The sequence below is a fragment of the Sciurus vulgaris genome (assembly GCF_902686455.1).
Source record: "Sciurus vulgaris genome assembly, chromosome: 15".
Classification (NCBI taxonomy): domain Eukaryota; kingdom Metazoa; phylum Chordata; class Mammalia; order Rodentia; family Sciuridae; genus Sciurus; species Sciurus vulgaris.
The window spans coordinates 12,260,598-12,315,944 of record NC_136476.1 but is presented as its reverse complement, the minus strand read 5'-3'; the positions used below and the strand labels follow the sequence as shown (position 1 = coordinate 12,315,944).

General features: G+C 37.6%; 1 long non-coding RNA gene across 1 annotated transcript; it reads left to right on the top strand.

Annotated features, from left to right (window-relative positions):
• Window positions 1–8,259: 8,259 nt before the first annotated feature.
• Window positions 8,260–30,288, top strand: LOC306644830. Its single transcript, XR_013759482.1, has 4 exons — window positions 8,260–8,532; window positions 18,482–18,547; window positions 20,039–20,134; window positions 30,164–30,288. It is a non-coding gene; the product is annotated as an uncharacterized lncRNA (long non-coding RNA).
• The last annotated feature ends 25,059 nt before the right edge of the window (window positions 30,289–55,347 follow it).

Below are 55,347 nucleotides of genomic sequence, written 5' to 3'. Positions count from 1 at the left end.
GGACACCAATACAGCTGGATCATATTCTTTTAAATGTTTCCAGATATTTCTTTCTACCCAAATTCTATTGCCCTAGCAGGGCACTGTGGCACACACCTGTAATCCCAATGCTCAGGAGGCTGAGGCAGGAGGATCATGAGTTCAAAGACAGCATCAGCAATTTAGCAAGGCCCTAAACAAAGAGAATCTGTCTCTAAAATTATATATATTTAAAAGGCTAGGGATGTGGCTCAGTGGTTAATTGCTCCTGGTTTCAATCCCTGGTACCAAAAATCAAACAACAAAAAAATTCTATTACCCTAGGTCTGAACACCAACTAAAATAATGGGCTTTAGATGCTTCAGAAGAATGGTTGTTTCTCCTTCAGCTAGAAAATTAAAATGTTTTCTGAGACCTCCAGAAGATGACTAACTGGATGTTCTAAATTCCTTTAGGTTTAGCACACAGGACCTAGCTGGCTTAATTACAGTGCCCTATTAGAAGAAAAAATTCCAAATACAATGTAAGAAAAAGGAACATTGCCAGTCCCTTTCATCCTCAGTCAGTTGTGGGGATAAGAAATTGGAAGTGAGAACCAGGTTATGAGACATGTCTGCCTTCCCCATTCCTGGCTGCTGCCATGGAACAGCGATGCATTTTAGATAAATCAAAGAGAAATTCAACAGCAGAGAAGCTTTTATAACACTTTCGATTGAGTTCCTGTGAATGTGGAAGAAGAGAAACCAAAATAAAACTCTACTTTGCTTGATTAGGGACTAAATGTAAGTTCCAGCTTTACCTCAGGAGACCTGCTGCTCCAAACCTAAAACGGGTCCCACTGAGCAAATGGGAAGGCCAGGCAAGAAGGAACAGACCTTGAGGTAGGTATGTGAGCAGTGACCACTAAGAGGACACTGTAGGGCAGAAACAAGATGTTTAAAAAGTAATTGGAGACAGGTATTTCATTAACCATGGCTTTCTTCCATCTGATCCAAGATGGCTACTTCAGTCATCACATCTGCATTCCAAACAGTGGGAAGAAGAATGTGGAGGGGAGGTGGGTACCCACACTCACCTAAGGAATAGCGTCAGGTGATAGGTGGCACACTCAAGTGAGGTACATGAGAGAGTTTAATAAAAGAACATCAATGAGATGAGCTGAGAGAAAAGAAAGGATAGTGCAGTTATCTGAGATTATCAACTGGGAGAGCCTTTACCACCACTAGGTGTGAACAGACAAGGAGATGGAAGGACGGCTGCCTTGTCTACAGAGAGGACAATAACACCTAGAGAGAGTCAACAGACAGGAGGTTTGGCCAATGATAAAATGTGCCAGGCCAACTTACAGCCCAGCACAAGAGAGAAGGATTTTCTTTCAAGTGACTTCAGAGCAAATTACTTTGACTAGGCATCCCTCACGACGAATATCTAGTAACAAAAAGAACTGCAAATAAATCATAAATGCACTTAATAATCTTACAATTAGTAGGAGCCTCAAACTGCTACCCTCCCACTCTCAGGGCTTCCTCTTTGTGCCTTGTTGGCCAAACAGAAATGGAAGTCAAAGATCAAGAGAGCTCATTGATATGTTTCATAAAATTTCATTTCACAAGGTGGAAAAAAAGATGGGGAAGGTATAGAGTTGGTTTGGAGGGACAACCAGAGCACACCCAGGTCATTTCCTCTTACCTCCACATAACTCTCAGGCTTTCACATCATTGGCCAGAATTAAGTTGAGTGGCCACACACAAAATGTGAATTTTTATCTGATTGGCTCTATGACTAACAAACATCAGATTGCTCATTACAAAAGAAGAGAGGCAGTAACAAGTTTCTGTAATGTAGGCTGTTTCCTGGCATAAAATTATCATGGTCTATTTATCTACCTACTGTCTTTAAAGAAAAGGACATATTTTAATAGTAACTGTTTACTTTTGTCCTACTGTTAAAACCATGCTTGCTACTAGGTATTGGTTACTAAAGTCTTCTGCCTTTGAATCTAACCTACACCTTTATTTTTAAAGGAGGGTAAAATGCATTCGTTACTGTTCCCAGCCAAGTAGATAATACTCTGATATACCTGAAAAAGACCTCCCTGCATCTAGCCTCCTGGACAGCAGGACTGCTTTTCAATGAGCAAATGACTATGGTATTCCTGCAGTCATCTATCTTTAGCCAGTCAGGGTTTGTTTGCATGTGGTGCAATATGCACAGAACACAGAATTCCTCCCATATCGCCTGAATTTTCTGCCATCTGTGCCAGAGGGCACATTTAGTGCCCTAACACTCCTTCTTAGACTATTTAAAGTCAGTAGGGTTCACATCTTTTTCCCATTTCTACTGATATTCTTTATGATATTAACATTTGTGAACTGCAAATCAGATTAACTTCCGCTAAAAGTAGAAAGATTCAGCAAGAAACTTATAGGAAGAAACCCCATGGTTGTAGGTTCAGGTTTTTATTTCTCAACTTCTCCATCTATGAGGAATAGGGACTGGGGTTCCTGAAGCCCTCCCCACAGGATCATTGGTCTCAATGTTTGACAATCACAGAAGCTATTGCAATGGAAATTCAGTTCTAACATAGTCCTCCAATAACCTTCCTGGGAGACTTAATCTAACAAAATCTTAAGAGGCATGAGGAACATATTTAACTGTTTAATATAAAACTTCTACTTCCATTTAAAGATACAGTCAGTAGATATGTGGGCTTAACAATTAATATCCTGTTAAATTAAGACTGCCTCAAACCACAATACAAATCTTATCTTTAAAATGTATATGCATGCAAATAGAAAAAAAGGAAATGAGAAATCGATATGGAAAGGGAAGAATGGCATATTTAATATGCATTCCAAAAGTTTAGTTCCATGATAAAAAGTCAGATATCTGAAACTTTGTGTACAAACTGATTTGCTTTGCAAGTGGCACAGAAAACTTAAAAGCAATACATCATCTTTAGCTTCTCCAGCATTTGGCGGGGAACAAAACAAACAGAAAGTTCCCCTGGTATATGCCTGATGAGAATCGAGTTACATTTCACTTGATGGCAGATCTGCACAACAGAAATTCAACTGCTGTATCACAACGTCAAAAGTCTACAAGGGCAAAAATAAATTGTTGGTCCTTTCTTATTTTGTTCTTGGAGACTCTATAACTAACCATTATTTTCCCTCCATCCATCTTCCCAATTTCCATCCTTTTATTTTCATGAATGAACAGAGGAAAATATCAGTATCTCAACTACTTGGACTTGTGATTGAAACTTCAGAGAGGATTAAATGGTCAACTAACAAAAGAATGATGTAAAAGCCATCCCACCTTCTTTTAGTATTCCCCCATGAATCATTTGACAAGATGTCATCGAAGTGTCTCAGTAATGGTGTGGACACAAAGGCAAGAAGCTCAGTGATGCTCATGAGCCAAAACTCAATGGCTTTTCGCATAATGAATATGCCCATTTCTAATGATTCCTAATCTGGTGTGACATGCTGATAGGAGATTTATAAATGAGAGAGGGGAATTTTACTGTTCTCCTTCTAATACCACACATGAGCAATTATTTAGACATGTATTTGAACAATCCTTCTGTTTTGGTCAAGAATAGCAAAGGAGAAATAAAAGAAATAATTGGGGATAAAGCAAAATGAAACAGTAAATATTGAAATATCCTGAAATTGTGTAGAAAGGCAAATTGGGAATACAGCTGTATGTCCCCCCAAGACCATTAAATGATGGTGGGGAAAATGGAGGACAAACTGTTTCCAATATCAGACTTAGGGGGAAAAAGAAATAAAATCATAAAATGACACCAGTTAAAAAATTAAAGAGCAGGGTCCTGACTCATTGTGTTATAGGTCGTTTTACATTTCAAAGAAAGTACCTGGTTCTATCAGATGTGGTTGGGGTGGGGAGTTGGGTGCTTAGTTGTCGTCAATAGATCCCAAGTGGCAACTTTTAAACCTGTGGTTTAAATACTCTCAGGTTTATAGTCTCAGAAACTCGAACTCATTAATGCTTCCACTATGACTGAACTTATAGATGCTGAGTCACACAAACAAAGCTCTCAAGAGGCTGTGAGGTATAAACCATAGTGACAATTTAATAATGTACAGTGAAGAACATAGCTCTCAGGAGGAGAGCCTATTTTCTTCCTATTAAAAACCACCAAAAAGGCAAATAAAATTTGGAAGTTTGTCACGTGAGCATGGAAGTTTACTACGGATTGCAAATGTTTAATTTCACTGAGGCAACAGTGCATCCATATTCACAATAGAGATTAACCAAAGTGTAGGTTTCTTCATGCCATGAGAATGTGCTTTGGGGACATGGCTTTGGGGGTTATTTTTTCTTTGCTAACTCTCTTTTGTCATTATTTCACTTCTGTCCATGTCTATCCTTACCTTTCTGTGATATGCATTCTTTCTTTAACATTAGTTAGGTATTATCAATGTTATTGTTGTTACTTTTATTTTAGCCTGTCCTTTAGATCATTTCATTTCCTTAACGCACACACGGCCTGCATCTGCCAGTTCAATCTACCATGGATCAAAAATATCTTTAAAAAATTATGTCTATCTGAACATAAACAGACTCTTTTTGTTGTCCTTATTCCTGAAAAATGTTGTATAAAATCTACTTGCATAGCATTTACATTGTAATAGGTATTATAAGTAATATAGAGGTGATTTAAAGTATACTTGAGGATGTGTATAGATTCAGTACAAATCCTACACCATTTTATATCAGACACTTGAGCATCTGCAAATGTGGTACCCACAGGCAGTCCTGCAACAAATGCCCCATGGATACCAAGGAATAACTTTACTCTAAGGCACCTTACTACTCACAGTTCTGTCTGGGGACGAGCAGCATAAGTGACACCTGGAATCATGCAGAACCTCAGACCCCACCCCAGACATACTGAATCAGATTTGCATTTTAATAAGACTGGCAGTGTGGTGGGTGAGACCCAGGGTCCAGGGTTACGCCACATGCATCCAAGATGGCGACTGGCAGAGAGCCAAAGGGCGTGCTGAATGCGCCTTGAGAAAAACAGGAAGCGTTTACCATTGGCTGTATGATAATTAGTTCAGCCGCCTAGCGCGTGGACAGATATATCTTACATGTATGCTTGAGCTCAGTGATCTCTTGACCTTTAATAGGATTGGATGGACATATCTGATTACAATTGCTTATGCATGAGACTGCATATATATTGAGGGTGTTATCCGAATAAAGGGGAAGCTGCTTCATGAACTTCTGAAGTGTAGGTGTCATTGGTCGGGCTGGTCGGGGGGCAAGCGGCCTGGCAGGGATTCAGGTGCACATTAGCATATAGGATGCACTTCCCTGTCTCCTTCCTCCTATCTCTACCACTCCTTTCATCACTCTCACCTTGATCTTTGTCTTTATAACCGGGTCAACTCCAATTCAATATTGATGGTATAATCTCTTCTCTAGACTCACCCATTATGTTTTGAATTTATATCTTAGGTGTCCAATTAAAATATTCATTTCAGTTTTTTGAAGGCTATATTACTGTTGTATCCAGGAATATCAGCTCTCAAGGACTGAATCTGAAACTAAGTCCTGAAGCACTAGTGATGTAACTGAAACAGACTTACGTGAGGCATACCTAAGACATAGTTCTATAATTTAATGAATAAACATGAATTCCAACCAAGATCTCCTGCCTTTGGATTAGTTAGGATCCTACAATTGGGAGTTACATAAAAGCAATTAAAAACAGTTTAGGCCAAAAGGAGAATTACTGGTTCTCAAAACTTACAGGGAATGGAGTCCACATCATTGATGATGCAAGAATCCAAGCCTCCTGTCACTGTCCTCTGCTCACCTGCTGGGCTCAGCTTTACACTTCCCTTTGGCAGTCAGGTGTTCCCTCTGAGAAGGATGCCTGCATGTAGAGATTCTGCCCCTTGTTGATTGCAATCTGATTTGCAATGTCTTGTGATTTACAAAACAATACTGTTCCTACTGCTTGGGGACTAGGGTTCTGATGTATTCAGGATCAAATTAACTGATTTATTTCATTACTGCTAAATCCAATCATGGAAAGCTGATAAAAATAATTACATAGGAGATTATTAACGAGGAGAAACAGCAGCAGAAAGAGGTAGGCTTGATCTTGTACTCACCTCCAAGGACCAGAGGACAAGGACCCAGAACTGAGCTAATGATTAGTGGTCACCAAGATAGACTGTTTCTTTTTCAATTACGTATTATCACCATTTTTACTACTTCAGTTTATAATCCATTTATTATTGAGATTTCTTTTTCCAGCAAGAGTCAAAATGCATATAGCTAATCTGACCCCTCAAAATTGTTTTCAATATATCTAAGATTGAAAGCAAATAGCTTTCCATGACATTATTCTAATCACCACATCATGCAACTTGCTGCATGGAGGTTTGTGAGCAACACCCAAGATATAATTTTTACATATGTATGAAAACAAGAACAAACCACTTTGAGGGGAAAGCTTGTCAAGTTTAATCTTATTTCCTATTTGGAGTGATGTCTCACTCAGGGAATATGAACTTACTTAACAGTGCTGTTTCTCCATAAAGAAAGCTTCACAAGGAATCACATAATAAAAGCCCAAACTTTATGAATAAAATTAAAGTCAATCATCCTTGGAAGGCGTTACTTGAAATGTTTACTAATCAGAATGAGTATGGAAAATGAACTCTGCTGTTCATATTAATTTTTTCCCCTTCTTTGTTTCCCTCCAATCAAATGCAGCATGTTTTTAAAAGCACTAGTTCAAGGTTCGAACAGAAGAAGTTTATACCTTTGCTGAGGAAAGGACATTGGTGTGGGGATCTGGAAAGTGAGGCTATGTTCAGTCAACTTCTTATTTGTCTTCCCTGTAAAATACACAGATGCTTTGGTGCATCTTAGAAGCAAGGCAAACATGTTTTCCATTATGTAGGTCAGAAGCAGATGTGTATCTCCCTTGACCAAGGCAGGTGCTGAAATGCACCCATTTGAACAGCACTATTTAAAAATGGCTGGAACCCTTTGCTGTTCAAAAAATATTGTTCAACCTAGGCACTTAGAGATGGTCCTGGAAAATTACTTGGGAAAGATTACTTAGGAAAAGATGAAAGAAAGCTTACTTACTGAGCTCTTAAAATACATATATCCATCAGAACAGCAGAAGAAAACAGATGGCACACTATAGTTGGATAATTTAAGCAGGATTTATTAAGTGGATTTATTCTCCATCACTTGCTCTTGCATTACACCCCATTGGATATCATTGCCCCTGAAGATGCTAGTTTCCCTATTGTGCTACACCTTGAGGACAGAGTAGGAACACTAATGGAGGACACTTGTCAATTATCCTAGAATGCCATCACTGTAGGATGGGGCTGTACTGGCTCATTAGAACTGCTCCAGGATGCAGAGGTAGGTGTAGGGACATGGCTTTGGTCCCATGGCTACAACCCCCGAAGCCAAGTCCTCCAAGAGCAGAGCTCAAACCAATTCGCCAGCACCTTACTATTTTGCTCTCTCCTTCTCACTTCCCCATCCCATCCTAACAAGCCCAGAAAACCTTTATCACCTCAGAGATTAAGTACATGGCTATGGCATGCATTTGAATTTCTACTCATTATTAATGACAAAGACCAAAAATCTTATCATTCAAGCTGGTGTCTTTTTCACAACTTATGATGTTTACAGTTGTAGCTTGGTTTCCCCAGGGTTGATTCCTGTACCCTCATCAGTATCCAAATCTGCAGATGCTCAAGTCCCTGAAATAAAATGGCATAGTATTGGCACACAACCTATGCACACCTATACTTCAAATCATCTCTACAGTTTTTACAATACCTAAGAAAAAGTAAATACTATATAACTGGTCATTATACTGTCTTGTTTAAGGAGTTATTGCAAAAAAAAAAAAAAAAGGCTGTACATTTTCAGTATATATGCAATTTTTTTAAAGTACTTTTTATCCACTTGGTAAAATCCATAATGCATAACTCTCGAATATGGAGGGTAAACTATATTTTGAAATTCAAATACTGAGTGTTGTCTCTTTATTTCTTTTTGTATTTCTGTTGTAGTAAATCTACCCTGAACTGAGGATTGGAAGAAGGAGAACTGAAGTATCAAGACATACCAGCAAAAGAAGCCTGGTTAATGTTTCAAAATACAACTGGTCCCCCATATGTATCGGGGAGTAAAATTTACTCTTTTCCAGATGTCCTGGGTCTTTTCCTGAGCCTCTGTTTAGTGAATAAGAAAACGGGTTTTCCTGCTTAAGCTGTTCCTTTCCCTTCATTCCCTATACCTCCACCCACCCCAAGAAAGACCCTGGTTTGCCAGACGAATTCTTTAGGTTGCAGTCGTGGAGAATTTGGAGGGGAAAAAAGGAAAGAGAAGCCTGAAGACAGGCACATAGAAGGAAGACTTGGAAGAGTGTGAAGGATAGAGTCAGAGGAAGCGAGTGTGCATGGGCATGTGATGGCAGTGTTGAGAGCAGATAAAACGTGGGACGCTTAGCCAGCACAGCTGGGAGTGGTGGGTCCTCTCTCAGTGCTTGAGATGCATGGGAAGGACTTGGGGTGCTCCTAAGTTGCTTTTCATTAACTGGATCATGTTTTTGTTTTGTTTTGTTTTGTTTTTTGTTTTGTTTGCAGCTTCACTCTGGGACTGAACCACTTGCATCATGTCATGCTAGAGTTCCCCACTTTCCGTCTCTCTGCTCCTCTCAATTGCTGTCTCTCCCTCTTCGGACCTCTCCCCTTCTCACCCTGCTTCCAGGATGTTGCTTTTTACATGAGTATTTATAGAGTTGTAGATCATCAGAATGGGAACATTATTCTAGTTGCAAATTTAGACCACAGTGCTCAAAGGAAAGGCATGATCCCACATACTTGGTCTTAAAATTTTAGCTGTTGAATATTGTGTTTCACATATTATCAGTGATACATTTCAATCCTCATAAATGTTGCTGAGTCTTTTTTGATCCAATCTCAATTCCTGTGCCATAAACCCATACATTCTAAAGCATGTACCTTGTTCCAAACTTGCTTCCAGTCCAAGTCCTGCACTGAGCAACATCGCCTCGCTTCTCCTTCAATCCTATGCCTGTGCTACAATTTATATGCGATTCTTGGGGATTGCCATAACAAATCACCTAAAACTGGGTGACTTAAGGCAACAGAAGTTTATCCTTCCACAGATCTGGAGACTAGGAGTCTGAAGACAAAGTGCTAGCAGGCCCATTCTTCCTCTGAATGTTTTAGAAATGCATCCTTCCTTCCTTCCCTTTCCAAGCTTCTGATGGTGCCAGGAATCTTCAGTGTTCCTTGGCAAATAGCTATCTCATGCCAATTTTTGCAGCTGTCTTTACATGAACTTCTTCCTTCTCTATCTCCTCTGCATCTCTCTTCTTATAAAGATACCAGTTATTGGATCTATAGTGTGAATTCAATGTGACCTCATCTCAACTTAAGTAATTACATCTGCAAAGACCCTATTTTCAAATTTAGGTCTCATTCCAAGTTCTAGGTAGACATGGATTTTAAAGGGCATCAGTGAACCCAGCACACAATTCAGTGCCATGCCACAAGCACTTCTTCCCCCTTCACCCACACACACACTAGCCTGTGGCTGCCAAATTCATTGAATCTGTGGTCAGGAGTACACACAGGAGTTAGGTTTGCAGACTGAGCCTCTAGGTCCTGCTATTAAGATGTAATGTTTGGCACTTACTTTGCTCTGACACTTCAGCTGTACCTTTCCAAAATGGCATTTACCCTGTGGGCTGGGGGATGGGAACATTTTTTGGCATGATGTAGCTGCAGTTTGACTTGTTGCTGAAATGGAGTTAAAACCCCACTGAGTGGCCAGCTAACCAACACATCATCTCTAAAACATAATCCACTTTATCTGTTTATAAAACATGTCAGAGAACACAGATCTGTTGGACAATGGTTTTAACAATTCTGTAGCACCAATAAAGGAAGAGGCAAAGTTCTTGGCAATTGGACTTACTGGTATCTTTCTGTTTATGTCCTGCTTTGTAATGCAGATTTATGAACTAGACTGAACTTCAAGGCAAAACCACAGAGAAAAGGCCAGTAAAGAGCAAAAGAAATGATCTTTTGCTATATGGACTTCTGAATTGAAAAATGCAAATAAATTAAAGCTTTTTAAAATTAATTTACAAATCAAAACAGAACAGCAATACCCTTACCATTTATTTATGTATATTGAACCACTTCCTATGAGTGTGGCTGGAGAACTCAAGCTGTGCCTAGAGTCTCCTTGACCACTGAGTGTCAGTAGAGTCTGGCTGGGAGACTTTATTGCTGGCGTTTTTTGTTGATGGCTACCTTGCCAATCCACTGAGAAGATCATGATGACCAAAATGATCTCCGCTGGATGGCCACTAAATAATCTCACAAATTGTAGGCAGGGGTTGCAAATATAATGTCTCCTGTGGACAAAGAAGGGAACATAAATAGAAGAGGTAGCTGTATAAAAATTGGAGAACCGCAGACCTTATTGCAAACCTGTTTGTTTTACTGAAGATAACATTTGAACTCATTTTGTTTATTATGACAATTTTGTTATTGTCCCCATAGGGGCTATTTGGTCTAGGATTGCATAGTGTCTGATTTGGGCACTGCTAATATTGATCTCCCCTTAAAGAAAGGGTTTTGGAAACCTATAGGGCCACTATAAGCCTATAGGGGGAAATCTGCAATACCCCAGATCTGCACTGCTAGAGGGGAAGATACATGAACAACATGAAAAAACAAGGGAAGAAAATGATCCAAACAAATCTAGATTCTATAGTAATAGAATCCAATGACAGTATGTTAGAAGAAATGTCAGAAAGGGACTTCAGATTATACATGATTAAGATGATTCGCGAAGCAAAGGATGAGATAAGACAGCAAATGCAGGCAATGAATGATAATACCAATAAGCTGAAAGAGCACCTGCAGGAAGCAAAACATCATTTCAACAAAGAGATAGAGATTCTCAAAAAAAAAAACAAAAAAAAAACAAAAACAAAAAAAACAAAAAAAAACAGAAATCCTTGAAATGAAAGAGACAATAAACCAAATAAAAAACTCAATGAAAGCATCACCAACAGACTAGACCACTTGGAAGACAGAACCTCAGACAATGAAGACAAAATATTTAGTCTTGAAAATAAAGTCACCCAAACAGAGAAGATGGTAAGAAATCATGAACAGAATCTCCAAGAACTATGGGACATCATGAAAAGACAAAATTTAAGAATTATTGGGATTGAGGAAGGCACAGAGATACAAACCAAAGGAATGAACAAACTATTCAATGAAATAATATCAGAAAATTTCCCAAACCTGAAGAATGAAATGGAAAATCAAATACAAGAGGCTTACAGAACATCAAATGCACAGAATCACAACAGATCCACACCAAGGCACATTATAATGAAAATGCCTAACATTCAAAATAAAAATAGGATTTTGAAGGCCGCAAGAGAAAAGCATCAGATTACATATAGGGGGAGACCAATACAGATAGCAGCCGACTTCTCAACCCAGACTCTAAAAGCTAGAAGGGCCTGAACCAACATATTTCAAGCTCTGAAAGAACATGGTTGCCAACCAAGAATCCTATACCCAGCAAAACTAACCTTCAGATTTGAAGATGAAATAAAATCCTTCCATGATAAACAAAAGTTAAAAGAATTTACAAATAGAAAGCCTGCACTACAGAATGTTCTCAACAAAATATTCCATGAGGAGGAAATGAAAAACAACAATGGAGGTCAGCAAAGGGAGGAACTACCTTAGAGAAAAAACACTCAAAGGAGAAATCAAGCCAACTTAAAAACCAAAATTAAGCCAAATGGACTGGGAATACAAATCATTTCTCAATAATAACCCTGAATGTTAATGGCCTAAACTCCTCAATCAAAAGACATAGACTGGCAGAATGGATTAAAAAGAAAGACCCAACAATATGCTGCCTGCAAGAGACTCGTCTCATAGAAAAAGACATCCAAAGACTAAAGGTGAAAGGATGGACACACACATGGACTCAGTAGAAAAGCAGGGGTTTCCATCCTTATATCAGATAAAGTGGACTTCAAGCCAAAGTTAGTCAGAGGGATAAAGAAGGACATTTCATACTGCTTAAGGGAACCATAAATCAGGAAGACATAATGATAGTAAATATTTATGCCCCAAACAATGGTGCATCCCTGTACATCAAACAAATCCTTCTCAATTTCAAGAATTTTGAAATTGAGAATTGAATCCTTCTCAATTTCACATAGACCACAACACAATAATTCTGGGCGATTTTAACACACCGCAGTCACCACTAGATAGATCTTCCAAACAAAATCCAACCAAAGAAACCATAGAACTCAATAACACAATCAATAACCTAGACTTAATAGACATATATAGAATATTCTATCCATCAACGAGCGGATAAACTTTCTTCTCAGCAGGACATGGAACCTTCTCGAAAATAGACCATGTGTTATGCCACAAAGCAGGCCTTAGGAAATGCAAAAAAAAAAAAAAAAAATAGAGATACTGTCTTGTGTTTTATCAGATCATAATGGACTGAGAGTAGAAATCAATGACAAAATAAAAAAAGGAAATTACTCCAACACTTGGAGACTAAATAATATGCTATTGAATAAAACATGGATAACAAAAATCATCAGGGAGGAGACTAAAAAATTCTTAGAGGTCAATGAGCATGATGATACAACATATCAAAATCTCTGGGACACTATGAAAGTGGTACTAAGAGGAAAATTCATTGCATGGAGTGCATTCCAGAAAAGAATAAAAAGTCAACAATTAAATGACCTAACATTACAGCTCAAAGCCCTAGAAAAAGAAGAACAGAATAACAGCAAAAGTAGTAGAAGACAGGAAATAATTAAAATCAGAGCTGAAATCAATGAAATTGAGACAAAAGAAACTACTCAAAAAATTGACATAACAAAAAGTTGGTTCTTTGAGAAAGTAAACAAAATAGATAAACCCTTAGCCACACTAACAAAGAGAAGGAGACAGAAGACTCAAATTACTAAAATACATGATGCAAAAGGAAATTTCACAACAGACACCACTGAGATACAGAACATAATGAGAAGCTACTTTGAAAATCTGTATTCCAACAAAATAGAAACTACTGAAGACATTGACAAATTTCTAGAGACATATACTCCTCCCAAACTGAACCAGGAGGACATACACGATTTAAACAGATCTATATCAAGCAATAAAATAGAAGAAGCCATTAAAAATCTACAATCCAAGCCCAGGACCAGACGGATTCTCAGCTGAGTTCTACAAGACCTTCAAAGAACTCATTCCAATTCTTCTCAAAGTATTCCAGGAAATAGAAAAGAAGGGTACCCTACCGAACTCATTCTATGAAGCTAATATCACCTTCATACCCAAGCCAGGAAAAGACACATCAAGGAAAGAAAATTTTAGACCAATATCCTTGATGAATTTAGATGCAAAGATCCTTAACAAAATATTGGCAAACTGTATCCAAAAACATTAAGAAAATTGTGCACCACGATCAAATGGGGTTCATTCCAGGAATGCAAGGATGGTTAAACATTCGTAAATCAATAAACGTAATCTATCATGTCAATAGACTTAAGGATAAGAATCATATGGTTATTTCAATTGGTGCAGAAAAATTATTTGACAAAATACAACACCCTTTCATGCTCAAAACACTAGAAAAAATAGGGATAGTAGGAACATACCTGAACATTGTAAAGGCTATTTATGCTAAGCCCATGTTCAACATCATTCTTAATGGAGAAAAACTGAAACCATTCCCTTTAAAAACGGGAACAAGGCAGGGATGTCCTCTTTCACCACTTCTATTCAACATTGTCCTCGAAACTCTAGCCAGAGCAATTAGGCAGACTAAAGAAATTAAAGGGATACGAATAGGAAAAGAGGAACTTAAGCTGTCACTATTTGCGGGTGACATGATTGTATATTTAGAGGATCCAAAAACCTCCTCCAGAAAACTTCTAGACCTCATCAATGAATTCAGCACAATAGCAGGCTATAAAATCAACACACATAAATGTACAGCATTTTTATACGCAAGTGATGAAACAGCTGAAAGGGAAATGAGGAAAACAACTCCATTTGCAATAGCCTCAAAAAAAAAAAAAAATACTTGGGCATCAATCTAACCAAAGAGGTAAAAGATCTCTACAGTGAAAACTACAAAACACTGAAGAAAGAAATTAAGGACGACCTTAGAAGATGGAAAGATCTCCCATGTTCTTGAATAGGCAGAATTAATATTGTTAAAATGGCCATACTACCAAAAGTGCTATACAGATTCATTGCAATTCCAATTAAAATCCCAATGATGTACCTTGCAGAAATAGAGCAAGCAATCATGAAATTCATCTGGAAGAATAAGAAACCCAGAATAGCTAAAACAATCCTTAGCAGGAAGAATGAAACAGGGGGTATGGCAATACCAGAACTTCAACTATACTACAAAGCAATAGTAACAAAAATGGCATGGTATTGGCACCAAAATAGACAGGTAGATCAATGGTACAGAATAGAGGACACGGACACAAACCCAAATAAATACAATTTTCTCATACTAGACAAAGGTGCCAAAAATATGCAATGGAGAAAAGATAGCCTCTTCAACAAATGGTCCTGGGAAAACTGGAAAACCATATGCAACAGAATGAAACTAAACCCATATCTCTCACGATGCACAAAACTAAACTCAAAATGGTTTAAGGACCTCGGAATCAGACCAGAGACCCTGCATCTTATAGAAAAAAAGTAGGTCCAAAACTTCACCTTGTTGGCTTAGGATCAGACTTCCTTAACAGGACTCCCATAGCACAAGAAATAAAAGCAAGAATCAACAACTGGGATAGATTCAAACTAAAAAGCTTTCTCTCAGCAAAGGAAACTATCAGCAATGCGAAGAGAGAGCCTACAGAGTGGGAGAATATCTTTGCCACTCATACTTCAGGTAGAGCACTAATTTCCAGAATCTATAAAGAACTCAAAAAACTCTACATGAAGAATACAAATAATCCAATCAACAAATGGGCTAAGGAAATGAACAGACACTTCACAGAAGAAGATGTACAAGCAATCAACAGATATATGAAAAAATGTTCAACATCTCTAGTAATAAGAGAAATGCAAATCAAAACTACACTAAAATTCCATCTCACCCCAATTAGAATGGCGATTATCAAGAATACAAGCAACAATAGGTGTTGGAGAGGATGTGGGGAAAAAGGTACACTGATACATTGCTGGTGGGGTTGCAAATTAGTGCAGTCACTCTGGAAAGCAGTGTGGAGATTCCTTAGAAAACTTGGAATGGACCTACCATTTGCCCCAGCTATCCCACTCCTCTGTCTATACCCAAAGGACTTAAAATCAGCATACTACAGAGATACAGCCACATCAATGTTCATAGAGGCTGAGTTCACAATAGCCAGACTATGGAACCAACCTAGATGCCCTTCAGTTGATGAATGGATAAAGAAACTGTGGTATATATATACAATGGAATATTACTCAGCTATGAAGAATAATAAAATTATGGCATTTGCAGGCAAATGGATGAAATTTAAGAATATCATGTTAAATGAGATAAGCCAATCTCAAAAATCCAAAAGAGGAATGATCTTACTGATAAGCGGATGATGACATTTAATAGGGGGTGGGAGGGGGACAAGAATGGAGGAAGGAGGGACTGTATAGAGGGAAAAGATAGGTGGGAGGGGTGGGGGGGAAGGAAAAAATAACAGAATGAATCAAACATCATTACTCTATGTAAATATATGAATATGCAAATGGTATGCTGTTACTCCACGTACAAACTGAAACAACATGTATCCCATTTGTTTACAATAAAAATGAATTAAAAAATTGGAGAACCGAGGCCCCTACTGCTTAGAGAAGTCATATTTATTTTGTTGCCCCATCAGAATGTGAGTGTTAGCATCAGTAGGGCCAGTTATTAAAATTCTCTGAAAAAAAAAAATTCCAAATTTTATGTAAAATGTCACTTTAAAGTGTAAATGACTGATTGAAATGCTTTAAAAATACAGATCAGGTAAAATAATGATAATAATAATCCATAAAAACTGGCTTCTGTTAGTATCTACTGATTTAAAACTCTGCCTCAAGCTGACAGAGGGAGTATTCTTTGCTTATGGAGTAAAAAAAGCTTCCTGATTTTAGCTATATTATTAACAGTAAGTCTGCATTCTAGAAAGACTTGGACCGAACTCATGACTCTGACACTAATGAACTCAAATCCTTTGAGCAAGTTATTTTCACTATTGTGAACTCAGTTGCTCTGTTGAAGCAGATGGTCTCTGAGTGTTTCTGTTGCTCTAATTTATCCTGTGATTCAGTGGTCATGTCCCTTGAAGGCAGCAGTTATGTCTCTTTTCCACAGTGCCTGACAGTCAGCACTCAGCAAGTATTTTCCAATACAGGATGAAATAAGTAAGTGAAAGAATCAATATGATCTCCATGTTCAAACCAGTAAACTGAGTCCAAAAGGGGCTAAGTGATGTGCTAAGTTCCCGCCATTAGTAAGGGCAGAGCTATGATAGGAAACGTTGGTCTTTCTGCTCATGAAGGAATAAATTGAAAAGAAAATCCCTGAACTTTGAATCTGAAGGAAGATGTGCCAAGAGTAAGCTGCCCCTCAGTTATTTGGCCAGAAGTTCAGCTTAGTCTAGCTTCTTATTCCTAGTCCCTTTTCTTTATAGTTTTAGAATAATTATTCTTGTTATAATTTACTTATAGAAAAATCTACCCCATTTTTAATGCTCGATTGTCTAATTTTGAAAATACAGTCATGTACGCACAATGGCAATCAAGGTAGAGAACAATCCCATTAAAATCATTATTCTTATTTGTCCCAACAACTGATATTCATTTTATCCCAGAGAGTTTCCTGTTGGTATTTCATTTGGGATAGTTTCTATTGCTACATCTTTAAATCCTTTTAATCCCATCCTGTGCATTTTTTTTTTTTTTGTTTCAGATATTATGTTTTTCACACCTAAAAGCTCAATTGGGATCCTTTTCATATATTCTTTATCTCTCCTAACTTGCTTATACATCTCTCTGACTTCTTAAACATATAGCATTCAGTTATAATAACTGCTTTGAAATACTTGGTACTAATTCTCTCATCTTTGTTATTTCCGGCTTTATTTCAAAAAGTCAATTTTTCTGCTTATCCTGGGTCATACTTACCTGTTTTTTTACGTGTCAGGTAATTTTTTATTATATGGTAAATTTTTTGAATTTTACTTTTTATATTCTTTTATTTTTAAAAATACCCATGAAATTTGTTTTAGGATCCAGAGGTTACTTGAAAATGCTTGGATCTTGTTGAGGTTTACTTTTAAGCTTTGTAAGGTAGAATCAGAGAAAGCTTTATCCTGGGGCTATTTTGACACACTATTAGGGTGGAACCTCTTGAGTACTCCACCCCATGCCCTCTGGATTACGAGATTTGTCTACTCCAACTGATGGAATAGGAACTGTCCCCGCCCTGTGCAAGTTCCAGGGGTTGCTTCACCTCCTCCTTCTGGGAAGTTCTTTCTCTGGACGCAGGTGTTCCTTCCCACGCACAAACTAGTTAGTAAGGACATCTCCAGAGTACTCTCTCTCCCTCTTTCTCTCTGCAGCTCTCTACTACTCTGTGCTCTGCGTGGCTTGGCTTCAAAAACTCCCACCAACATTCCTTAACTCAGTGAGAACTTTGGGTTTCACTAGGTTTCTCCTCCTACATTAGGCTTGGTAGATCTCTCCAAGAATTAAGTTGGGCCAATGGTAGGGCTTGTTTCCCTGCATATTTGTTATCTAACATCTTTCAAAAAATTTTGTATATTTTTCCAGTTATATTTGTATGAATTGGAGGTGGGGTGGGGCAGAATAAGAATATAAATCAAGTTCCTTTATTCTATCTTGGCAGAAAGCAGGCCATTGATTGTTTTTTGATCTTACATCTTTTCATTCAGCCACCCTGAGTATTTTCTTTCAATATCTTCTTTTGTCCCTTCACAATGCCTAATTCAGATCTTCTTCCTTGTCACATTGTCGCCTCCGGTTCTTAAATAAATTGAAAGTGGAAATAACTTTATTATTTTATTTCTAATCAGTAACCATAGCTAATTCACTTTTCCAATTGATCTATTTGCTTTTACGTTGCCACATCAGGTGTACTTCAGTGTACTATTGATTGCTGGTGCAAATGCACAGTTCCAAGAGCTGCTGCCTGGTCTCAGCATACAGCTGCATCCCTGGTGTTTGAAATCACTTCTCAACACTAACCCTACCATCTCCACCGCCCATTCATCTATAAGATCTTTATATTGTTCACCTTCATTTGTATTCATTCAAAAACTATTGTAGAACGTCCATTAATCTGGTTCTTTCATTAGGTCTGGTAACGGCGATGACGAAAAAAGCAATTGCTCCCACCCTATGAACTCGACAATATTGCAAAGGTAATAGACAAAAATCAACTCTCGATTTATATATTTGTAAGAATACAGCTTCAAATACTTTTATTTCTTATAATATTATCAACTACTAGTGCTGAAAATATTATTCTGCTTCTGAAGACTTGAAAATGCTGGATAAAGTTGTTTTTCAAATACTTATTTAAAAGTAAAGCTCAGCAGCTGATAATGTAGGAGCAAAGAATTTATAAACCAGGCACAATAAAAAGTGTAATTGCCTTGAAATAAGCTAAAACATGGACCAAAGTCTGCATCTCTTAGGGCTAAAGGCTAGTTTTAAGCAGGCTCCCATGTGGGAGGAACAAACCTGGAGCCCAAAGAGGTGACATCAGGTTAGAAACCTCTACATAGATCTGCAATTCCAATGAGTGATGCTATTGGGGCGGGGGGCGGGTAGCCACAGCTCCATCCCACTGATGGGTTGTTTCAGTCTTCTTCTCAGCTCTAGGTGGAGCAGGAAAAAAAAAAAAACTCTAAGAATTCATTACTATGACCTTCAAATCATCTGATATTGGGCCTGGATTAAAACATGAAGACCAAAGATCCCCAGGCCAGAAATGTAATTTAAAGTATTGCTGACAGTTCACAGGAAAAAAAAAATGCAAATGACTCTAACATATAGCAAGATGATAAACTTTAGTAATAATAAAAGTACACTAAGGTAATAGTTTGCAGTGACTGAATTGACAGAAATACTGTAGCGTCTCTTTCCCCAATGCTGGTAAGGTTATGGAGAAGCAGGCCTCCTCATATATCCAACCAGTAGAGGAGAATAGCTAGTGAAATTATACATGCATTTACCTTTTCACACATCAAACCCATTTCTAGGAGTCTATCCTAAAGAGACACCATAAAAAATTATGAATTGCTATCATCACATAGCTAAAAATCGCAGCTTTATTTGTAATAGTCAAAGCCTAGGGTTGGGGATATAGCTCAATGGTGGAACACTTGTCTAGCATACATAAGCTCTGGATTCAGTCCCCAGTGCCAAAAAATAAAATAAAATAGCAAAAGACTTAATACAAATAAAAATTATGCTATATACTGTTGCATAATAAATATATTAGAAATATAAGAATGTAAAATGAGTGGAAATAAAAAGACAGGAAAAGATACATGAGGCAAATGCTGACCACAGAAGGGGAGAGAATAAATACATGAATTGTAGAAAAATAGAATTTCATATAAAAGTATTATGAGATAGAGAAGATCACAGGATATTAATAAGTTGTTAATTTTGTCAGGAAGATATAACATTTCTAACTTTGTGTATACCTAATACTGTAACATAGAAATATATAAAGTAAAACTTGGCAGACCTTATGAAGAAATTGAGAAAAGCACAGCATAGTAGATTTCTCACCATAGGCTTGATCGTTGTTAGATCAAGTAGAGAAAAAAAATCACAAAAATTGTGGCAAAGTTATCTACCTTTCCACTGATACCTGGAGTTACTTTCCTTACTTTCAATAGGTGCTGGGTTTCCTGGAATGGACATTTCCAAACCTCCCTGATACCGAAGTATGGTCATGTGATCAAGTTCTTGCTACATGAAAAAGTATGGAAGTGGTAAATACACCTTCTGGATCATGTATATTTCAAAGGAAAGATAGGCCATCCTGGCCTCTCTGGTCCTCCCTGCAGTTGACTGGAATGAAAACCTGAAGGGAAGACGTGGTGATGAACAGTGAGGTGCAGGCAGGTGCCTAAGGGAAGAACACCGTGAGGGTCCCAAACATTACAAACACCTTGGGTTACTTATGTGGCAACTGTTAAGGGAAAGGGAAATAAGCTACAGTCTAGTTTAAGCCACTATTATTTGGAGTATTTAGTCAGAGACATCTATATCATAATGAATTCAGATTTAGACCCTGCAAGTGAAACCACAGGAACAGAATCTCAGTGGTCTCCTCTTGGGAAGTGCACTGTGGGCTCTAGGGATGTCGACACAACAGGCTGAAGTCTGGAACCTGTGGCTAATCCTCCAGTAAGTCTATCTCCTGAGATACTTTGGCAGGTTTTCCAAAGTGACACAGTCCTCCTTCTCAATCCCTTTCTTTCAAATGACATTAAGGCAGACTCCAAAAGTTTGAAGTAGGGTAAGGTGGAAAACACAGAAATCATTAATAGAACTCCAGAACAGAAAATCTCTGATTAGATTATTGCTTTCTAAGGTGTCCACAGCACATACTCATAATATTCTATATTTGTGCAACCATAGGGGTATGTGAATGAGGCTGCTAATGGGCAGGGATGGCCAGCTTCCAGATTCTGTTCCTCCACACAGGCATTGAAGAGAACAGTATCCTGGATGTATTTGTAACCTCTTTGTATTAACCAGTGCATCCAATGTACCACTTGATTAGCTCAGTTTTACATAAGATCTAGGAACTTCCTGCAATATCATTTCCTGCCCAAGGAGGACACACTTCTAATTCCCGTTTTGTTGTGCCCCTGGGCCATGTAATAGGGAAACACCTTCTAATGCCAAAGCTGGAGGACAAAGAACAAAGAAGTTTCTACTAGAAATCCAAAACAACAACTACCTAATGAATTAAGCAAGAATCTTCTTCCTTAGCCAGAGCAAGGCCTGTTCAGCATTTAATTTTTTCTATAGTGGAGTGACTCCTGGGTGTCACCAATATTCCTTTTTAGTGAGGAGGGCTTTTTTTGTGGGGGTGGGCTATTGTTTGTTTTTAACCTTTATCCTATTTGTTTTCTTCCATAGGAGAGGGACAATGGTGGGCATGAAAGTAGCCTTCATTGACAGGTTGGGTCTTATAGTCAGATCTGATAGAGTGAACAGCAATCACCCAGAGATTCTATACCCCTGGATGGATTTCAGGGAGAGAACATTGTCTCTGGGGAGGGAGTGCTGTGTGGGAAGAAATGTGCATGGGTAGAGTTGGGTAAGTGCACTTGGTTATCAGCAGAGAATTGCTTATGCTTGGACTATTTTGGGAGAGATACTTCTTTCTTGTTTAAGTCACAGAGCAGTTGGGTCTTTGCATAGAAAACTATATCTTAACTACTAATCAGGATAGAGCAGATTTGAATAACACAACCAAGAAGGAGCAGAGGATGTATGCAAAATTAGTCACAGGAGCTATCTTTAGAATTGCAAAAAACAGTAAACAATCCAAATATTCATCCAAAATGAATGGATAAGCATATTGTACTTGCCTGAACAATGGAATAAAAATCAGTGGATAAAAACGAATAAACACATGCTTCAGGCAAGAAAGAAAATCATGGGGAAATGATGTATGCAGAATGATTACATTTATGTGACGTTCTCAATGAGAAAAAACTTAAATATTTATAATTTATATGCATATTCATATATAACCATAGTGATATAACCATAGTGATGGTTCATTTTGTGTGTCTGCTGGACTGGAGCATGTAGGCCTTTGGTCAAACATTATTCTGGGTGTTACTGCTGGAGTGTTTGGGATGAGATTAACATTTAAGTTGGCAGAGTGAGTGGATCAGGTTGCCTTCCATCATGTGGGTGACTTTCATCCATTCAGTCAAAGGCCTGAATAGAATAAAAGGACTGACCCTAGTGCAAATAAGAGCTTCCCCTCATTTTTCCTTATAGTTATCTGATGCATGTGGAAACCCCACCCCTCCAAGGTCAAAACTGATAGAAAAAGTGTGAAGAAACATATAACTGGCCCATCTATTTTTTTTAATTATTTATTACTTTATTTATTTTTTTATTGTAAACAAATGGGATACATGTTGTCTCCCTGTACATGGAGCCATGGCATACCATTTGTGTAATCATAAATTTAAATAGGGCAATGTTGTTTGATTCATTCTGTTATTTTTTTCCCTTCCCCCCCACCCCTCCCACCCCTCTTTTCCCGCTATACAGTCCTTCCTTCTTCCATTCTTACCACCTTCCTTAACCCTAAACCTAATCCTAACTCTAACACTAACCCCTCCCACCCCCCCATTATATGTCCTCATCTGCTTATTAGTGAGATCATTTGTCCTTTAGTTTTTTAAGATTGGCTTATCTCACTCGGCATGATATTCTCCAATTTCATCCATTTGCCTGCAAATGCCATAAGTTTATCATTCTTCTGGGCAGAGTAATATTCCATTGTATATATATGCCATGGTTTCTTTATCCATTTATCAGTTGAAGGACATCTAGATTGGTTCCACAATCTGGCTATGGTAAATTGAGCAGCTATGAACATTGATGTGGCTGTATCTCTGTAGTATGTTGATTTTAAGTCCTTTGGGTATAGGCCAAGGAGTGGGAGAGCTGGGTCAAATGGTGGTTCCATTCCAAGCTTTCTGAGGAATCTCCATACTGCTTTCCAGAGTGGCTGCACTAATTTGCAGCCCCACCAGCAATGTATGAGTGGACCTTTTTCCCCACATCCTCACCAACACCTAGTGTTGCTTGTGTTCTTGATAATCACCATTCTAATTGGGGTGAGATGGAATCTTAGGGTAGTTTTGATTTGCATTTCTCTTATTACTAGAGATGTTGAACATTTTTTCATATATCTGTTGATTGCTTGTACATCTTCTTCTGTGAAGTGTCTGTTCATTTCCTTAGCCCATTTGTTGATTGGATTATTTGCATTCTTGGTGTAGAGTTTTTTGAGTTCTTTATAGATTCTGGAAATTAGCGCTCTATCTGGAGTATGAGTGGCAAAGATATTCTCCCACTCTGTAGGCTCTGTCTTCACATTACTGATAGTTTCCTTTGCTGAGAGAAAGCTTTTTAGTTTGAATCTATCCCAGTTGTTGATTCTTGCTTTTATTTCTTGTGCTATGGGAGTCCTGTTGAGGAAGTCTGATCCTAAGCCAACAAGTTGAAGGTTTAGACCTACTTTTTCATCTATAAGATGCAGGGTCTGTGGTCTGATTATGAGGTCCTTGATTCACTTTTAGTTGAGTTTTCTGCTGGTGAGAGATACGGGTTTAATTTCATTCTGTTGCATATGGATTTCCAGTTTTCCCAGCACCATTTGTTGAAGAGGCTATCTTTTCTCCATTGCATATTTTTGGCACCTTTGTATAGTATGAGAAAATTGTATTATTTGGGTTTGTGTCCGTGTCCTCTATTCTGTACCATTGATCTACCTGTCTATTTTGGTATCAATACCATGCCGTTTTTGTTACTATTGCTTTGTAATAGAGTTGAAGATCTGGTATTGCGATACCCGCTGCTTCGCTCTTTCTACTGAGGATTGCTTTAGCTATTCTGAGATTTTTATTCTTCCAGATGAATTTCATAATTGCTTGCTCTATTTCTGTAAGGTACGTCATTGGGATTTTAATTGGAATTGCATTGAATCTGTATAGCACTTTAGGTAGTATGGCCATTTTGACAATATTAATTCTGCCTATCCAAGAACATGGGAGATCGTTCCATCTTCTAAGGTGTTCTTTAATTTCTTTCTTTAGTGTTGTATAGTTCTCATTGTAGAGGTCTTTCACCTCTTTTGTGAGATTGATTCCCAAGTATTTTATTTTTTTTATGTTATTGTGAATGGGGTAGTTTTCCTAATTTCTCTTTCTGAAGATTCATCACTTATGTATAAAAATGCATTGGATTTATGAGCATTGATCTTGTAACCTGCTACTTTACTGAATTCACTTATGAGTTCTAAGAGATTTCTGGTGGAATTTCCAGGTTCCTCTAAATATATAATCATGTCATCAGCGAACAGGGATAGTTTGAGTTCCTTTTTTCCAATTCGCATCTCTTTAATTTCTTTGGTTTGTCTAATTGCTCTGGCTGGAGTCTCAAGAACAATATTGAATAGAAGTGGTGAAAGAGGGCATCCCTGCCTTGTTCCAGTTTTTAGGGGGAATGCTTTCAGTTTTTCACCATTTAGAATGATATTGGCCATGGGCTTAGCGTAGATGGCCTTTACAATGTTAAGGAATGTTCCCACTACCCCAATTTTCTCTAGTGTTTTGAGCATGAAGGGATGCTGTATTTTATCAAATGCTTTTTCTGCATCTATTGAAATAATCATGTGATTCTTAACTTTTATCTGTTGATATGGTGAATGACATTTATTGATTTCCAGATGTTGAACCAACCTTGCATCCCTGGGATAAAACCCCCTTGATCGTGGTGCACTATCTTTTTAATATGTTTTTGTATGTGATTTGCTAAAATTTTGTTGAGAATTTTTGCATCAATGTTCATTAAGGATATTGATCTGAAATTTTCTTTCCTCAATGTGTCTCTGTTTGGCTTACGTATCAGTGTGATATTGGCTTCATAGAATGAGTTTGGGAGGGTTCCCGCCTCTTCTATTTTATGGAATACTTTGAGAAGTATTGGGAATGAGCTCTTATTTAAAGGTTTTGTAGAACTCGACTGAGAACCCATCTGGTCCCGGACTTTTCTTTGTTGGTAGGCTTTTGATGACCTCCTCTATTTCGTTGCTTGAAATTGATTTATTTAAGTTGTGTATGTCCTCCTCGTTCAGTTTAGGCAATTCATATGTCTCTAGAAACTTGTTGATGTCTTCGAGGTTTTCTGTTTTTTTGGAATATAGATTTTCAAAATAGCTTCTAATTATGTTTTGTATTTCACTCGTGTCTGTTGTGATATTTCCTTGTTCATTCTGAATTTTAGTAATTTGAGTTTTCTCCCTCTTTCTCTTTGTTAGTGTGGCTAAGGGTTTATCCTTTTTTTTTTTTTCAAAGAACCAACTATTTATTTTGTTAATTTTTCCGATTGTCTCTTTTGTTTCAATTTCATTGATTTCGGCTCTGATTTTAACTATTTCCTGTCTTCTACTACTGTTGGTGTTGGTCTGCTCTTCTTTTTCTAGGGCTTTGAGCTGTAGTCTTAAGTCGTTTATTTGTTGATTTCTACTTCTTTTGTTGAATGCGCCCCATGAAATAAATCTTCCTCTAAGTACTGCTTTCATAGTATTCCAGAGATTTTGATATGATGTGTCTTTGTTCTCGTTTACTTCTAAGAATTTTTTTATTTCCCTCCTGATGTCTTCTGTTATCCATTCATCATATAATAGCGTATTATTTAATCTCCAGGTATTGGAGAAGTTTCTGTTTTTTATTCTGTCATTTATTTCTAATTTCAATCCATTATGATCTGATAGAGTACAAGGTAGTGCAATCTTCTTGCATTTGCTAACAGTAGCTTTGTGGCATAATACATGGTCTATTTTAGAGAAGGATCCATGTGCTGCTGAGAAGGTGTATTCGTTCTTTGTTGGTGGTATATTCTATATAAGTTTAAATTGTTGATTGTGTTATTGAGATCTATGGTTTCTTTATTCAATTTTTGTTTGGACGATCTATCCAGCGGTGAGAGAGGTGTATTAAAATTGCCTAGTATTATTGTGTTGTGGTCTATTTGATTTCTGAAATTGAGAATGATTTGTTTGATGTACATGGATGAGCCAATGTTTGGGGCATAGATGTTTATGATTGTTATGTCTTGCTGATTTATGCTTCCCTTAAGCAGTATGTAATGTCCTTCTTTATCTCTTCTGACTACTTCTGGCTTGAAGTCCACATTATCTGAAATGAGGATGGATACTCCAGCTTTTTTGCAGTGTCCGTGTGCATGGTATGTTTTTTCCCATCCTTTCACCTTTAGTCTATGCGTATCTCTTTCTAAGAAATGAGTCTCTTGCAGGCAGCATATTGTTGGATTTTTCTTTTTAATCCAATCTGCCAGTCTATGTCTTTTGATTGATGAGTTCAGGCCATTAACATTCAGGGTTATGATTGTGATATGATTTGTATTCCCAGTCATTTGACTCATTTTTGTTTTTTGACATGATTTGGTTTCTCCTTTATTTGGCTATTCCTTTAGGCTAGTTCCTCCCTTTGCTGATTTGCTGCTTTGTTTTTCATCTCTTCCTCATGGAATATTTTGCTGAGAATGTTCTGTAATGTCAGCTTTCTTTTTGTAAATTACTTTAGCTTTTGTTTATCATGGAAGGATCTTATTTCATCATCAAATCTGAAAGAAAGTTTTGCTGGGTATAAGATTCTTGGTTGGCATCCCTTTTCTTTCAGGGCTTGAAAAATGTTGTTCCAGGCCTTTCTAGCTTTTAGGGTCTGGATTGAAAAATCTGCTGATATTCCTATTGGTTTCCCTCTGAATGTAATTTGATTCTTTTCTCTCGCGGCCTTTAAAATTCTCTTTATTTTTTATGTTAGGTACTTTCATAATAATGTGCCTTGGTGTGGGTCTGTTGTAATTTTGTGTATTTGGAGTCCTATAAGCCTCTTGTACTTGGTTTTCCATTTCATTCTTCAGATTTGGGAAATTTTCTGATATTATTTCATTGAATAGATTGTTCATTCCTTTGGTTTGTTTCTCTAAGCCTTCCTCAATCCCAATAATTCTTAAATTTGGCCTTTTCATGATGTCCCACAATTCTTGTAGATTCTGTTCATGATTTCTTACCATCTTTTCTGTTTGGTCAACTTTGTTTTCAAGATTAAATATTTTGTCTTCAATATCTGAGGTTCTGTCTTCCAGGTGTTCTAACCTATTCCTTATACTTTCTATGGAGTTTTTAACTTGGTTTATTGTTTCCTTCATTCAAGGATTTCTGTTTGTTTGGTTTTTTTCAGTATCTCTAACTCTTTATTGAAATGATCTCTTGCTTCCCGTATTTGCTCTTTTAACTGTTGATTGGTGTGATCATTTAATGTCTGCATTTGCTCTTTCATCTCCTCCTTCAATGCCTGCATTTGCTCTTTCATCTCCTCGTTTGCTTCCCTGATTGTTTTAATTATGTACATTCTGAACTCCCTTTCTGACATTTCTTCTGCTGTGCTGTCATTGGGTTTTATTGATATAGTATCTAGGTTTGTTTGGGACATTTTCTGCCCTTGTTTTCTCATATTGGTCAGATGTCAGTGGGACTCTGCGATATTGCAGATTTCCTCTATTGGCTTATAATGTCACTGTAGATTTCCAGTATATCATCTCCCAGCCTTCAGTAGCCTGAAGTTTTGGAGGAACTTGATAATGCAATGCTTCCAAAGAAAGCTGCCCCTAGCCCACTACTGGTTCCAGGGCTTGGAGCTGGCTCTGTGCGGGAAGGCTCTCACTGGGTTGTCTGCTCTGAGAAGCTGACTGTGAAAGGAGCCTGCCACCGGAGGGAGCAGGGCTCCTTGGGGAAGTCCCTGGCTGCCCTGTCCTGGTCCCTGAAGCTGCCTGCTGGCCAGAGCTCGCTGCTGGCTCTGGACTTGGAGCTGGTTCTGTGCAGAAAGGCTCTCACGAGGGGGCCTGCTCAGAGAAGCTGGCCATGTGGGAGGAGTCCACCACCGGAGGGAACAGGGTTACCTGGGGAAGACTCTAGCTGCCTTGCCCTGCTCTGAGAAGCCACCCCTATCTGGGCCTGGCACCCAGGCCGAGCTTCACCCGGTGGGGGAGACTCACCCCGTGGCTCTATTTTAGTCTGAGTCTCTCAATGCCTCCCCTTCTTGAATCCTGGGTTCTGGAGCAACAGGAGATGCAGTCACCCTCTAGTCCACCATCTTGGATCTCCTGGCTCATCTATTTTTAAAAAATTTTAAAGAGCCAGGCATAGTGGTGCATATCTATAATCCCAGCAACTCCAGGATTTGAAACTGGAGGTTCACAAGTTCAAAGCCAGCCTGGGCAACTTACTGAGGCTTCATCTCAAAATAATATAAAATGGTGAGGCCTGTAGCTGGGTGGTAGAACTCTTGCCTAGCATGCATGAGACTCTTTTTCATCCTTAGTATGGCAAAAAAAAAAAAAAAAAAAAGACAGAAATTAAGAGGAGGGGGAAGGAGGGAGGAAGAAAAGAAAGAAAACAAAACCATTATTTTGCTTTATGTGGTCATTTGAAGTAGAAATGTGGGAGTGATTGGAAAGTTACTGAAACAGAAAAATAACATTATCATTTATTAATTGCTTACTATGTGCCCAGGAAATACTCCAGGCATATTAGGCACATTTTCTCTTATTTTACCAAATGCTGTGTGATGTGTGCTTTAATATGTCCATTTGACAGAGGCAGAGAACATTCCTGACTGGAAGCAAATGTATAGGGAAAGCGCTGAGATTTCCATCTGGGGTGGGGTGGGAAATACTAAGTGTGGTGCAATTTTTACCAATGTCAGTTGGAAAGTAACTCCCATCTTGTTCCTGTGTAACTTGTTCTATAGATTCCAGGTTGGAATTCTCTTGTTCTTCCCCGCCCCTTGCCTGTCTGCCTAAATATTGCCTTTCCCTTATTTCTGTTCTTTATCCCCTCTGTTGGGTCACTTTCTCTTTTGCATTTGGTCCTAAGAACACCCCCTTATTTGGGTTTCCATTTGTTGTTCCTTTGGGTGGTTCTCTGCCTTCTAGATGGAGTTTTTGTGTACAACACCAAAGTATGGCTCTAGTACTGGAGCCTTTCTCCTTCCTGTCATCTCATTCCACAACAAGCAACTGAGAGAAGCCCAGAAGATGAAGTTCAATGTGAAGAAAGACCACTCTGGAAAGCAGTATGAAGACTCCTCAGAAAACTTGGAATGGAACCACTATTTGACCTAGTTATCCCATTCCTCCATTTGTCCCCAAAGAATTTAAAATCATCACGTATAGTGACACAGCCACATCAATGTTTATGGCAACTCAATCCACAACAGCTAAGCTATGGAACCAACCTAGGTGTCCTTCAACAGATGAGTGGATAAAGAAAATGTGGTACATAAACACAAAGGAATATTACTCAGCCATAAAGAAGGATGGAATTATGGCATTTGAATGTAACTGGATAGTACTGGAGAGTATCATGCTAAGTGAAATAAGCCAATCTCAAAACACCAAAGGCCAAATGCTCTCTCTAATATGCAGATGCTGACTCACAGTAGGCAGGGATGGGGGTATAGGAAGAAGTTTCACCAGATTGGACAGGGGAAAGGTGGAGGGTTGGGAATGGGAAAGACAGTAGAATGAATAGAACTTAACTTTCCTATGTTTGTATATGAATACATAACCAGTGTAACTCCACATCATGCACAACCACAAAAATGGGAAGTTATACTCTATGTAGGTATGATAAGTCAAAATACATTCTACTGTCATGTATAACTAAAAAGAACAAATTAAAAAGATGAAGTTCAAGCTCCTTAAGATGGTCTATATAGTAAGAGAGTTTACTCAGCTATTACTTCACTATCTTATGTTAAGTCTACTATAAAAGACTGCAAAGAACGAAAGGCTAAACATTCCTTCTATTCATCTTCTAGCAGGACATCTAAGCATCTCTCTTCTGAATTCTTTGCCCTAGTATTAATGGAGACAAATAATTGCATTGTGTCTCCAGAACATCACTAGCTACCTCCAAATGCCTTTGTTTGAAGGCAAGGTCTGTGTGAGAGGATGGAAATGGATACTTGGAGAAGAGTAATGTGATCTGAACCCAGAGAGATAACAATTCTTGGTTCCCGTGAAGTTCCTGGGAGAACAAATGAGTTGAAGTGGCAGAAAGTAGGACTCTGCTTATTTCCAAGGCCTTAGGAGAGGTTAGGACCTCAGATGGACGTGCATTCTGGAAGGCTAAGCCCTGGACTCTGCAGTCTTTCTGTCCCTCCCAGCAGTGTTCCTCATGGATGGAGCAATGCTACTGCCGGAGAGCTCCAGAGCAGCCGGTACAACAGACGGAGAATCAGAAGTGCCTTGTCAACTTTTCTGGAATGTAGATACCCCAGAATTCATGTACAAGTAAGAAAAAAGAATCAGAAAAATGTGACGGGTGTGTTTTTTTCAATCATTAGCAGATCAGTGTCAAGCCATTTTTTTTAGAATTTGGAAATACAAAGAGAGAACATATTTTGTGTGTGTTTCCAGAATTCCGGTGTAAATTTACAACTCCCCAGATTCTGTCTATTGAACAATTTGTAATTTCTCTTACTCTGATTTTGTAAAATTTTACAATTTTTCAAGCACACCACAGTTGTCTTGACTCTAGTACCTGTGTTTGTCATTATGTCTATTTAAATACTTTCATCTTCACCTTTCCACCTCTCACACACTCTCTCTCTCTCTCTTTCTCTCTCTCTCTTTCTCCCTGTATGATCATCCTTAGGTGGACAGAAGTCCCCTACAGGACCACATGGCCTCAGGGTGGGTGGTAAACCTACCTATTCTGTTTCAATCCTGTGGCTGACTAAAGATTTGTGCCCCATTTGGCCACTACTAAATACAGCATAGAAAACACATACGAACATTGTAAAATTTGTGTGTAACCTTCATTTGAAAGGGAACAAAACTTTTAGCAGTGTTGAGAGGATCTTATTCAGAAATGTGGTTCTAATCAAAGCTGAGAAATACTATGAACTAAAAGACTGTCACTTGTCTTTTATTATAAATCTGATGCACTAGTAAAGGTCTCAAATTGTTCAGCTCTGGCTACATATCCATAAAATAGTCCTCTCTAAGGACCTATTTCAACCTGTTTTATATAACCCTCATTATAAATTAATTCTCCCTGACAACTAACTGGGGAAATATTTTAATCTAGGTAGACAAAATCATACTCCTCTAAGAAGCTACTATAAGTTCTATGTTGTTATTAGAAATGATTTCATTAAGGTCCAGCAATGATTTGCAAACTAATGTTGTTTTGATATTTTTAATACACAGCATAGATGCCTGGTTTATCTACCAAATTAGTCCCTCTTGGTAAACATTACGTTGGGAGCAATCTTGGGAAATGGTGGTGAAATTGAACCTTGTTTCATGTTTTGATTACCTGTATTATTATTACTTTTCCCCCCCGAAAGGCTTTTAAAAATTAAATTTTTCTGAGGAAAAGAATGAGAGCAAATATTACTCTTCTGTGCAGATATACAAGTGTAAAAATAACACAAACGTTTCAAAGAAACCAAAGACAACTCTGCCCATGGGAAGTTTGTCTTCCTGTCAGAAGCCTATAGATTAGGTTTGCTACATTAAAATCAAATGATATGTATTTCAGTTGAGGGGATATTGGAAGGAGAATTATATTTCTGTGTTCCAGGCATAAAACCTCAACAAATAATTCAGTGGCTGCTGAACAGTGGTTTCTTCTGGTAGGGATCTTGCCCGTGTGTTTTGTTGCCGAGCAATTCTCTTGAGCAGAGTGGTACAGGTGATGAATGTCTATTTTGAATTAACTCCTGTTACAGTGAAGTGCCAGTTGATTCAAGCTCTTTCAGTCATGGCAATTCAAATGTATCTCATGCTTTTTATAAAAACCTGGGCAATATCTGTTTGAAATGCTACAACTGACAAGAAGTACACTTCCCTGGAGATAGAAGATAGATGGGGATCGTTGAATTGATTTTTGAAATGTCATTGTCAGGATTGCCCTGGACAGTCTGCAATCACTCGATTGCATAGTGGCTCCCCAGCCTGTCCTCCTCATTCTTAGCACCAACTCTGTCCAAGTCTGAGTCTTTGGAACTTACCAAAAAAGGAAAACTTAGAGATTTTTTTAATCTTCCTGAATCTATTTGTGAAATAACTTTAACCATTAAGTTGAATGTAAATACTACACTTTTCTGACAATACATTCAATTATTATAAAATGTTTAAGAGTTAAAAAGGATCTGAAAGATCATCTTTACTTTACCCTAAGAAACTGGGTATGGAAGGTAACATAATTTGTCAGTTGGTCAGTTTACTTACTGCAGTTCTGGAAGTGGGAAGTCGAAAACCAAACTTCAGCATCTGGTGAGGGCTTGCTTCCTGATGTGTACATGTCCATCTTCTTGCTATGTCCTCACACAAAGGAGAGCAGAGAGAAGGGAAGCCAGGTCTCTCTTGTCTCTCCAAAGGGGACTGATCCCATAATGAGGGTTCTACTCTTATGACCTAATTAATTCCCCTTCCCCAAATACCATCACACTGGTGATTAGGGTTTCAATATATGAGATGGAAGGACAGAAATATTCAGTACATAGCAAGATGGTACAGTGTGGGAAGTCATCCTTATTTAGCAAAATTAAACTAGGTTGAGCCATGGGACATAGATGCCTGGTTTCTAGGAACTGCCAGGAAGCATGTGGCACTGCGTGGGAGTGGTTCCCTGTCTCCTTCTGGAATGTTCCCCCTTAAGAGAATGGCCCCCCTAACTCCATCCTATCCTATCCATCACAGAAGAAGCTCCTTCTGGTCCTTGTCCCCTTTACTTGTGTATTATAAATAAAAAAGAGTTTGGTGAGTTGTTGTTGTAAGAGTCCAGAGCTGGTATGGCCAGACCCGTTATGCCCCCTCTCATTTAAAAAGAGTATTGGCTCTTGTGTGTTTATTGAGTAAGTAAGTTTTTTGTGTAATAGATAGAAAAACCCACCAACATCATCCTACAGCAGTTAACCCTTTTCTTATCCATGTGGGATGTGGCAGAGAGGGCCCCCACAGTACAGCAGAGGTGTTTGATCAGTTTAGCATGAATTTAATTAATGGAAATATAGTCTCAGTTCTTAGCTCAGAATACAACAAAGGTGCTTTAGAAATATTTTAAATGGGTTGGAAAGCTATCTCTGATCAGAGAAGAGAAGCTAACATTTCTTAAATTCATACTGTATGCCAAATATTATGCAAAGTGCTTTATATACATGTTTTATACAATTCATCTATTTTGCATCTTTTTTGCTCTTTTTCTATTCTTCTTTTTTTCTTTTCTTTCATGGAAAAAATCAAGAATCAGGAAATTTAAGTAATCTGGCCAAAATCATCAAACTAGTAAATGAAAGAACTGGAATTCCAGCTTGGTCTATCTAACTCCAAAGGTTGTTTTTTAACCACTATCTTGTGACCAAGTATTTTTACAGGTCAAGTTAAAGGGTTGTAGTGTCCACAGAATGGTTTTAAGAAATGCCTATTATGAAACAGAAATTAATTGATACTGAAAGGGTTGAACTGAAAATGCAAACACAGTAGTCTAATTTTACTTCCAATTCCAGCAACTTGGCAAACTAAGTTAATTCAGAAACTCTCATGGAACAACTACTTGGATGGCTGGATGGATTTATTTTTAGTGTAATATGCCTGGGGGAGTGAACAGGAAATCACACACACACACACACACACACACACACACACACACACACACGAGAGATAGAGCTATAAGCAAAGATGAGAGACTCCTACATGGAAAACTAGACTCGTGGGAAATTTTCAGTCAAAAATGAAAAACACACCCATTTGTGTTTAAAACACTAAAGAAACCTGGGATAGAAGGAACTTACTCAACACTGTAAAGGCTTTCTACAACAAATGCAAGGCCAACATTATACTGAACAGAGGAAAAACTGAATGTATTTCCTCTGAAATCAGGAACAAGACAAGGATGCCCAGGTTCACTACTCACATTCAACATAGTCCTTGAAACTCTAGCCAAATCAGGCAAGAGAAAAAAATGAAAGGGATACAAATAAGAAAAGAAATCAAATTATCTCTGCTGATGACATGATTCTATACCTACAAGACCCCAAAAAACTCCCCCTAAGACTTCAAGAGCTGATAAAAAGATTTAACAAAGTATCAGGATATAAGATCAGCATACATAAATCAACTGCTTTCCTATCTGCAAATAATTAATATATTGAGAAAGAAATTAGAAAAATTATCCCATTCACAATAACCTCAACAACAACAAAGTACTTGGGAATAAATCTAATCAAGGAGGTAAAAGATCTCCACAACGGAAACCACAGAACACCAAAGAAAGAAATTGAAGAAAACATTAGAAGATGGAAAATCTCCCATGTTTTTGGATGAGTAGAATTAATATTATCAAAATGGCCATACTACCAAAAGTGTTATATAGGTTCAATACAATTCCCATCAAAACATCCGTAACATTCTTCCCAGAACTAGAAAAAACAGTTATGTTAGGTAGCAGTGGAATGCAAACCAATAACATAGCAGGGTCTTCTTTAAATTGCTTTTAAAGCTAATGAACAATTGAGTAACTTATGAAAAAAAAAAAAGAAAAGAAAAGCAGTTGTACTAATCCTGAGAATAAACACATGGAAACAAAGGGAAATATGACAAAGGGAAACAATTAAGAAATATGTCAAGAAGAAAAGACCAATAGGGCTAACTCCTGAAAAGTTTAACAGAGATCATTGTACAGTTAGGCTTTATGACTATAGGTTTCTCAATGTATATCAGAAGAGAAATTTTTTTAATAACGTAGTTGTGCTAAGGTGAAGTTTATCAAGTCGTTGACTCCAGCATCCACATTAACATAGAATTGACTTGTAGATGAAGCGCCCCTGAATGGGATGGTCACCATGACAGATTCAGGAAGACCAAATAGGATAAAAAACTCCCCATCCAATGTGAAGGGGTCAAACACTTGATTGGTGAAGACTAAAGAAAGTGGGATCCAGTTCTCAAGGCAACATAAAACAGCAATAAATTTGGAAGTAGCATTGTTTCTTTCATCTTTCTCTGCTCAGTGATGATCTATTCTTGAGAATGTTCTTTGCTTAAATCTTATTATACTTTCACTCATACTGAAATTCTCTTGCTTGAATATTTGTGTTTGACCTCAAATTTTCTTTGGTTGAGATACAAGAACTGAGATTTGGAGTTTTAGCTCCCTACTTTTCTGTGACAGTATTAACATTCATTTGGAAGAATAAGAGACCCAGAATAACCAAAGCAATCCTAAGCAAGAAGAATGATGCTAGAGGCATCACAATACCAGACTTCAAATAATAATATAGAGCCATAGTAACAAAAACTGCATGGTATTGACACCAATACAGACATGAAGAACAGTAGAATAGAATAGAAGACACAGAGACAAAGCTGCAAAGATACAGCCATTTTATATTCAACCAAGGTGCCAGAAGCATTCATTGAAGAAAAGATTGTCTTTTAAGGAGAAAAACTGGATATGGACATGTAGAAGAATGAACCTAGATCTCTATCGCTCAATCTCACCGAAGTCAACTCAAAATGGATCAAAGACCTTGGAATTAAACCAGAAATTTGCAATTGCTAGAAGAAAACATAAGTTCAACATTCCAACATACTGGTACAGATATCAATTTCCTTGACATGACTCTGAGAATCATTCAAGCTGAGATCATTAAGTAGGATGGCATCAAATTAAAAAGATGCATAGCAAACAATAAAGAACATGAAGAGAGAGCCCACAGAATGGAATAATATCTTTGACACCTGCTCCTCAGACACAAGACTAATATCCAGAATATATAAAGAATCCAAAAAACTTAACACCAAGAGGCCCACCACCTGCTGTCTCCAGCACCGAGGTCCACGCTCCAGCCTGTGCTGTGTCTCGCACCCATACTGCTGACCATGTATCAACACATGGGGTCACCTCTGCCCACTATCATTGATTATTTCCAACCTAGAGTCCCCCATTCATAGTGGGACAGCACCCTTCTTAGGATACCACATTATCAAGTTCCTCTTAGGCATCAGGCTACTGAAGACTAGAAAGTTTGAACAGTACAGCATAGTTTTATTGTATAATTTTTTATTAGTAGTAGAATTATAATTATTCCTATTACATCTACTATTATTCCTACTTTTTAATTTTATTAAGATTTTTCTCACTCTCTCTATTTTCCTCTTATCTATCTGTCTTCTTGGAGACTCTTTCTCTCTTTTCTCATGTTAACAACCTATTTCTTCCAATTCAGCTTTCACTATTCCTATGACATAGTACCTCTATAGACTCACTTCTTATCTCATTAGTATTATATCATACACCCCTCTTGATCCTCTCTGTCCACCATTAGAAATTGTGGTTCTTACAGCAAACCTATTGATTATGCTGTAGATAATAATTGAGCTCATCATCTCTGTTTATTAAGACAATATGGTTAATATCTTAATAGGGACTATTTGGGTTAAGGATGCATATTGTTTGTATGGTGTGCTGCTAATATTGATCTCTCACTTCAAGTTGAGGTATTGGAAACCTGCAGGGACATTGTAAGTCTATAGGAGGGAAACTGCAATACTTCAGATTCCCACTGCTACAAGGGAAGATACACAAACAACATGAGAAAACAAGGGAAGAAAGTGTCCCAAACAAACCTAGATGCTATATCAATAGAATCCAATGACAGCATGGTTGAAGAAATGTTGGAAAGAGAGTTCAGAATGTACATAATTAAAATGATCCAAGAACAATGAGATAAGAGAGTAAATGCAAGCAATGAATGATCGCACAAATAAACAGTTAAAAGAGCAAATGCAGGAAGCAAAAGATCATTTCAATAAAGAGATAGAGATTCTGAAAAAAAAAAAAGCAAACAGAAATCCTCGAAATGAAGGAAACAATAAATGAAATTAAAAACTCAAAAGAAAGCATAACCAACAGGCTAGATCACTTGAAAGACAGAACCTCAGACAATGAAGACAAAATATTTAATCTTGAAAACAAAGTTGAACATAGAAGATGGTAAGAAACCAGGAACAGACCCTATAAGAATTACGGGATATCATGAAAAGACCAAATTTAAGAATTATTGGGATTGAGGAAGGCACAGAGATACAAACCAAAGGAATGAATAATCTATTCAATGAAATAATATCAGAAATTTCCAAATCTAAAGAATGAAATGGAAAATCAGAAACAAGAGGCTTACAGGACACTAAATGTACAAAATTACAACAGATCCACACCAAGTCACATTATAATGAAAATACCTAACGTACAAAATAAAGATAGAATTTTAAAGGCTGTGAGAGAAAAGCATCCAATTACATATAAAGAGAAACCAATACGGATATCAGCAGATTTCTCAGCCCAGACCCTAAAAGCTAGAAGGGCCTGGAACAACATATTTCAAGCTCTGAAAGAAAATGGAAGCCAACCAAGAATCTTACACCCAGCAAGACTTACCTTCAAACTTGATGATGAAATAAAATCCTTCCATGATAAACAAAAGCTAAAAGAATTTACAAATAGAAAGCCTGCACTATAGAACATTCACAGCAAAAATTCCATGAGAAAGAAATGAAAAACAACAATGTAAGTAAGCAAAGGGAGGAACTACCCTAGAGGGATAGCCAATGAAAGGAGAAACCAAGTCAAGTTAAAAGCCAAAAATAAGCCAAAGTGGCCAGGAATACAAATCATATGTCAATAATAACCCTGAATGTTAATGGCCTAAACTTATTAAATAAAAGACATAGACTGGAAGATTGAATTAAAAAGAAAGACCCAACAATTTTCTGCCTTCAAGAGACTCATCTTATAGCAAAAGATATCCACAGACTAAAGGTGAAAGAATGGGAAAAAATAAACCATGCACAGACTCAGTAAAAAAGTGGGGGGTTTCATCCTCATATCAGATAAAGTAGACTTCAAGTCAAAGTTAGTCAGAAGGGTTAAAGAAGGATATTTCATACTGCGTAAGGGAAGCATAAATCACCAAGACATAACAATCATAAATATCTATGCCCCAAACAATAGCACATTCAAGTACATTACACAAATCCTTCTCAACTTCAGGAACCAAATAGATGAAAACACAATAACACTGCATGACATTAACACACCTCTCTCACCATTGGACAGATCTTCCAAACAAAAATTGAACAAAGTAACCATAGAACTCAATAACACAATCAATAATTTAGACTTAACAGACATATATAGAATATTCCATCCATCAATGAGCAAATATGCTTTCTTCTCAGCAGCATATGGATCCTTTTCTAAAATAAAACATATGTTATGCCACAAAATTACTCTTAGCAAATACAAAAATATAGAGATACTACCTTGCATTCTATAAGATCATAATGGAATGAAATTAGAAATCAATGATAAAGTAAAAAACAGAAACTACTCCAACACCTGGAGATGAAATAATACACTATTGAATGATGCATAAATAACAGAAGACATCAGGGGGAGATTTAAAAAATTCTTAGAGGTAAACAAGAAAAACAATACAGCATAGCAAAATCTCTGGGATGCTATGAAAGCATTACTAAGAGGAAAATTCATTACATGGAGCACAATCAATAAAAGAAGAAAAAATCAACAAATAAATGACCTAACATTACAGTTCAAAACCCTAGAAAAAGAAGAACAGATCAACACTAAAATTAGTAGAAGACAGGAAATAATTAAAATTAGAGTTAAAACCAATGAAATTGAAACAAGAGAAACAATTCAAAAAGTTGACAAAACAAAAATTTGTTTCATTGAAAAAATAAACAAAATTGATAAACCCTTAGCTAAAGAAGAGAAGGAGAGAGGAAACTCAAATTACTAAAATTCATGATGAAAACGAAATATCACAACAGACACTATTGAAATACAAAACATAATTAGAAGCTACTTTGAAAATCTATACTCCAACAAAATAGAAAATCTTGAAGACATTGACAGGTTTCTAGAGAAATATGATCCACCCAAACTGAATCTGGAGTACATACACAATTTAAATAGATTAACTTCAAGCAATGGAATTTATCAAAAGCCTACCAGTCAGGAAAAGTCCAGGATAGATAGATTCTTAGTCAAGTTCTATAAGACCTTCAATGAAGAACTCATTCCAATACTCCTCAAAGTATTCCATGAAACAGAAGAGGAGGGAACACTTCCAAACTCATTCTATGAAGCTAATATCAACCTGATACCAAAACCAGACAAAGATACAACAAGGAAAGAAAACTTCAGCCCAATATCCCTAATGAACATAGATGCAAAAATTCTTATCAAAATTTTAGCAAATCACATACAAAAACATATTAAAAAGATAGTGCACCATGATCAAGCGGGTTTCATCTCAGGGATGCAAGGTTGGTTCATCTGGAAAACTATAAATATAATTCACCGCATCAGCAGGCTTAAAGTTAAGAATCACAAGACTATTTCAATAGATGCAGGAAAAGCATTTGGTAAAATACAGCACCCCTTCGTGCTCAAAACACTAGAAAAAATAGGGATAGTGGGAAGATACCTCAACATTGTAAAGGCTATCTATGCTAAGCCCACAGCCAACATCATTCTAAATGGAGAAAAACTGAAAGCATTTCCCCTAAAAACTGAAACAAGGCAGGAATGCCCTCTTTCTCCACTTCTATTCAACATCATCCTTGAAACTATAGCCAGAGCAATTAGACAGACCAAAGAAATTAAAGGGATATGAATAGGAAAAGAAGAACTCTAAAAACTGTCACTATTTGCCAAGGACATGATTCTAGATTTAGAGGAACCAAAATATTCCACCAGAAAACTTCTAGAACTAATAAATGAATTCATTAAAGTAGCAGGATATAAAATTGACAATCATAAATCTAATGCATTTTTATTCATAATTGATGAACCCTCTGAAAGAGAAATTAGGAAAACTACCCCATTTGCAATAGCCTCAAGAAAAAAAAAATACTTGGGAATCAATCTAACAAAAGAGTGAAAGACCTCCACAATGAGAACTACAGAACACTAAAGAAAGAAATTAAAGAAGACCTTAGAAGATGGAAAGACCTCCCTTGTTCTTGGATAGGTAGAATTAATATTGTCAAAATGGCCATACTACCAAAAGTGCTATACAAATTCAATGCAATTCCAATTAAAATCCCAAAGACATACCTCATAGAAATAGAGAAAGCAATCGTGAAATTCATTTGGAAGAATAAGAGACCCAGAATAGCTAGAGCAATCCTTAGCAGGAAGAGACAAGCAGATAGTATCACAATACCAGCTCTTAAATTATACTACAGAGCAATAGCAACAAAAACGGCATGGTATTGGCACCAAAATAGACAGATAGATCAATGGTACAGAATAGAAGACACAGAGGTAAACCCACATAAATACAGTTATCTCATACTAGACAAAGGTACCAAAAACACACAATGGAGTAAAGATAGCCTCTTCAACAAATGGTACTGGGAAAACTGGAAATCCCTATGCAGCAAAATGAAACTAAACCCCTATCTCATCCTGCACAAAACTCAACTCAAAATGGATCAAGGACCTAGGAATTAGATCAGTCACCCTGCACCTAATAGAAGAAAAAGTAGGTCCAAATCTTTGTCATGTTGGCTTAGGGCCAGACTTCTTTAATATGATTCCCAAAACACAAGAAATAAAAGCAGGAATAAATAATTGGAATAGATTCAAACTAAAAAGCCTTTTCTCGGCAAAGGAAACAATCCACAATGTGAAGAGAGAGCCTACAGAGTGGGAGAAAAATCTTTGCCACTCATACTTCAGATAGAGCACTAATCTCCAGAGTCTATAAAGAACTCAAAAAACTTTACACCAAGAATAAAAATAACCCCTCCCCCCCAAAAAATGGGCTAAGGAAATGAGCAGATACTTCACAGAAGATTTGTAAGCAATCAATGAATATGTGAAAAAATGTTCAACATCTCTAGTAATAAGAGAAATGCAAATCAAAACTACCCTAAGATTCCATCTCATCCCAATTAGAATGTCTATTATCAAGAATACAAGTAACTATAGGTGTTGCCAAGGATGTAGGGAAAAAGGTACACTCATACATTGCTGATGGGGTTGCAAATTGGAAAGCAATATGGAGATTCCTTAGAAAACTTGGAATGGAACCACCATTTGACCCAGCTATCCCACTCCTTGGCCTATACCCAAAGGACTTAAAACCAGCCTACTACATCAATGTTTATAGCAGCTCAATTTACAATAGCTAGATTGTGGAACCAATCTAGATGCCCTTCAATAGATGAATGGATAAAGAAATTGTGGTATATATACTCAATGAAATATTATTTAACCAAAAAGAAGAATAAAATTATGGCATTTGCAGGTAAATGGATGGAGTTAGAGAATATCACGCTAAGTAAAATAAACCAATCCCAAAAAACTAAACGCCAAATGATTTCTCTGATAAATGGATGATGATAAAAAATGGGGTGAGGTAGGCAGGCAGAAGGAGGTAAGAGAATGGAAGAAGGATGTATTGTGTAGAGGGAAATGAAGGGTGAGGGGGAAGGAAAGATAATAGAATGAGACGAACATCATTACCCTATATACGTGTATGATTACGCAAATGGTATGACTCTACTTCATTACAACCAGAGAAAACAATAGTTGTACCCCATTTGTGTAGAATGAATCAAAATAAAAAAATAAAAAGCCTAACACTAAGACAAAAAATAAATAAATAAATAACCTAACCAACAAATGGGCAAAAGAGATACACAGACACATCTCAAAAGAATAATACAAATGACCAACAAAATATGTGAAAAAGACAAATCAAAACTACATTGAACCTCCAGTTCAACTCCAGCTAAACTGTGGAACCAACCTAGGTGTCCTTCGACAGATGAATGAAGAAAATGTGGCATATATATATATATATATATATGATGGAATACTACTCAGCTTTAAAGAAGAATAAAATTATAGCATTTGCTGATAAATGGATGGAGTTGGAGAATATTATGCTAAATGAAATAAGCCAAAACAAAAAAACCAAAGACCGAATGTTTTCTCTGATATGCAGAAACTAATTCACAATAACGGTTGCGGAGGATAGGAAAGAGTAGAGTTACTTTAGATTAGATAGAGGGGAGTGAAGGGAAGGGAAGATGTATGGGGGTAGGAAAGATAGTAGAGTGAAACAGACATTAGTATTACCTCATGTACGTATTTGACTGCATGACCAATGTGATCCTACAACACATGCAATCAAAAAAATGAGAAATCATACTCCATTTATGTATGATTTACCAAAATACATAAATGCATTCTACTGTCATCTATAATTAGAACAAGTAAAAAAATTTAATAAATTCTTTTATCTGCATTTATTGAACATCATGGGCAAAACCACCAATGCCTACCCAATTCTTCTCCCCATCCCTCTTTCCATATTTGTAGCTCCTCTCTCTAGCAGTGAAAAGCTGGTTGCCAGCCTCCTGCCCATGGCAAATTATTTTCTCAGTCCCGCTGTGTGTGACCTTCCTCAATCATCTTCCTCACTCTAGACCTGCCTAATGGTTTTTCCCCTGAATTAAGGAGGAAAAAAGGAAACAATCACTTTTCTTGAGCTTTTAAACATGTATTACAAATTTAATTAATGAGTTTAATTAATGAGTTACCTTAAAAACTACATTTTTAAAAACTACTTTGAGATTTCATCTCACTCCAGTCAGAATAGCAATTATCAAGAATACAAAAAAAAAAAAAAAAAATGTTGGAGAGGCTGTGGGGAAAAAGGTACACCCATACATAGTTGGTGGAACTGCAAATTAGTGCAACTACTCTGGAAAACAGTATGGAGGTTCCTCAAAAAACTAGTAATTAAAGCACCATATGGGATAGCAATCCCACTTCTCAGTACACATCCGAAAGAACAAAATCACATACTGCAGTGATACAGCCACATCAATGTTTACAGCAGCACGATTTACAACAATCAAGTTATGGAACCATCCCAGATTCCCATTAACAGATAAATGGATAAAGAAAATGTGATATATATCTACACATATGCAATTGAGTCTAACTCAGTCGTAAATAAGCACGAAATTATATCATTTGCAGAAAAATGGATGGAACAGGAAAACATCACACTGAGCAAAATAAGGCAGACTCAGAAAGCCAAGGATTAAATGCTTTCTCTCATATTCAGGAGCTAGACGAAAATGAGGAGGGGGAGAAAGTTAGGAGAATTCCCTAAAAATAGATCGATGGAGTAGAAAAGGGGATTGAAAGGAAGGGAAGAAAGATGGAAAAAAGGTGGACTGGTAGAACAACATTGACCAAACTAGCCTATGTACATATTTGAACATACCACAGCAAATTTCACTTTTGTGTATCTCTATAAAGAACTAATTTTAAAAAACTATAAATAAATAAAAGGACGACATTAGAGTAGAGGAAAGAGAACAGAGGAAGGGAGGGCAGGAGAGAAAGGGGAAGCAATGGGCACTGAATTGGAGCAAATTATAATCCATGGTTGTGCATTATATCAAAATGAACCCTAATATTATGTATAACTATAATTTGCTAATAAAAAATTTAATTACAAAACACATGTGAAAAATTCACCATAAGTCACTAATCAGTTGCAACAAACAACAGGATTAAAACTCCAAGAACTTGGAATACTTCAACAGGCGCGCGCGCGCGCACACACACACACACACACACACACACACACACACACAATCTGAATTGATGACAGAGAAGGAGCCCATTGGGAAATAACCAGATTCTGAAAAAAGATGAGCACATAAGAAAAATCAAACTAGAATTTTTAGAAATGAGAAACACAGAGGTTTAAATTAAAAGCTCAATAGCTCATTAGCAGGTTAGAACTCGTAAGACAGTTGAAAATTGAAGAGGGATCTGAGCAATTTTTCAAACAGTAGCTCGGAGATCTGAAGAGTTGGAAGAAAGGAGAGAAATTCTAATCACCCTGGAGGAGATGTGATGATAAGTTCCAACATTTATCTAAGAGGAGTTCAGCAGGAGAGGACAGAGAAAACAGAATTTGGTAATATGCAATATGATGTTCAATGTTCAGTGATTGAATAAACTTCCAGAAGAGATGAAGGCATGTATTTTCAGGTGGAAAGCATTCAGGCCCAAGAAGTTTAACCAAATACAAATATATTCTGTTTCAAGGGAACGCTTTGGTTAAAGTCTAGGCAGACTCATCTATGCCAGTTTCAAATCAATTAAAATATTTTTATAAGGTAACAAATGAAAGGTTCAGAATTCCTAGAGAAAGTCACTGAAAATGTCATCAATTAGGGTAAAGAGGAATGAAGAAAGCACATTTTTAATGAAATACCCCAAGTTTAAAGCCCTTAAAAAGGAAGAAATGGAATGCCTGCAATTGGCAGTCGTCACCATTTAGTATGCTACTTCTCCAGGCAGCCCTACCTAGAAATATGTCCCAATAACTTGCCAATTAGCATTCAGAAAGTGAAACATGTTGGAAAACAAAAGATTAAAAGGAATGTGTGTGCATGCCTGCATGCATATATACGCACCTTGGAGTGTTTTTGTTGGGATCTGTTTGTTTGCGTGTGTGTAGAAAAGTAAAGGAAAGGGATGCGGATGTGGCCAGGTGGCATTTCATGCTGGAAACTGCACAGCAGTGCACCTGTGCTGTTCCCAGAACAGCACCAAGCTGGTGACAGCAGGAGGACGGGTCCTCCTGGCAGTGTGTGCTGGGATTGCTGCTCTCCTAAACCCCAGGACTCCTATCAGGTGTGGGAGAAAGAAGGGAAGACAGAGGAAAGGAGTAAACACCGGCTGAAATTTCTGCTGTGGCATCTTCGTGTATAACTTTAATAATTTGTGTTAATTCTTGGCACAACAGGACATGTTAGGGCCTAGATTTGGGCTCAGGAATTCCAGTTAATGAATAAAAATCACAGCTGAGCATCTAGGAAGATAATTGACTCCTAGGAGTAAATGATTATTGCTGTAACCTCCTTATTGAAAGTCCAATACTATGAGTGTTTTATTACCTTAATTGAGCTTTAATCTGAAAATGACACAGCGAGACTTTCAGTTTCAAAGGAAAGACAGAGGAAAAAAACATGTATTTTCCAGGCATCTTTAGAAAGATAATATATAGAATGAAACAGAATGATTACCACTGGTTCTTTTGTTAGGATCCCAAAAGTACTGTCCAATGGGTCTGATCCTCAGTAATGCTATAGAATAGTAGGTAAGAGCTCAGATCCTAGAGCTAAACACCAAACTCCCACTTCTGTACTCAATTCATTACTTGTGTTTTCTTAGCAAGTGACTTTATCTTTGTGCTTAAATCCCTCTCCTTATAAAAATGAGAGAGAATAAAAATAGTCTTTACCTCATGGAGTTGTTCTAAGGGTTGGATGAGTTCATGTGTGTTATGTGCTTGATTAAAGCCTGCTTAGTAGTATTATAGGAATGTTAAACCCACTTTCCCAAATTTCCACTAGAACTATATAACCTCAAAGTGCTTGCTAATAGCAAACTGAGTGGATAAGAGAAAATTCTAACTGGTTTTCTTATTGTTGCTTCTCCACCTCCAGCAAAGAATTTTGATACTTTGTTTCCCGACAGTGTCCCTGAGGATAGTTGTATTACTGTTCCCAAATTTTTGATGTCTTTCTCAGTGAGTAACAGAACCCCCAATCATCAACATCAAGCTTGGTCATGTGATGCGTTTTGGACAAGAAACTGTGAGTAGAAGGGATATGAGAAATTTATGAACAGAAACTTTCAGGGTATTTCATACTTGTAGTGTTAGTTTTTTCCCTTTGCCATTAGGCCAGATAGGAGCAGCTCCAAAAACACAAATTGACTGGGAAGAAGATATGAATTACAACCATATCCAATCTGAGTTGACATGAAACATGGCTAAGAAACATACCACTGTGAGGCAAGCTCACAGAGTTTGGAGTCATTCGTTAGTAACACATAACTTGCCTAAGCTGACTGATACAAGGGGGGATGGGGAAAAGTGCTAGTTGCATTAGAGGCAGAAACTGGGACAGGGAGAAACTGTCCAAGACAGCAAGAGGGTTCCCTCACCACCACCACCAGGGACCAAAACATACTCCCCCATATTCCTGCCATTTCTCTGCCTAGGATAGAGAACTGACCTGAGGAGAATAAGCAACTTGATGCATTTAATTTTAAAGAAAGGCTAATGACATAGTCTCTGCAAACATGCTCTTGGTTACCCATCTTCAAAGGATCAATCATGTTGACTTGCCCACATAGGTATACCACAATGACCACCATGATTCACAAGTTAAAGATCTCCCTGAGAGATCTGGATAGTGTAAGCCCTACCACAGGACATTAGTCTGTTCCCAACAAAACTGCAATACCCAGGAATGAATGAGATTGCATTTATCACTCATGCTAATAAGATTAGGAATTTGATTGACAAGAGTGAACTAATATGAAATATCTAGCCTAAAATTATGGCTGCTGTTTACTTGATTCTAGAGACTTCACTTCCATTTTAGGAACCCCTTTTAAAAAAAAATGCAAGCAACTATTTTACCTAGTACTGATGCAATAACTGAATTAGGAATCTTATATATTATAGTTCCTGTGATGATGAAGTTCTGACATGCAATTTATTACTTATGAGTAACACACAATTATTGTTTTACTGGCTGATATCTTTATCTTCTCCATTTTCTTTAGAACTCTTTGGATTATTGTCCAACCTACTTTCCCATCCCAGGGTGCTGATTTTTAGTTTCCCACCTTTAATTTTAACATCCATCAGCTTCTTTTACTATCAAAATATCTCAAACTCATTTATTTCATGAAGATCATTAAAGTATTTGCTATGTATATAAAGATATTCCTGGTAAAAAAGTATGTTAATGGCAGAGTAGCACAGCAGAGTAATAAGACTGTCAAGAGTCAGTTTCCAAACCAGAATAGAAACATGCTATTATCTTTTCCATCTCTCATTTCTCTGATCTTATTTGATATTTTCTTGATCTCGTTTTTCCCTCAAAACCATCATACCATTTCTCTAACTTTCCTCTACACAAAAACTGCTTGAAATTTTTGTTAATTATTACTATTTCCAATTTTCTCACTTCTTTCTTTCTCCTACTGCCCCCCTGAGTTGCACTCAACCTGCTGTTACCAAAGTCCCTGATGGACTTCATATTGTGTAAGCCATTAATGAAAGTTGAGCCCTCGTCTTTCCTGGCTATTAGCTACACGTGTGAGAGACATGGGATCCCCCCTCCTGGAAACTCTTTGTAGCCGGCTTCCTGTGGACACCTTCCCTGGTTTTCTTTGTACCTCTCTGGCAGCTGCTTCTCTATTCTTTTGCTGGTTCTTCATCTTGCCCATCTCTTGACACTGGAATGCTCCAGGGCTCAGTCCTCAGATCTCTTTAGTTCTCTGCATTTTCCTTTTCCACCCCTTTCAAGATGTCATTCACTTCCGTTCCTCTTTCAGATAACCTCTTTATGCTGATGATTCCAAAATATTGAACTTGGGAGGCTGAGACAAGAGGGTGGCAAGTTCGAGGACTCAGTGTAAGAAATTTAGCAAGACCTTCTGTCGAAATAAAAAGGACTGAGGATGTAGCTCAGTGGTAGTCTGCCCCTGGGTTCAATCTTTCATACTGTAAAACAAACAAAAAACAAAATATTTCTCTTCCGCCTCAACTTCTCCTCTGAGTCACATATTCAACAACTTTCTCAAGATCTTCAGCTAGATATCTTTCACACCTCTCAAATTTATCCAAAATCAGAATGCAGGTTTTTTTTTTTTTTAACCTGGTTCAACCTACCATCATCTTTGACATAGAATATCACTGTAATTTCCAACTGGTCTCCCTTCCTTCACTTTTATGCCTTCTTCTGCACAGTCCATTATCAACAAAACAGTCGGAATGGTCCTGCTGAAGAACAGATTATCTCTTTCTTCTTATTGATCACAGGTCTTCTTCCTGCTAATACCTACTGATCCCCAATAATCTAGATGTCTTCATCAAAATTCATAACTCTTTCTGGCACTCTTTGTTTCCTTTATTTCTTTTTTTCCCCCCTATAACATAGCCAGAGTACTTATGCCTTTCTCACATATCTTATCAGGTTTTATTTATTATGATTTATTGTTTGTTTTTCCTTAGTAGAAGGAGAGGGCCAGAATTTTTACTCTTGTTTACTGTATATCTAGAAGAATAAAGTATACATCAGATGCTCAATAAATAACTTGTTGAGTGAATAAATGAGTGAATTAATGAATGAGTGAAGTACTGGCAGTCACAGGCTGCTGCTCTCGGGGTTTGGCTGATGTGCCCTGCAGCAGGTGGGCCTAGGCAGGAGCCTCTGGCCTCCCCAGGGCTGAATCAACACTGCATGACTCATGGGTGAGCACCTCCTTTAATTTTGTGCCACGGGTACCATACTTACCTCACCTAGTTCCAGACCTGGCCAAGTGTGAAAAAGTCTGACAGAGAAGATGATAATAGAGAAACATAAAGGTGACTCAGTGAATTTTGACTTGCATCCCCCATAAATTTTGGTTCATACCTTTTTTTTCTTGTTTTCATAGAATGCTCTACTGATCAGAACAGAAATAGGGGAAAGATTAATTTGCTTCTGGGGAATGCAGGTACCTCCGGGAAGGGAAACATTGTGATTATCATATTTTTTTTAAAAGGTTATTTGAATCTACAGCAAAAATGTTGTGAAATTGTACATTAATTTTTGGAAAACATTTGAATATAATTATTTACTCTGCTTGCTACTGTTAGATTTAATATTCAATTCAGCTCGGTTCAGCTCAATTATTAACACTTTGCTTCTCAAATATGCAAAGGTCATTTAGTTGTCTGGGAAACTCTTCCTAGGCTTCCTGAGTTAATATTCAAAGGACTTTCTGAGAAGCGGGAAACCATAGGCATGCCATTCACACATTCAGAAACTGCACTGGACCTCTAGCTGGTATAAAATCTTTTGTATTCAGATTGTAATAGGGCTTTCTGCTTAGATTTTAATGTTGAATTCACCAGAAAAAGCCCCCATAAGGGTCCATTGTGTGACATAGTACCTCAACTGTATCTAAAATGCTACTTTCTACTTCCTGTTATAAAAAAGATTTCCAAGGAGAAAAGGGAACACCTTGGGTTTTTGTTTTGCTTGTTTGTTACCTGCTGGCCTAGCAATTGCAGCCGAGATTTGGAACTTCAACAGAGAAAGCTTACTCCTTTACCAAATTAAAAATCCTTCTGATTGCTTTGATGTGTATGGTTTCTTTGTTTTCTTTCATTTAAGTTGCAAACTAAAATTGAAATTTTTTAAAATTATTTATTTATTTTTAAATTTTTTTACAGACTGCATTTTGATTCATTGTACACAAGTGGGGTACATCATTTCATTTCTATGACTGTGCGCAATATAGATTCATACCATTCATGTAATCATACATGTACATAGGTCAATGATGTCTGTCTCATTCCACCATTTTTCATACCCCCCATTTCCTTTTACATAATCCAAAGTTCCTCCATTCTTCTCTTAGTCCCCACCCCCCCACCCCCATTATATATCATTCTCCACTTATCAGAGAAAACATTCAGCCTTTGGTTTTTTGGTGAAATTGATATTTAAAGTGCCATAGCATCATAATTAACATTAGTTTTAATGGCAATGACCCAAGACTAGGAAGTGATGTAGAAGGAAGTACAATGGTTCCTCTTTAGGACACTCTCATTAAAAGCAACCTGTCTGTCCTATCTTGTGGCCACGATTCATTTCAATTTAGCATCCAGAGAAAGTGGGCACTTTTGATATGCAGAACCCCAAGCTCATTTCTGAGCCTGAATCCCTCATTCGAATATATCCTTGGCAGTGAAAGAACAAGGCAGCCTCTTTCTCTCAGCACTGACTTGGACCTGCATGGAATATTTCTGCCCTTTGTAATTGATAAATCAGAGGAGCAGGCTCAGACTGTGAGTTGTCGTTTTGTTTTGTTTTTTTTTTTTCTAAGTGTCATTGTGGAGAGGGCACCATAAAGAAACATCTACAGAAGCATATGTTTGTAGATGCTTTTTATATCCCAAAGCGGGAAAAGGAAGACTGCACTGTAGGATTGCAATTTTCATTTGGATTATTTATTTATACATTAAACATAGGGTCCCTAGGAGAAATGTTGCTTCCAGCACACACAGCAGGCCCGAACAGCCAACTGATGCCAGCAGCACACCTTCCTACTCTGCAGACTTGGCAACTCCTTCCCCCACCTGTCATGCAAAAGGCTTTGCCTTCTATCTGATCCCAGGTTTCAGCCAAATTCCTTGTTTCTTAAGTGGCTGCTAATTTTACCCCTGTGCCTAAAACACAGACCTGCCGTAAACTTGCTGCACATCAATCTGCTCTGCCACTTGCTGATTTTATGACATGATGACTCTAAATCTCAGGTTCTTCTTCTGTTACATTAGAGTAATGATAACTCTAATCTCTTTCAGTTTGTCTTCAAAGTCCATGTAAAGAGTTTGACTCAGTGCATGGCACAGAGTAAGTGCAGTTGTGGGGGATTGGTTCCAGGACCCCCTCAGATACCAAAATCTTCAGATGCTCAAGTCCTTTATATAAAAAGGCATAGTATTTTCATACAACTACCACATCCTCCCATACACTTTAAACCATCCCTAGATTACTTACAATGATGTAAATGCTATGTATTAAGTTGTGACACTGTATTGTTTAGGGAACAATGATAAGGGAAAAAGTCTGTACATGTTTAGTAGAGAAGCAATTTATTCTCTTCTGGTATTTTCACTCCACAGTTGGTTGAATCTGTAGATACAGAATTCAAAGATACAGAGGGCTGACTTTACTGAATAAATACTTCCTATTATTATTTCTTACTAGCACCATAGAACAGCTGCTTCTCAGTTATTTTCTATAAAGAAACACTAACAATTCTAGTATGTGCTAAACTTCTCTTGGCCTCTACCTAGTTTGAGTTCAACTACAAATAGATCCTGAGCAAGGATTCAGATGCAATCGGTCAATCTGGGAGGTGATGTCAGGGAAGGTGAGAAAGTGGAAAAGTGAGGCTAAGGAGGAGGGAAGTCAGTTAAGGTGCATTAATGGCACTGTCATGTGCAGAAGCCAAGTCATAATGATTGATGGAGGCCAACTTTATGAGAATTTTGCAAGCCCCTTGTTAAACACAGTCATTGTCAAAATTGAAATACAGTCACACATCTTTTGATGATGCATAACTTCTAGAAATGCAACACGCCAGGCTATTTCCTCATTGTGTATCATCAGAGTATACTTACACAAACATAGATGGTTCTGCCTACTACACAACTATGCTTTCATATAACTGTTTCCAGGATGTGGGGGAAGGGGGGTCTGTCCATGTGAAAGGTTTGCTTTGGAAGTAGTTTTCACTCACTTTCAGCTTATCTAGAGTTTCCAAAAATTCTTTGACTGCCTTCACATAAGCACCCACAGACTTACCACCCTTTTCACATTACATAATGAATGGCCAGCCTTGAATCATTTCAACTAACCAGAGCCAACAGTAAATCCAACCTTGTAGTTGGAACCAGCCATTTTTTGTTTTTTTCCAACATCACAAACAAACATTTTGCTTGGGCTGTGATGGTTATGATGCTAAGAGGGTTACCCATCTGGGCTGAGGTCATTAGAAATTTCTACATAGTTAGCATAGCTCCTTCTTGAATTTTTGGTAGTCTCCCTGCCTTCATTGAAGAGGATCCTTTAACAGCTTCTGTCACTTTGTTCTTGTTCCTTAAGATCATCGCTGTGGTAAAAGGGGACATGCCTGACTGGCAAGCAATGACCATCTCTTGATTTTCCACCTTCCATGTCCTTAATCACTTTTCGTGTTGTTTCCAGTTCAGTCATTTGACATGGCCTCTAACTGGCAACCTTTGCAGTGGCTTTTGTACACTTTGGGGCCACCATGAACAGAACAACATGAGACTAAATTAAGGATAAAGGAAAAGGATGCAGTCAGGAGACACAGTAAACATGAGCTAAATGAGGCTACTGGCAACATAACATTGCAAACTGCATTATAGTAAATTGTGTGTGTGTGTGTGTGTGTGTGTAGAGAAAGAGAGAGAATGCTCTAAAATTATTATTAAAAGTATAGTAAATATTAAATCAGTAATATAGTCATTTATTCTCATTACCAAGTATTATGGCCCGTATATAATTGCATGTGCAGCACAGTAAGTTTGTTACTTACTGCACCAACAGCATCATAGACATGAGATTAGTGCTTGGTGCTATGATGTTACAATAACCATGGCACCACCAGGTGATAGGACTCTTTTAACTCCCTGTGATTTTATGGAATCACCTTTGTATATGCAGTCCTTTATTGACTGAAATGCCTTTATGTGGTGCATGATTACATATAAACTTTCAATTATGTTAAAAAACAAAGATTCTCATCTTCACTTCTAATTACTTCACTAGTATCTATTCTCTCGAGGTCATTTATTGCTATTGTAGCTTCAGGGCAGGAATAGAATAAGGTGGTGTTTCTGTTCCTCTTCTTAATTCCATATAACACTGGTAGCTTTGAATCAACCATGGTGGAGATTGGCAAATACTATTTATTGGGACTTTGTTTTAGAGTCAGTTGTTAAACATTTACAAGAACCCCAGAGGTTGATGTGGGATTCCTACTGTGACAACTGAGTTTTGATTCATTTGGGAACCCCCTGAGAAACTGCATGGACTATGACAGATCAGTGTTCCACTGAGGGGTGAGGAAGTCTGGGAAAGTCATCCCCTGTCAGTTGAAGCTTGCGTCAGAGGTAATGACCTACCTGTCCTTCCCAGTCTTTCCAATGGCTAGAAAGCAGCCTCAATCAGACAGAGCCCAGACTGCTAGAATGTACCACAGAGTGAGCTATTGTGGAAGAGGGTACAAAATATTTTTTTTAATTTTAAAAAAAGTTTTTTTTGAATAGCTTTGAGACTTACAGAGAACATCTACACACCCCTCATCACATTTCTTTAATGCTAACGTCTTGCATAAACATAGTGCAATTATCAAACTATGAAAAAATAACATTGTTACAAGCTTCTATGACAAACTCACTTCATCAGTTTTTTCACTTAAGTTTATTTTCCATTCCAGGGTCCTATTCAGCATCACATATTTTAATCTCCTTAGTTTTCTCTGATTTGTAAAAGTTCCTCATTCTTTCTTGTCTTCCATGGTCTTGACACTTACTGTTGGAATATACTGATTGTATCATAGGGAGAGTAATTTCATTGAAAAACCAGGTGATTCTACCTGTGACATATAATATTATGTGCCAATTTGACTGGACCACAGGAAGCCCAAATACTCAGTCAATCACTATTCCGAATGCTTGAAACTGCCTGGATGAAATTAACATTTGAACTGATAGACAGAATCAAGGAGGTTGCTGTCCTTAATGTGGATGGGCCTTGTCCCTTTTGAAGTCCTAAATAAAACAAAAAAGCCAATTAGAGTAACTGCTTCTCCTCGCTTTCTTCAAACTGAGACTTAAGCTTTGACCTGCTTTTGGAATCAGACGAAGACATTGACTTGGACATTGCCAACTTCCAGGATCAGACTGGCTCTCCCAGTCTGTGGACTTGGAATTGAAACTAAGTCTTCACTTTTGGGTCACCAGATTGACAAATGCAGACCTTGGAATGTGTCAGTCTTCATAATTGTGATCCAATTCCTTGTTTCCTCCCTTCCTTTTCCCTGTACTCTCTCCCTAATTAGTTCTGTTTCTCTGGAGAACCCTGACTTATACATACACTAATCAAATGATCAAGGGTAATATTACTAGTAATAAGACATAATGACATCATGAAACTCTCAACACAATGCACTAGGAAGTTTACAATATTGCTTCTGTGGTATTTGTTCCAAAAATGCATAACTGCATTTGAATCATGAGAAGGCATCCGACAAACTCAAACTGAGTTTCTTCTGATGTTCAAATTATGTCTGTAAACCGGAAAGCCAAAGTTTCTTCCTCGGATTCTTCATCTCCCTGCACCTAAACAACATTCAGGATTTCTTATTCTGGTCCAGGTGTGAGGTCTTCTCTATTCTATTGACAAAGTGTGCAGGTACTAAGATGAACTCTTTAAAGCACTTCTCTCTAACTGCTGGTCTTGAGAAAGCCTTCATTGTTAATTCTTCTTATTCCTCCCAGTGTTACGCTCAGGATCCTTAGCCCACAGTAGCTCTGGGTTCCTCATTCTAGAGATATTGATGACCAATATCAGTTCAGGCCCCTATGGAGCTTTGTCCTACAAGGCCAGGGTAAAGATCCAGGCCCTGTATTAGGACCTGCACTTCCAATATCCATGTGGACCCCACTATGAATTCTAGTTCACCAAACCAAATGTGTTCTTTCTCGATGATGAGATTAACCTGGGAGAGGGGCTCTGGTTCCTTTCTGGCTCCTGATCTCAGTCAGAATCATTCTATCAGCTGTCTCCTAATAACTTTGACTTTTCAAAGAGGTGTATCCTGGTGTACCTCTCCAGAGAGAGGAGAGAGAGAGAGAGAGAGAGAGAGAGAGAGAGAGAGAGAGAGAAATTAAATCCTTATGAATGCAAATAGATTAGGGAGGGAGTTGTCTACCAATGGAGATATGCACCAAGCTCGTGCCCAATCAAAAACTCCGGGAAAATACTAGAAACTTCCTAACAGAACTTAAGATGAAAAGAAACAAATTTATTGGTGACTTTATGGAGAAAATAGTTACTCTATTACTCCAGATTTTATTCTTGGACCACAGAATTGTTTTTTCTCTGCACACTAATTGTGTTAGGTATATTGCCATGATCCTAGGTTGAGAGGGTTCCCTGACATTCTGTTTAAAATGTTCTTAAAAATGTTTTACCACATCATACCATGGTACCATAGGATGAATTTCCTTTAGATTTTAATGCAAATAACTTTGGATCATTTGTGGTTTGGTTTTGTTTTGTTTTTGTGTGTCTCGTGGATACGTGAGATAGCAAGTGTTGGCTGATAGTGTTTGCTTTCCTTTTTGCGATAATCCATTTGATAAAATGTTTCCCCAGCTCAGCAAACATACAGGGTTGTAGGATTTATATTTTTCAGGTTAAACTTTAGCCCAGTTTCATCATTTTTCCTGCTGATATATCCCCTTTGCTCTAATTTCCTAACTTATGCATTTTTTATTTACTATATCATTTGTATTTTTGGAAATCAGCTGAACTGTCTTGAAATAAAAAGATTCACGAATATATGAATAAGGGCATTTTCTGATCACCTTTGAACTGCCCTACC